Here is a 72,089-nt window from a genome sequence, read left to right as displayed (position 1 = left end):
ATATGTGACATATACATTAACTAAGAACACACCTAAAACATATAAAAGGAGCCAATAAGGAAAGTTGGAAAACAGAACGGAACCAATAGGAAAGGTTTGAAAACAAAGTATCGAGTAACTCGAAGAAGCCTATCCTCTAACTGTGTTTGTTACCCCACCCCACAAGCTAATTCATTAACTGACTTGTAGCTGTCTTGCAGGTGACGAGATACGTTTGTGTGTTTTTGGAGGATAGTTGTGAAACAAGAGAATGCGAGCAGAGGACAGCGAAAGCCAGATGATAAGATAAAATCAGAAGAGAATAGTGTGAACCAAAAGATAGTTGAGACAGGGATTAGGAAAACCAGACAGGGATTAGTGTACTCAAACACCAGCTTTTGTAAACAGAGGCCCAAGGTTATTTTAATACACTATTGCAGGAAAAGTAGAAAAAGACTTTGATCGTCGTGCTGCCTAAGTGAGGTCAACACAAAATGGCGGCGGAGCACAAAATGGTGGGTCGATACGATCACGATCGAAAATCTAAGTTCCTCACATCTAGAGCATATGCACCAGAAATCCATCGCCCCTACAGCTGCATTTTAACATATTGACGCAACCACAGGAAATCCACTTATCTACCTTTGCGGAACATAATTCAGGTGAAACTAATTCCTACCATCGTCTATGGAAGGGATGGCACTCACCTGGACAAAGTCATCATCAGGCTCTTTAAATTGGGCTTCTCCCTGCCAGCATATATGTCTCGCACCCAGCTATGCCTCAAATTCAGCCTTGTCAAACATACAGTTGCAAAGAAGGCACCTTCATTAAACTCGGTTACAAGCTGAAAGAAGCCAGCGCAGCGACACTCTACTCCCTCCTTTATGGTTTAAATCTGTTTATTGATTTTACTCAAACATATAAAACAAAGCCCACAACACTGTAGGCACAATGCCAGTGAGACAACCAGGTTGCCTGTCATATCGTTACTAAGAGCAATAAGCGTGGAGCGGGCCCACAAAATTAAAAAAAAACCTCATAAAAAAAAATAATTAAAAAGACATACAAACGCCCAACAGTACCCCCCTCCCTCCTCCCATTCCCTCATCCATTGTAACTGAAAGAATAAAGATATCATTCAAGGGGTCAATGCTGTCGTTTGCGGCGGTTCTGGGGAGTGGCATCTGGAATCTGTGTGTCTGCTAGGCGCAACAGTCGAAGGTAACGGGGGCAGGTCAACTCACGAAATTCAGACACCAGTAGGGTTAGAAAGGGCCTCCATAGCTCTGGGAATTCGGACCCTCTACCAGCTAAAGTGAGAGTGAGTTTCTCCATGCCTAGCACTAGCCAGAGTCTCTGGAGCCACCCGGAGACCGTTGGGAGCTGAGCAGAACGCCAGTGTATCAGTATGTTTTGTGTCGCTGCGCCTAAGGCAATAGCAATCAACCGGCCCCTCCGAGACTTGAGTGGGTATGTCAGCGAATTGGGCAAGCCCAGGAGAACATAGGCGGGAAATCGCGGGAGCTGCGTCTCCAGGTGGAGGTCTATTTCATCTAAGACTTGGGACCAGTATGGTTGTATGCAAGTACAACTCCAGAGAACATGCTCCAGAGTGCCCACCTCTCCGCACCCCCTCCAACACAACGCACTCCGGCGAGAGTCAAAGCGATGCAAGCGCTCCGGCGTGTAGTACCAATAAGTGGCGATTTTAGTCATGGTCTCTGTAAGGCCCATGTGGTAAGCCGAGTGCCGTGCTCTATGGTAGATGCCTTCCCACTCTTTATGGCTTAGGGATCTGCCTAGATGCCTCTCCCAACGAGCCCTGCCTGCATTGTATGTGTGTACGGTAGTGTCTAAAAGCATTTTGTAGAGATCAGAGATTATTTTCTTATCGGACGTGCGTGTTACCAGCCATTTTTCATAAGGGGTCAGCAGGCGCTGTGCCTGGGGTCTAACCTGCGGATGGAGTGCCCAATGTCTGACTTGCAAATAGGCCAACCACACTGATTCCGGGAGGCCATAGTATTCCTTGAGCTGCGGGAATGTAATGATGCCGTCAAAATCAAAAAGATGACCCAATGACCTTCAGGAGGAGGAACTCCAGGCGCGAAAGGTCAGAGCGTCCGCACCGGGATGAAACTCTGGGTTATCAAATATTGGAGTAAGAGGTGACGGGAAGGAAGTCAATCAGTGGGTAATGTTAGTGCGATCCCAGGATTCCAAAACAGTGCTTGTGATGTAAAGGCATAAAGATTGGGGGGTTTATGCTGTTTACGAAGAAAAGGAATGCCTTGTAGCGGCCTGGCTGCCACCGCTTGGTCCGGAACAACCAGTGCTTCTCCGATTCCAATTGATGCTATTCCACTAAATACCTAAGCTGAGAGGCATTGAAGTATAGCTGAAGGTCAGGGAGCCCTACCCCACCCCTTTCCGGCAGGAGGACTGCTACCACGTGTCGGAATCGGGGTTTGCGGCCGTTCCAGATAAAACGCGCTAGATCCGCCTGAGTCTGTTGGATCCAGCCCGACGGGGGGTGATGGGGGAGAGTCTGGAAGAGGTACAAAATCTGCGGAAGCACTGTTATTTTGGTGGCCACAATCCTACCTAGCCAGGAGATTGTGCAAGTTTTCCATCTATTCAATTCTTTGCGTACGTGGGAGCGAAGGCTGGAATAGTTAATGTCCGCAGTGGCCTGGAGGGTTGGGGCTAGTTGAATACCTAAGTAGGGGATCGAGGTAGATGCCCAGCTCATGGTATGTTCCTCCTGAATATGGGCCAGCGTGGGCGGGGAGAGTGAGATGTTAAGTGCTATGGATTTGTCCAGATTGATTTTAAACCCTGACCCTCGCGCAAAGCCATAGAGCTCGATGAAGAGCGCGCGTAGAGCCGGTATTGGATCGGTTAGGGAGAGCAGAATATCGTCCGCATAAAGACTAGTGGTGTGAATGTCCCCTCCAAATTTAATCCCGGTGATAAGGGGATGTCGGCGGACTCGAAGGGCCAAGGGCTCCATGTAGAGCGCGAATAGGAGGGGTGACAGGGGGCACCCCTGCCTAGTGCCCCTCCCTATCGGGAATTGGGAGGAGGTATAGCCATTAACTCGGACTGTCGCCTTGGGGAAGCGGTAACAATTTAAGATTCTGGTGCGTATACTCCCTCCTTTAAAAATAAATAAATGGAAGGGCCCACTCTCCAGCCAGAGATTATTTCAAAAGCTCCTTGGCATCACTAGGCCTAATAGATCCATGGGAGTCCTTTAGCACCTACCAGCACTCCAAAGCTATTGTCAACAAACGTGATCAAGCCCGCTCGCTGCTTGTAGATAAAGAGTAATTCGCTAAGAGGACGCACGCTTGGCTTACACTAACGTCCTATACTAAATTAACACCTCAGCCATGCCTGGGCATGGCCATTAAAGCACAGCACAAAAATGCCTACATGAAGTATCAAATAGGCTGTGTAATTACATATGTACATCTGCCCCCATGGAAGCGCACAAACATGACAGGGCTGTGCCGGCTTTATGGGATTGCTCCTGAGACACTGATCCACCAGCAATTCAAATGCAAAGTCATCTAGGAAGATCGAAAAAGCACACTACGGTCAGTTTAGAACCAGAGAGGCCTTCACCGTTACAGGCCAGCAATTCTAACTTGTTTTAATCTTATGGATATACAGCTTAGCCTCAGGCTTATGAAACACCTGGTTAGGCTTGACCAGAAAACTTGAATCTAACTGGAAGTCCTGACTAGCGCAGGATGCGGAATCTCAGAGCGAACACCTCATGTCACTGGTATAAGAGCAAACAGCAACAGCCAGGAGTAGCTCAAGGGACTGTAGCAGAGACCCATAGAAAGGACACGTAAGCCTCAAAAGTTCTTAGCACTTTAGTATTTTAATACACCATTTTTTATAACTATTCTCTTTGACATACTTTTTATGTCATTTTTTTTAAATATTAGCACTTAGTGCAAAGGTTTTAATTAGCTGTGCAGTTAATGAAATAAACTGAAACTGTTCTCCTGCATGCATATTTAGGTCTGGTGTTAGCCAAGACCTTTGGATTTTACTGAAATATGTATAATATACTCACATATAGCGATTTGCATACACCTCTCTTTATCCATTGGTCCATTGTTGTGTCAGTCACATTTTGCATCCATCCACTACAGCATTTAGTATGGGCAGTCGCTCAGTCTACCTAAGCCGCTGGTTAACTTCAGTTTGAGTGACTGCATTTTGCTCTCTCAAAAGGAGCACATATTTAGGTCTGGCTTTATCCAAGACCTTTGGATTTTACTGAAATATGTATAATATACTCACATATAGCGATTTTCAGCCACCTCTCTTTATCCATTGGTCCATTGTTGTATCAGTCACATTTTGCATCCATCCACTACAGCATTTAGTATGAGCAGTAGCTCAGTCTGCCTAAGCCGCTGGTTAACTTCACTATGAGTGACTGCATTTTGCCCTCTCAAAAGGAGCACAAACGCACACAAACTTGTTCCCTTCACTGCCAGTGTTTTTGCTTTTACTTTATAATACTTTTGTGTTGCCTTTGTATTTAGAGCCTGATATGATTCCAGGGTGCTTTTGATGTACATTCCATCTTTATCAGATGTCATCTCCTGCCAATGCTGTTGTAAATTTCTTTTGGAGTGTTTTTGCTGCTATTTCTCAGCATATCAAATTGCGTCCATTTGAAACTGTTCTGTATTAAGATATACTCTTTTGTTACTTTTTTCTTTCTCTCCTTTCTTTCTTTCATTCTTTCTCTTTTTTCTTTCTTTTCTTCTTTGTTTTTCTTTCTTTCTTACCTTCTTTTATTTTTGCAATCTTTCATTCATTTTTCTCTCTCATGTCTCTTTCTTTCCCTTTTTTCTTATTTCTTTCTTTCTTTCTTTCCTTCGCTCGTCTCTTCTTTTTTTCTGTTCTTCTCTTTCCCTCTCTTTCTTTCCTTTTCTTCTCTCTTTTTCTTCTGTTTTCCATTCTTATTCCTTCTCTTTCTTTGCTCTATTCTCTCATATTTTCCTTCATTCTTTCTCTCTCTCTCTCTCTCTCTTTCTTTCTTTCTTTCTTTCTTTCTTTTCTTCTTTCTTACTGTCTATCTTTCATTTCTTCTTTTTTCCCTTCATTTTCTTTCATTTTTTCCTTCTCTCCTTCTTTCCTTCTCTCTTACTTTCCTTCACTTTCCTTCATTCATTCCTTCTTTCTTTTCGCTGTAAGATTTTTCCCCAAAATTATGAGAGCAGGAGTAACTGCATAAGTATTGGTAATTCAGCATCAGAGTAAAGCAGAATTACCAAAATTACTCCAATTATTTTGGTGTAATGGAAATTCCTCACAGGCCTAGCTAATTGGCGGTTATGCTCAGCATTCACATCAGCTTGACACCAGTACAGGACTGAAACAGGACATCCAATTCTTAACTTAAGTCAATACATACTGGTCCCTATTCATAATGTTAAATTAAAATATGTAAATCTACTGATGTGTAACTTCTTGTAACTTTCCACTTTTTTGCTTCTTCGCCATGTCTGATTGTAAAGTTACTTACAAACAGGTACCCCATGGTTCACTCAATCAATCAATCAGGGATTTGTGAAGTGCGCTAGTCACCCGTGAAGGTCTCAAGGTGCTGGGAGGAGGGGGGTTATTTTGTGCAGCTCTATCTAATTCAATTAGCCAGATCTTGAGGTTTTTCCTGAATGCTAGCAGAGTGGGGGATTGTCTGATGCTGAGTGGGAGTTCGTTCCAGGTCTTTGCCACAATGTAGGAGTAGGCTCTTCCTCCCGTTCTAGCTCTGCGGATGCGAGGGGTTTTATCCCGGGCAAAATTGGTGGAGCGGAGGTTTTTCTTGGGTGAGTAGAAGGAGACTCTTTCGTTGAGGTGCTGGGGTCTGGTGTTGTGGAGGGATTTGTAGGCATGAGTGAGCAGCTTGAAGGTCACTCTCTTCTCCACAGGGAGACAATGGAGGTCTCGCAGGTGCTGGGTGATGTGGTGTTGTCGTGGGATCCCAAGGATGAGACTGGCAGCAGTGTTCTGGATGGTCTGGAGTTTGCAGAGTAGGGAATTGTTGATTTCGGCGTAGAGGGCGTTTCTGTAGAATATTTCTGCTTGTTATGACTACATGGGTGATGGCCTTTCTGAAGGACTTGCGGAGGATGCAGAGGGTGTTGAAGCATGTGGAGGAGACGGCGTCGATCAGTCGGGTCATGGTGAGGGGGGAGTCGAGCATGATGCCGAGGTTGAGGGCGTGGTCCATGAGTGTGGGGGAGTTGCTGAGGGTGGTGGGCCACCAGGCATTGTCCCATGCAGAGGGGGTAGATCCGAGGATGAGGACTTCTGTCTTCTCTGAGTTGAGCTTCAGGCAGCTGCTGCTCATCCAGATTGCAACATCTTTCATCCCTTCCTGGAAGCTGAATCTGGTGGTGTCGGGTTACTTGGTGAGGAAGAGATTGAGCTGGGTGTAGTTAGCGTAGGATACTATGCAGAGTCCATGATTTCTGACGATGGTGGCGAGGGGGCCATGTAGATGTTGAAGAGCGTGGGGCTGAGTGATGATCCTTGGGGTACTCCGCAGCTGAGCTCTGTGGGTTCAGAGAGGAAGGGCACGAGTCTGATTCTTTGGGTCTGGACAGTGAGGAATGAGCGGATCCAGTCTAGGGCAGTTCCTTGCATACCGGCGCCGTGGAGTCTGGAGGTAGACAGTGTCGAAGGCTGCCAAGAGTTAAGGAGGATGAAGGCCGCTGTGTGGACCTGGCCAAAGAGAGTACGGATATCGTCTGTGGTGGCTAGGAGGGCAATCTCGGTGCTGTGCTTGCTGCAGAATCCGGATTGGGAGGTGTCAAGGATTGAGTTGGCTTCTATTACGTTCGTGAGGTGTATGTTGATGATCTTCTCAGTGACCTTGGCTGCGAAGGGGAGGAGAGAAATGGGTCTGTAGTTTTTGAGGTCCGTCAGGTCTGCCGAAGGCTTCTTGAGGAGGAGCTTGACTTCTGCATGTTTCCAGTCGGTTGGTAATTTGCCAGTTTCGAAGGTGGAGTTGATGATGCATCGTAGTTCGGGTGCTATCATGGCGGAGGCTCTGTGGAAGATGCGCAGTGGGCAGGAGTCTGTGGGGGCTCATGAGTGTATGCTCTGCATGGTTGTGGTGGTGTCTTCTGTAGTAACAGGTGTCCAGGTGGAGATGGTAGGCTGGCTGGTATTGCTGGAGATGGGTGTGGTGTTGGTGGCTTGTTACTGTTCATTGAAGTTGTTGTAGAGGGACTTGATCTTGAGGTGGAAGTAGGAGCCAAGTATGTTGCAGACATCCTGGGAGGGGAGGGCATCTGAGGCTTGTCTGGTGGGTTTGGTGAGTTATTGTATGATGCTAAAGAGTTTTTTCAAGTTGCGGAGGTTGGCGAGGATTCTGTCCTGGATTAAGTTCCTTTTTTTGGATCTGATGCATTGGTGGTATTCGGTAAGGGCAACGTTGTAGCTGGTGCGTGCTTCTGGGGATTTGCTGATTCTCCATACTTTTTCAAGACATCTGCAAGTGCATCTGGATTCTCGGAGGTCGGTGGCGAACCAGGTGGCTTTTGTGGGGCATTGTCTGCCGGACGTCCGGAGGGTGCGAGCTTGTATGCGCAGTTGGTGATCCATCTGTGGAGTTTGTTGGCTGCAGAGTTGGCGTTGGTCATGGCGGGATGGGGACTGTGGTTGAGGGCAGAGTTGAGGTGCTCTTCGGTGACCCTGCTCCACGTCTTGCACTGGGGTGTGATGTAGGTTTGTGTGTGGTGGGTTTTGAGAAGGACAAATGCATGCAGTGGTGGTCGGTCCAGAGGGTTTGCGTTGTGTGGCTGAAGCAAATGTTGTTTCCTCCTGCGAAGATGGGGTTGAGGGTGTGTCCTGCCTTGTGAGTGAGGGTGGGTACGAGCTGCTTCAGTCCAATGTTCGCAAGGTTGTCCAGGAGGGCGGTGGAGTTGGGGTCACTGAGGTTGTTGAGTTGGATATTCGGATCTCTGAGCAGTACGTAGTCCATGGAGGTGATGGTGTGGGGGGCGATGAGTTCTGTGATGGTTGCCGCGAATGTGGTGCACTGTCCGGGTGGTCTGTAGGTGAGGGTGTCTCGTAGGGTCGCTCTTGGGTTGATCTGGATCTGAAAGTGGAGTTGTTCCATGGTGGGCAAGGAGTCGATTGTGCTGGCTGTAGTGAGTCAGAGGGAGCTTTTGTGTACGATGGTGAGTCCACCTCCTGGGTGGTTGAGGCAGTCCTTCCTATGGATCTTGTATCCGTCGGGGATGGCGATTGCGATATCGGGGGTGGAAGTAGTGTTGGTGCAGGGAGAATCCTAGTACGGGATTTAATAGTGTAAAGTTACTATTTGTAACTTTTCACATGTATGTATCACAAAAAAAGATTCCTTTGGACTGTTGTAAGGAATAGGAAAGATATAGGCTGTATATACTCAATTGTATCAAAATCTCACTCATTCATCTTTATATCTTTATATCTTTAATAGGTACCCTATTCCTTTGGCGTAAAGGGGTTCCTCTTATATTCTTTACAAACTTTTCACATGTAAACAGAGGTCTCACCCACTAGGGTTCAGATCTCGAAATGCTAAAGTATAGGGAAATGTGTTAAATAAAAATAAATGTTATCAAATATTATTGTAAAATAAATGAGTAAATGATAAATTTAAAATTCAATAAAATAAAATGTTACAGCACATTAATCTAGATGTGCATTAAATAATCAAATATTTAAAACATATCTATTCAAATTAAAAATAATAGCTCCAAAGAATAAATGAAAAACAATTACATTAACAAAATTAATATATACTAACATTCATTACATTTTATGTATAGGATTATTTTTTAGGACATCTGTTTATTGTTTTATAAAACAGGCAAACGTTACACAACAACAACATAGTAACATATAAAAAGGCAGGAGGTATTACTATAAAATTGAGAAGTATCACAGATTGAATAAGGTAACATAGGTACTCTTGGAGGCTAGAGCAGTCTGTTTGCATCCCAAATATTGATACAAGTGGAGAACCATGGACCTCAAATAGTCTGTTGTTTGTTTACACACCCGCTCCATTTATAAATCTCCTTCTATGCCTTGGCAAAGTAGCCCATTCCTCTAGACCAAACCTTTAAGGGTAGAGACTCCACACTTCTAATTCCAGTGTCCCTTTTGCCACCAGGAATCCGACCCATGCAAAGGATCTCTGCCCTCTAGTGCCCGGCCATCCATCCATAATCCCCAAAAGGACCACCTAGGGATCTATGGTAGTGGGTGCGTGTAGAAGAGTTGCTAAGGTGTTGTGTATCTGTTGCCAATATTCTACAAATTGAATATTCCCAGTTCACATGATGGAAGGTCTCTTTTCAATATACCTAGATATTGGAAGGGACCCTCTGTTATCTAGAACTAGTCTCATAGGGAACATTGCTGTGAAGCACCTCTAAGCTGTACATGTGTGAATTTGTCCCATTTAACCAATACACCTGAGGCATTAATGTATACCCGCAGCATCTGTTTCAGTTGTGGCAAAGAAAGGAGCGGGTGCATGTCGTCAGCATATTGCAACACTCTATCCTTCAGGCCATTTGCCCATAGGAAGCTGAATACTTGCACATCTCTACTAATCCACTCATCCAAGGTCTTAGCTACCAGGTCAAAGAGTAGTGGGGATAGAGGGCATCACTGGCAGGGCTCAGCACTTAATAGAAATTGGGGAGAAAGTATCCCATTAGCTCTAACCTGTGCATTTTGGCTATTGTAAAGGGCTGATCCAAACACCACAAATCTAGGCCAATAATAATCCTTCACATCATCTGTTTCAGTAAGGGTCAGTAAACAGTATTAAAGGCTTTTTCATAACCTATTAGGTGTAGTGTCCCAGACCTTGTAAGTCATCCAGCTTGGCTAGTGTTACTTGGAGTCTTTGTGGACAATGCATTGTATTCCTACCAGACATTAACCCATTTTGCCCTCATGGATCAATGTTACAATAACTTTGGTAAGCCTAGTAGTTAAAACTTCGGCTAAGAGTTTAATCTCTATAGTAAGTAGGCAGACAGGCCTGTAGGAGGTGCTCTTCTCTAGGGTTTTGTTGACTTTATGAGAGGCAAATATGGTTACGAAATAAAGATTCTCGGGCAGGGAGCCTATCATCTGATGTCCTCAAAAAAAGTCAAAAGGTGCGGTGCCAGGAGTAAAGAGAAATTCTTAAAAAAATTAAATGGGGAAGCCATTGGGGCCTGGTGTCTCACCGGTGGGAGGTGGTTATAGGTGCTTTTCTCCTCAATTTTAATGGCATGTCTAGTCGCTTATTATACTCCGCAGAAAAGGATCCTGTGTGATAGGGCAGAGCTGCTCTTGTTGTGCATGTGTGGAGGCTTTCCTTTGTTTGGAATTGCTTTCAATAGTAATCAACAAGGTCATAGTGATTTTCCAAGACCAATGAGCCATCAGCTGTATTTGGATGGAGGGGACAATTCTGACCTCAACTGTTTGAAATTATTTTTAAATACTCATACATTTTAACAAAGGTTTTTAAGTCTATTATCGTTCTAATATTAAACTAACTGCATTAGTACATTTTAAAATGCAATTGTTTTTTAAATTATATAATAGTTTATCATATATATATTTTAAACTTAAACAACATTCATATATTCATTTTAAATGGTGAGATAATTTTATTTATTCAACATTATTCCTATGGGTTTTTTATTTTAAATCCCTATCGCCATTTCTTCTTTGGGAGTGTGTTGCAAAATCAGTGAGTGGCCATGTGTGGTGTTGGAACTACTCCTAGGCTGACCTGGAGTAACTGCAGTGAATCTAGGGTATATGAAGATAAAGCGTGAGAATCCAATGAGACCTTTTTTGGTCCATCGACAATAAGAAAAATTGATAAGAAGTCACGAAAAGAAGTCTGACAACTAAGTAGCACTCAGTTCTTGTGCCCTACAAAGAGATCCAGTGAGTGTATATCACTGAAAGTTATGAGTATCTTTCACTAGGGTCACACAACATCAACAAATCTTGATAAAGGTTATGCTACTGGATGAGGTGCTTGAACCTAAAATGGAATGAAAAATATCAAGATACAAAAATATTCGGTTGTTTAGAATTAGGGTACCACCCCTGAACTGGCAGAAGGGAGAGTAAAAGAAGGGTGTCTGCAACAGGAAGTGGTAGCCCCCCACTCTGAACGGCAGAGGAGGCTGCAGGAACCCACCGTTTCCCCTAAAGTAGCTCCTTCACCTGTCGGTGGAGAGCTCAGGGAGTGGTTTTTGAATCGTGACAGCTGTCAGTAGCCTGTACTGGCTGCTAACCTTCATGGCAGCACAGTTGGCATGGGAGACAGCCCCATAGCAAAATGTACATTAGGCCCTTGACCCTGCTGGTCATGGTGGGATTGCTCAAGTGTTAGTTGACCTATGTGGGTTAGCTAGGTGCTACCCTGGCAAAGATAGAGTTAGAAGAGATGGGCACCTTACTACCCAAAGTAAAAGGGGAGGAAGGTTAAAACACAGCTGTAGTTAAGGTCCAGTTAAATTGGGTACTGTTACTGTTGAGAATGGTCAACATTCCAATGGCAGTGACCCTGACAGAAGGATGTGAGGCAGAGTATGCCCTACAATAGTTCAGCCAGTTTTCTTTACATTCTTCCTCAAAGACAAGCCAGGAAGACTCTCCCAGGGTTGGGCTAAATCTCTTGGGTGTGTTGGCTGGGGGGTTGTGTAAGAAAACAGGGCTTTTTGCTGATGTCCCCCCACTTTTTGCCCGCATTTGGACTACTAGCTACTGGTCTTCGACTCTGACAGTGCACTGAAGCCTGCTAACCAGACCCCAGTGTCTTTGCTCTCTTCCTAAAACTGTTATGTTCAAACTGGTTACCCCAGTAGACAAGGACGTTACCCCCTTATAAGTCCCTAGAATATAGTACCAGTGGAACCCAGGGCATGGGTGCTAAAAGGGTCCCCAGGGCTTTCAGCACTGCTTGTGCTACCCTGAGTGACCCTAGTAAACTATTGACAGCAGTCCTGCCCTTGCAGACTGCTGGAACAGTGTAAACTGCTCCGTATTGACTTTGACCGCACCATGTGTGGCAAATTCAAATTCAAATCCAATCTTTATTCAATCTAATTTAAAAAAGACCATAAAATTACATAAAATATAATACATATCTATGATATATCAGAAGTTTATGCACAGCTTTACATTGAATTTAAAACAATTAAAGTGCAGTTACATTAGTGTACTTTAAGTCACCAGATTTCATCCTATGACCAGGATAAAAAAGATCAAGCGATACGGATTGCAATTAAAATTTAAAGCATCAATACACTCATGTCACAATTGGCCAAGATTAAACGAGAGCAAGGGAGAGAAAAGGAGAACAAAAACCTCAGATAGGGTCCGCCATGTTCTCCCATTAACACAAAAGTAAAAGGGACATCTCAGCCTAACTCCACCTGCCAAAGGAAAGTTCAATGCAAATGGTGACTTTTTAAGCATAAGCACATAAGCATGTAGAGAGAAAATCTCACACAGGAAACGCTCTCCACTCCTGGGAAAAGACAAAATACTGACATCTAATCCAGAAAAGTACCCTTCCATAGTTTTTCTAGCCCGGAAGGCTACTTTCAAAAAGGCGCAAACATGGTAGGAGATTTCGGGTGTACTTAAGAATTGTAAGTGGAGCAGGGCTACTTTACACCGTCAAAATCCTAGCTTACATAATTCAGGCTTCAGAAAGTCCTTGCATGCTAAAATGTGCAAATTGCAAAAAAACCGAAAGTGCTAAAGTGATTGTGCAGATTGATTATCACAGGGGCAGTTAGATTCTGTATTTTCTGAGGAATTTTTAAAAAACAGTGACCAATAAATTGATCGTGCCCTAAAACAGAGGAGAGCAAAAGACACACAATTGATGGACGGAATGCAGAACAAATCAAAACATTCACCCCCAGTCAAGAGATCTGGGCTAAATCCATCATTCTTTCGTTCACCATGCCACCCCAGTTTAGACCTGGCTATATGCAAATCAGTCTTGACCCTGTGCCTCATGGGAACAGTCCAGCCCGAACTGCCAAGCCAGGTCCTCCCTGGACCGGAAACAAGCATCCTAGGACCGGTTTCGGGTTTCACCCCTCTTCAGCCAGAATAGCTTGATTCCAGTAGCACAGTGAGCCCAGGACACATGTCTGAGCATACCTGGCGCACTTAGGGCGAGAAAGCAAAAGACACACAATTGATGGACGGAATGCAGAACAAATCAAAACATTCACCCCCAGTCAAGAGATCTGGGTTAAATCTATCATTTTTTTGCTCAGCATGCCACCCCAGTTTAGACCTGGCTATATGCAAATCAGTCTTGACCCTGTGCCTCATGGTAAAAGTCTCTGTACTGGGGTGAATGTATGACATTGTTCTGCATTCTGTCCATCAACTGTTGTTTTTGCAATTGTCACCCCGAGTGGGACGGGTATGCCCAGATGTGGGTCCCGTGCTCTCCATGCCACTGGAATCAAGCTATCCTGGCTGTAGAGGGGTGAAACCCCGAAACCGGTCCTAGGATGCTTGTTTCCAGTCCAGGGAGGACCTGGCTTGGCAGTTCGGGCTGGACTGTTCCCATGAGGCACAGGGTCAAGATTGATTTGCATATGGCTGGGTTCAAACTGGAATGGCATGGTGAGCAAAAAAATGATGGATTTAGGACCAGATCTCTGTACTGGGGTGAATGTATGACATTGTTCTGCATTCTGTCCATCAACTGTTGTTTTTGCATTTGTCACCCCGAGTGGGACGGGTATGCCCAGACCTGGGTCCCGTGCTCTCCATGCCACTGGAATCAAGCTATCCTGGCTGAAGAGGGGTGAAACCCCGAAACCGGTCCTAGGATGCTTGTTTCCAGTCCAGGGAGGACCTGGCTTGGCAGTTCGGGCTGGACTGTTCCCATGAGGCACAGGGTCAAGACTAATTTGCATATGGCTGGGTTCAAACTGGAATGGCATAGTGAGCAAAAAAATGATGGATTTAGGCCCAGATCTCTGTACTGGGGTGAATGTATGACATTGTTCTGCATTCTGTCCATCAACTGTTGTTTTTGCACTAAAACAGAAGAGAAGTGATTGCTCCCATCTTGTAAGATCTAAAGATAAATACACAGCAGGTTCGCCTATGAGTCGGGATCTGCAGTAATTTGCAACTGAGGGTTTTGCTAACTTGTTTTTCATTCTTGTGTCTGTGCAATACTCCATAAATGATGCTTTCATCTCTGCCAGTTTCATCTCTGCCATCTCTGCCAGTTTTAGGGATAGTGCTAGGCTTGATAAACCAAGTGGGTAGACCAAGGATTCCAAGGGAGTCCCTTATATATGTTAACCATGGAATAAGGTGGGCCTTATCCAGCGCCAAACAGTCAAGTGTAATATCCCTGTATAGCTTTGCCTAGTGTCTCGAGTAAGTCAACCAGGTCATGTGCAGTGACACACTTATGAAGCCCTGCCCCTCTTGCATCCTGGGTAACTATTCGGCCATCGATACGGTTATCTTGGATTCATGAACCCCCACTTAACTTTGCATTGAAATCACCACAGATAAAAAAGTATGATTGCAGGTGACTATTTATGGTCTTAGTATGTATGTCAGATAAAAAAATGAACAAACTGATAAAATGTGTACAAGTAGCATTAGTGAAGTAATTGTTATAACAGTTAATCAAATAAAAAGCTATGTTTGTCTTGGGAACACTAATTATTATTGCTAAAAAGGAAGGTGACCCATAGTTGACCTGTGATACCTCTAATTGGAGGGTTAGACTGACCCAAGTAGCTAGTCCCCACTAAGCCCGACCCCGAGTTGATGGGAAAGAGTGGCGCGATTAACAGGCATAACCCTCGAATTGTAATGTGGCCGTAAGCCAAGTTTCCTATACTTTGACACAAACGCTCGGCATTCGCTATTGTTATTCTTCCTCTTACAGCCTGCTACATTCCAGCTAAGTATAGAAAAAGCTCTATACTGTGTGGCCAGAGTGCGGGAAGTATTTACTGGTGTCTCTGTGGCAGTAAAAAAACTGGGAATTGCTGATGGTTTATTAGCTGGACATGTAGTAAAGGGGACAGCAGAAGTTATATGGGCAGTTTTGCCTGTATGTCAGTCCAAATCAGAAAGCGCATCAAACCTGTTAGATGTAGGTATAGAGCACGGGACACACAATGTGTGCGATGCGGCCCAAGTACTGGCAAAAAAATGATTGGGGGATGTGCTGACTGTGCCAAATGGATTCAAATTAGTTGAACACTGTTTAACAGGCCTACGGTTGATAAAAAACTGTGAGTCCAATACGCCCTATACATTATCAATTTGAAAAATTACATGATTACTGCCTCGCAAAAAGAGGAGGTCTATAAAAATAACCAAGCAGAACCAGGGTAATGGAGCTCCTTGGTAAAATACTTCGCCTAGGGTTAAAAAGCAAATAATGTACCACATTTGGAGTTATAAAATTAATCACAATACAGTCTCCATGAAGCTCTGGGAGGTTTGTCACTATCCATGCACACCTTCTCACATGCAAGATTTCACTTGCATGGAAAAAGGCATGCTTCTGTGGTGAACCAGCCAATCTAGTGTTTTGTTAAAGGTCCTCCTAAGTTTCGCGCTGATCATCTCTTAACATGGATATGTCCAACAAAACTGCCACATACGGGCAGGCAGCTGGAGGGAGAATAATAAGCAGAAGTTTGGCAAGTAGGTGCACTGTTAAAACTTTATCCTTGGCTCCCTCCATGGGACATGGAAATCTGACAGCTGAGGTGGGGGGAGGATCTGCACTTTGCCTAATTGATATATGTTTTTTGCTTAGTTGGCCCGGGGTAATTCCTTCGGGGGTGCGACATGTGCTTTCTTGCTGTGATGGTAAAGATAGAGGTCTTGGGCTTGGTATTAGTAAAGTCTCCGGCTCTTGTGAGGTGTCGGAGAAGGAAGGAGGAAGGCTGACTGTCTGTTTGCGCTCCTTGCCACGTTTAGATTTCTTTGCCGGTCTGTGGTGCACTGCTGTATTACTTAGCACAGTAGCAGGAGTGGTGGTATCTGGAGGGAAATAATCTCACAGTTTACAGACAGAATAGATGGAGAAACAGCACCATTTGAAGGAAGAACAGAGGACATGTCCGGAAGGCAACGGGGGGAACGGCCGGATGGACCCCCACTATCACCACCTGGATTTAAAGAGAGTCTCCTCTCTGTTCGGGCAACTTCATTGATGAAGATGCTGATGGCTCCTTCCAACATCCGGTCTATTGACATGGGTTTTGTTAGAGGAGTTGAGACAGAGCCACTATTTCCCAATGTTGTCCTGCCCATGATCAGTGACAAATTTCTTAAATACTAAATACTAAATCCAGAAGTATTACTAATCACCTGATTCTCCACGGTGGGAGAAGAGCCACAGTTAAAACTAGATGATGGGAGGAAAAATTAGAACGAAAAAGTACCTTTGAATCCTTGTTCAATTTCTGGAGCAGCCGGCTTGATCGCTTGATGGACTAACTTCAGCATCCTGAATACCCAGACTTAAGGTTATAGTTTAATAGTGCCTCCGGGTGCAAAGGAAACGGCAGTCAATGCACTGCTTTTAATATATTTGAGTTACCCCTACGAAAGACCTCCTAAGCCCAGGAGTCAGGGTGCAGTATATTAAAGATGTGGACATTGAAGTACAAGCTTATATGTCTCTATAGTGACCTTTACCACTAAAGTACACTATAAGTGATAGGCGTTCCATAGGATAACATGGGATAGCATCCGGGCAAACTTTGGGTAGCTAGCTCCATTATGGTACCACCTAAATATGTCAAGTTTGTTGTCAACTGATGTGGTTACCTCAGGGACGGACTAGCTGCAGGGACTGTTTTCTACTTGCTCCCACACCCCTAACTTCCCTAAATCTCGGATTCAAGGGACCCTCCTGATATCTGAAACATACTGCATCGAAGAGGACAAAGAAGAGGACAAAGAAGAGACACTTGTTAGCGACAACAAGAGAGGGATACTCCATACCTGTAGCAATGATCTTGGAATGGAACTACATGATCAAGACTCATCCTGGGCTATAGCTTGGTTCCCCCAGACAGCGGGACCCCTAAAAGAGCCTGACGCACCCTCAGACTCCCCTGTACTAGTGGCACTAGTCTCCTGCAAAGTGCAGGTAAAACAATGCTCAGGCTCTGAAGAATCTCTGGCCATCGGGCCCTCTGAGAAATCGTCCAAATCCAGATGTCCTAGTGCATTGTGGGAACTGTAGTTTTGCCTTCTATGAATTCCTATGTGTAACAAACAACAGTGTCTCAAGCAAGGGTATTATTTTAAGTATAATAGGCACAATTAATTTACCATGGAATAAATCAAGAGTGAAGAGAACCAGGGAGACATTTTTTTGCAGAAGATCAATGTATTTCAAATGTTGATCATGTTAGACATATTGAACTTCATATGTACAATCACATGAGGAGGAAGCACTGTGTTACATTAAATGACATGTAACCGAAAATATACTGTGTGCAAGTGCTCGTGAAGTTTTGGTGACGATGCAAGTGACACCTGAGTGGGTATATACAGAGATTGTGGTGGGCGCAATAAAAGGTAAGTAAACATAAAAGTCTTTACACAATTTGAGATACCCAAACAATTAATGCTACATTGATACAGAGAAGTAAGATAGGGTATATAAAGGCACCAGGAGTTCCGCTGTTGAAGTCGACGGCGTTTCTGGCTAGTAGACAAATTAGGCCATCATCAGGACTCGGTTACATAGATTTGATAGCAGTGTCAAGGATCAAATCCGAACTGCATCATAGAGGACACGGAATGTCCAATGCTTGGATGAAAGAACAGAGGGTGGGGAGGGATACCAATCAATTGCAGGATCCCAAAAGCTGTGCAGGTATTCTGATTTATTCATATAACTTGTCTACTGGCAAGAAATGCCGTCGACTTCCACAGCGCAAAAATTGTCTCCTTGGTACTCTTTCCTCTTGATTTATTCCATGGTAAATTAATTGTAACTAGTATACTTGTTCGCCAAATAATATCCTTGCTTGAGACACTGTTGCTTGTTACACATTATTGCCCCAGTCTCCATGAGGGTTAAGGGTTACCTCCTGTAATCCGATTCTGCTTCAATGAATTCCTAGGCAGCTACTGTGTTCCCTGGAACCAATGGACATCAAAGTATCCATCTGCTGTGCTTACTGCTGCTAAGGCTTGATGGTCGCCAGTCTGGCAACCAACCTCTGCACTCGATGCTGCACTTAGAGGGAACTCCATCTGACCTTTGACCGACATCAGTAACCACCCGTTGTTGTATTTTTATATCTTGATCCCTGCAGCACCATGTAAGTGGTAAAAGAAGCAATCCCATGACTCCTGTTCAGCACCAGGGGTAGCCAGGATAACTCTGCACTCTGGCTCTACTAGCCAGGTAAAATTGAATTGACTGTTGTGGCCTGGTCCTGGGACCCGCATCACTTTTACTCTGCAGAAGTACCATACAACTTAACCTGCAAGTGACCAACTGTCACTAGTGGTTTTTCCCATTGACCACAATATTCAAGTTCCACTGTATTATTTTGTATAGATTTTATATTGATTCTAATATCCATAACTCTGGTTATATGTATTTTATTTCATTGGTTTTTGGTGTTTGAATCAAGATAAAAATACAATTTATATTTACAAATTTGTTTTGGATGTCTCTTGAGTTGTGCCAATTACTTATCGAACATTTTGGTACTCTGAAATGCTTAACACAAGTTCCTCTAGTAAAGTCTGACTGCTCTACCTGGACTGAGCTAAGAAATTATTGTGAATCCAAGAACCATCTTTGGGGTTTGTGATAGTATTGCATGGTGAAGTCTAACCAACATCTCCATATAATAGTCCACCTTCCTACAAATATGTTTTGTTTCTGGGAATACATTTGCTAAAATGTGTTAATTTTCATTTTGTTAAGGAAAAATTATTTTAAAAATTGATTTTATATGTTTTTTAAATTGTATGATTGTTAATTTTGGACTATGATTATATTTCTTATTTTATGGTTCACAGTTTAGGAATGCAAGTAAATATTTTTTTTAATATATTAATAGTGTTAGATATTCTTTTATATATTAACATTTATTTATGAATATGTAGTTTTGTAGCTTGGTTAGTGTGCATTCGTATATTTTAGGTTATTTTATAGATCAAAAATAAATTATGTGTGAGTATGGAGTATTGATTGTGCATATAATATTTTTACCACCTACCCCAAATTGGTCTAGATTGGAAAGGGAATAGTAAATGTCACCCCTTTAGTGTCCAAATCCTTTCCTAAATTTATTTATAATGAAGTGTGAATAGTAAATGTCATCCTTTTAGTGTACAACACCTTCCCCAAATTGATTTAAATTGAAATGGGAATAGTAAATGTCACCCTTTTAGTGTCCAACACCTTCCCCAATTGGTTTAGATTGGAGTGCAAACTGTAAATGTCACTCCGATAGAGTCCAACTCCTTCCCTAACATTGGAGTGAGAATTGTAAAGGTTACCTCTTTTTAGTGTCTAACACCTATCCCAAATTGGTATAGGTTGGAGTAGAAATAGTAAATTTAACCTCTTTAGTGTTGCAAAACTTCCTCACATTGGTATAGATTAGAATGAGATAAGTAAATGTAACTGTTTTAGTATTTAACACCTTCCCCCAAATTGGTACATATTGGAGTGGAAATAGTAAATGTCACACCTTTAGTGTCCAACACCTTCCCCAAAATTGGAGTGATAATAGTAAATGTCACCCTTTTAGTGTCTAAAACCTTCCCCAAACTGGCATAGCAGGGCTGGAAAATCCACTCACCCACTTGCATTGTCAAGCAAGATTAAATCAGGACAGACCATTTTTAGGGACTACTCACCATTTGAGCTGAAAATCCACTAACTTCTGTGGATGACAAACTGACTGTTGACCTCTGTCTCTGAAAGTGGAGCAAATGTGACAAGATAACAGATTTAATGGCATCTTATTGCTCACAAAGTGAAAGAGTAATAAAGATGCCTTTAAATCTTATCTTGCCCCCTTTGCTTGGCTTTCAGTGACAGAGGTCAAAAGTCACTTTGTCTTTCTACATTTATTTTTCTGCGACTGAAGTTAGAGGAGTTTGAAAAGTGAACTGTGTTACAATTGAACTGTGCAAAGCATGTGAAATGAAAGGTTGTAAGATGTCAGGCTTTTTTCTAATACAACACTAAAATAGCTAAGTGAACAGTTCAAATAGGTCAAATATATTTCATTAGTTATGAAGACACATTTTTGTAACTCTGCTGTGAAGAAAATATTTGTATAGGTTAAAAACAAATTAGAACACTTTTTTTTAAAAAGACGTTTACTTTGGAGTACGAATAGTAAAGATCACCTTTTTTGTTTCCAACAACTTCCACAATCTGATATAGATTGGAGTGGCAATAGTAAATGCACCCTTTTTAGTGTTCAACACCTTGTCTAAATTGGTTTAGATTGGAATGGGAATAGTAAATGTCACCCCTTTAGTGTCCAAAACCTTTACCAAATGTATTTATATTGGAGTGCAAATAATAAATGCCATCCTTTAATTATCCAACACCTTCCCCAAATTGATTTAAATTGAAATGAGAATAGTAAATGCCACCCTTTTAGTGTCCAACACCTTCCCCAATTGGTTTAAATTGAAGTGCAAATAGTAAATGTCACTCCGATTGTGTCTAACACCATCCCCAACATTGGAGTGAGAATAGTAAATGTCCCCTTGTTTTAGTGTCCAACACCTACCCTAAATCGGTATAGATGGGAGTTGAAATATTAAATGTCATTCCTTTAGAGTCCAACACCTTGCTCACATTGGTATACATTAGAGTGGGAATAGTAAATATAACCATTTTATTATCCAACACCTTCCCCAAATTGGTTTCGATTGGAGTGTGAAAAGTAAATGTCACCCTTTTAGCGTTCAACAGCTTCCCCAGAATGTTTTTAAATGGAATGGGAATAGTAAATGTCACTCTTTTAGTGTCCAAAATCTTTCCCAAATTGGTACAGATTGGAGTGGATATAGTAAATGTCATCCCTTTAGTGTCCAACACCTTCCCCAAAATTGGAGTGATAATAGTAAATGTAACCCTCTTAGTGTCTAAAACCTTCTCCAAATTGGCATGGATTGAGGCATTTGCACAGAATCTGTGTATGAAGTCGAGATGTTCAATCGCATTTTTTGTCGAAAGAAAAATAGGTATTGTCAGGAAAAAAACTAAAAATCAAAACACACGTAACTAGGTGTTTTATAAATTATATGTTGAGTACCCACTCTTAGGGTATGATTGCTTTCCATTCCTTCTCCACAGACAAGTTACTGTTTTTGCACTGTCAACCCATGGCTTGCAGATCTCAGAAGTGAAACAAGTTACAGTGCTGGGGTAAACTGCAGAAAATTGGTAATGGGGAGGGGGCAAAATGAGAAAATGTAGTTTCATGACGGTCTCCCACTATTTAGATCACTTACAAAATATATGCTGTTCTTTATTTATTACCACCTCATATGTGACCCTGAACCTGCTATGCTCCTAGTTGGTTGAAAGAAGCAGCCTTTTGAGATAAAGGAACCCCACGTTCCTCCTAGCAGACAGTGGTTGGGGGTCGATGAATGGCAGCTTAAGAGAAGGCCGGGGGCGGACTCGCAGAGGCGCACTGACCGGCAGCTCTGGCTGTGCTTGGGTGGCATTCCCTCACTGGTCTCGCTCAGTCCAGCCTCGCTCGTGGTTACCATGGTGCTCTGGCCTACCTCTCTCTGCTCCAGTGAGAGCTCTATCCTGGGCACATCCCTCTCCACGCTCGCTGGTAGCATGCATAGTGTTGCAGAGTTGCAGATGATGCTCTCTCCTGTCCTTTTGCTTCGCTTGTTGGTAAAGGCACTGCTCTGTCCGAGTGCTCGAGGGTGGACATGGACAACAGCAACAAAATTGGGGGTGAGTGCCAGTAAACTCCCCCATGTGGCATAGGTGGAGTTTTTGCCGAACTCTGCGCTCCAAGCGGAGCACGGAGTTGCAAAACTCCACATATTCCGCAGAGTTTACCGCACACCCCTAATTTTTATGCACTCCAAAATTCATTGGTGTGTAAGCTTCACGCGAATAAGAGAACTTATTTCACTTAGAGAGATTCAAAGAAATTCAGCATCAGAGAGTGGCTTAATTGCAATAGTACACATGTTGTGCTGATCATCAACCCCTGCAAATCAGCATGCATCTATAGCAGCCTTCGCATCTTGAAAATCAGGATCTGAGAACACAATTGAAACGAAACAGGTTGGAAGTTTCCTCAAGTTGAGCACTTCATCTTCCTTCATGAACAACAGAAATGACAATTTTATTCACGATTGAGAAAGTCTTTCGGAAAACACAAAGGGCCTGATTATGAGTTCCTCGTAATTTTACAAACCATGGGTAAACTCTGGTTTACGCATGGGTCCCAATTTACAAGTGTGAAGGTATTTAACGCATCCAATAATTATCAGATGCATTAAGTAACTTAACCTTCATTAGATTTCGGCAGGTCAAGCCTGACAAAAATTTAACAGGGGAAAACATACAGTATTTACTGTATCATGCAGATTTTTATGTGTTAAACACCAAAATCTGCATGTTATTCCCCATAAACTCATAATAGGTGTTACTTATCACACCAGATATCTAAAGTACCAACTGGTATTGTTGCTCATCAGGGTGATAAATAACACTTAGCTCAGAATCAGAGCCTAAGAGGAAGCCATGAGCTTGAACACCGGAAGAAGAAAATTGAATGGATCTTTATAGTACCCAATGCCAAGCAAGAACTCAATAAATTTGCAGAAACACATTGGTGGCTGTTCTCTTATACAATTATATAATGTGCCAATCTTCAGCAGCCTATAACAGGGCCTTCCATTTTTTATTTGTTACTCTAACAATTCTCTGCTCACCTGTCCTACTCAGCAATTGTTATGCATTTTGTCCATTGATCATTTCATTCCTATTTCAAGAACAAACATAGATGTGTGGCTGTTTTCGGAAAATAAAATTCCATCGCACATGCACATCCAACATGGTGGTTTGTCCTCCCCAACCTAGATCCCAAGTTTGGGGCATTCTTCAAGCATACAAAATGCATATGTATATGCGCCGCAAACTTTACTGCACATACCGACATGCAACAACTCCTAGAATGCTCCAAACATGTACCATATATGTGTAACCCAAGAACTCACGCTAAGCTTGATATAATTCGGATTTTGATTATCCAGTCATCTATAGTGGGAAGCACTGACTTCCTGATTATAAGGATAATGATAATTACTTAGGTTGCTCTGCATATTATTAAAATTCACTTCTACCCTGACATCCTAATAGTGACCGTCTCTACTCTATAGTACAGGTACCTTTTACCTTTATAACAACTGTTTCATGCTACAAATGTTTTTAATTTCCACTAAATGCTTGTCTTAACTGAAGCATGATCCTAGCAGAGCAGGTGGAGTGTCAGGAAGCAGGTCTCCCTTTTACCATATGAGTATGTGTGTGCGTGTAGTTTTATGTATTAATATCTAAGCTAGCCTACACATTAGTGCTTATTTACCGTAATTAGATGTAATCAACACAAAGAGATAATGACCATAACAGTCATTAATATAATCAAATGTTCGAGTATCAGTCGAAAGGGAGACATTTAGCAGAGAAAGAAGTACAATTAATGGTAAAGAGTAAAGTACTGTTCTCGTATTCTTTTATTCATGTTACAATAAACTGTTCGGTTTAGGACACTTCCAATCCTCTCTTTTTCCACCCACCATATGTTTTGCCCCATGCTAGCCGAATTTTAAACCGGGATGGATCATATGCAAGTAGTGCAGAAAGAGTATGATCAGAAACTAAAATTATGCATTTGCACAGGATCTGTGTATAAAGTCGAGATATTCAATCGCATTTTTTAGATGAAAGAAAAATAGGTATTTTTAGAAAAAAACATGTACCCAGGTGTTTTATAAATGATATGTAGAGTACCCATTCCTAGGGAATGATTCGCAAAAGCATTTATAAATGCATGAAGTAGTACTACGGGGCACGTATTACAGATAGGGCACATTTTCCATATTTGCGCCATGTGTAAACATGGAAAGTGCGCTCTATCAGGAACAATGTGCTGCCCTTTGGGCAGCCATGAACTTGCGCTGCCCAAGGGGCAGCGCATTTCAGAGAAAGACGGAGCAGCTGTTTAAAAGCTGCTCTTTGTTTTTCTGTTCAGATGGCAACCCGCCTGCACTTTTAAAAATAGATTAAAGATCCCTTTGCAGGCAAGTGCAGTGAGTGACTGCACCCACCCCCAAGGGGATGTCTGGACCCCCTTTCATTCCTTTCGAGGGCTGCATTTAGAAGGAGCACTGAAAATGTTTCACCTTTTTGTGCTCACTTTCAGTACTCCTTCTGAAGGCAAGTTTACCTCTGCGCCCATGACGGTAATACAGCATGGGTGCAGAGGCGAAGTGATTCAGTCATTGGCATGGGGCATGCAATAGAGGGCACGCCCTCTAATGATAGCGCTGGCACTGTATGTGCGCCAGCGCTATCTGTTTTTCGAAAAGGGGCCGCATAAGCATCTGCGGCCCATTCTGTGATACCAAAGTGCCCCAGGGCCTCACAAAGCGGACACTGGGGTACTTGTGTAATATAGCCCCAGGAGTATTACTTTAGTACTCCTTCAGTGAATCAGCACAAAAAAGTTAAACTTCCTGTTTTTTTTTACTAACGTTTGCTGAATAGTCCTCTTTTATTTCCATTTTAGATATTTTGGGCCGATTCAAAGCGGCATGCAATAGCTTGTAAACGTAATGCTGGAGTACTGCTTCACAACATCAACATACGTTTATGAAGATGCTCCGTCGGGTAGGGTATAAGTCAACATTATAGGCTGATAGTATGCAATTAACCTGCTCCACCGTTAAACTCCTGAACAACGAGTCTAAATAACTTAAACATGCTATAGTTTGCAACTGTTTTCGTGAATCGGTGCAATAGTGCACCCTTATTAACTGACAGAATTGTAAAACTTGGTTTGTTAAACAATTATTTTTTTCACTATTTATAATGCTGTTTCAACACAAGCAAAAATTAGGAAGATGTTCATCATATTTTCAAAGTCGTGTGTGTGAAATAAGAGAGTTGATGTGTCATGGACATTTTGGAAAACTTGTTAACCATTTAACCAGTTCCATCAAGCTGTAAGCTCTGTGCACTAGCTGTGTTCAGATATGCGGGAAAACATCAGGAATCATCATGAACAGGCAGGCACCATCGGGGTCGACACGACATGTTTTTTAAGCATAAGTTCATTTTAAACATTTGCCATGCATCGTCTAATAAACAGCGATCAGTAGAGCTATATCGCTTTCTTCGCCTATTTAATGCAATTCCTTAACAAGCACCGTTAAAACACACCTGCAGCTACGCCGCTCATTAAGCCATTTTGGAGTTAAGGCATCTTTTCGAGGTGCTGGCCTCGTGCGGCCTCTTCAGTTATGGCGTATGCCCTTCTGCACATCGGGAGCGAAGCAATTAATACCAAGTGCGTGGAATTGGTGTCGTTGCAAGGTCCTCACCGTGATTTGTTGAACCAGTCGAATGTCTTTGCAGGAAGCAATTAGCCCTCGTGCACTCCTGGCTCGAGCATCATCTCCATGTTCAAGTGGCCTGATCACTGCGGAAGGTTAATGAGTCTACCAATGGCCTTGCCTGCGCGGCACTCGTCGCCTTGACAATGAGCGTCTCTTTCATTTTCTATCGGCAGGGCAGATGTATACTGACCCTCTTTGAATGATGTTTACTAACGTTGTCGGGGTCAAACACAAGGACGGCCCTTCGTCCCAATGGAAGAGGCAACGTATGCAACAAATTAGACAGCGCATGGTTACGAGAATAAAACACCCTATTTAGCATGACTTAGATAAACATCAATTAACAGAACTGTTTTAGAATGCGCGACTCTGATCTCTCTTACCAGTAGGAGTGGTGTGAGGGGAAGTTCTGTTCACTGAATATCATAGAACACACCACCCCAGGTTCTTGAAGGGCCTTCTTTTTTTCAAGTGTACAGCAATATCTACACATTTGTATATACATGCTCAGTCCCTGTGCATTCAATCATTATATTGCATTAGCCACCCAACACACAAAAAATGAACCTTGAAATGTTCTCTGTTTATCATTTACATCGTGTATAAAGTTTACAACACATAGGTCATAAGTCTTACATCAACTTTTTGTGTTTGTCCTTCGATTATTTAGGTTAATGGATACAGATGGACAGCAAGTGAGGCATTTGAAGTGAATAAAATGTTAACCAATAGGTTCTGAGAATCATTTGAAAGTCCCACCAATGCAATCTAATTGTCAACCGTCCTTCTAATCTCATATACAACAGGAGAGTGTAAAGGTGTCTGTTAATGTTTGCTCTAGCCATCAAGACACTATAAATGCCTATTAGACATTCTAGTGATTTCAGTGGTAGTCTACTTTATGAAAAGAAGAACCTGGTTTCTTCCTTAGTAGAAGACTGCTTATTCATTTATTCCCACTGTCTACCTTGCATTTCAATGTTGAAATTTTTTATTGAATTTTATAAGACAAATACATTAGAGCATATGCAATAGTAAATAAAAGAGAATAATTACATGTTAGAAGGAATCATGGAATAAGAAATTGATAAATAAATACGATATAAATATGCGTTTAAATAGATAAATACAACTTGATGCAACAAAGATATCAAAACCCAGCATAATATATAATAAGAGTGAGCAATAGGGAAAAAAGAGAGAAGAAAAACATAGTAGGATAAAGAGTGCTGGAAATATAAAGAAATAGAACAAAGGAAAAATAATTAAATAAAAGCAGAGGAGTACCACAACGGAGGAAGCAAATGATTGTGAGGGAACAGAGAGAAGAGAAAAAACAAAGGACAGAAAAGTGAAAGTTGATTAGTGTGTTTGAGTAGAAGTGGAGGCCGGAGGGTCAGCAGCATTTGATTTAAGAAATGGAGACCATATTCGAAGAAAGGTGTCATTTTGATCTTGAAGATTATAGATTGTACGTTCATGGGAAGCATTTTGCATCATGGCCACCAACCAATCCTCCTGTGATGGAGGCATAGTTGATTTCCAATGACGCAGTATACATATTTTGGCAGTAGCAATTGAAGTATGAAAAAGACGGAGTTGTGGCTTCGTGAGCTTTGGGGAATGACGTAAGTCATGTAGGAGAATGTTAGTAGATGTAAGTGGCAATTTTAGGGGCATGGTGGATTTCAAGGTAGCACCAATAAAAGTCCAATAGGGTTGAATACTAGGACATTCACAAATGATATGAGTAATATCACAACCTGAATTGAAGCATCTCCAGCAGTTAGAATGCGAGAGAAGACCAGCTTGGTGTAATTTGACAGGAGACCAGTGCCAATCATGCAGAATTTTAAAAAGACAAAATTTAAGCCTTGATTCACGAGCTCCCTTATTTAAACTCTCTAGAATCAAATCCCACTCAGCATCGGAAAAGGAAATGGAGAGACGAGATTGCCATTTACGCTGGAGATCATGTGAAAGAGATTTAGAAAAAAGATGAGATGAAAAAATTTTGTATATACCAGAAGTAACACCCTTAAATTTCCCCCAAATGTGCAAATAGGATAATATGGGGGAATCCTGTAGGAGCCATGGTGATGATCCCATATGGGTCTTTAAACATTGTTGGAGTTGAAGATATTTGGAAGAATGATGAAGGGGAAGATCAAATTCTACCCTGAGTTGAGAGAATGACTTAAAATCCCCATCATGTAGGAGTTGATCCGGATAGAGAATACCTGCAGCTCGCCATTCAGACCAGGATAACATACGGCCATTAATACGGATCCCCGAATTATTCCACAAGGGAGCCTTAGCATGTATTCTGGAGTTTGAGCCTAATAATCTGTGACTTCTCTGCCAGGATTTATGCATGGCGGAGAGTATCGGGTTTTTTGGGTCAGAACGACTAGAGCCAGTACCATACAGAGGAGAAAGGTTTGATTCCGAGGATAGAAGATGTCTTTCTATTTGAACCCATTGTGGTAAATCCTTGATGCCAGGTAAAAAATATGAGATTTGGGAAATATGCAACGCCAGAGAGTAGTGCTCAATAGAAGGAAGACCAATTCCGCCAGATAATTGGTGAGCCTTCAACTTAGTGATAGCAAGTCGCGGTTTCATAGTACCCCAGATGAAAGTTTTAATCTGGGCATCTATTGATCGAAGTAAGGATAGAGGGATCTGCAAAGGAAGCATACCTAGAATGTATATAAATCTCGGAAGGGTAACCATTTTAACCGCCTGAGTTCTGCCCCAAAGAGAAAGGCCCAAAGCCTTCCATTTGTCAAAATCTCGTTGCATTTGGGATATAAGAGGAGATAAATTATCTGCAACCATGTCTTGCAATCCTTTATTAACGAGGACACCCAAGTATTTAAGGCGTGAAGGCTGCCAATGAAAAGGGAATCCAAAAATGGCTGCTTTGGTGGTACCGTTAGAGATGGGCAAAGCTTCACTCTTGTCCCAATTAATCTTATAACCTGAAAAAGAGGAGAAATCATTGATAATGTGAAGAAGAGAAGGAATCGACCGGGGAAGACGAGTAAGTGTGAGTAGTATATCATCAGCATATAAGTATATTTTAGAATGTCCAATTGGAAGAGGGACACCAGAGACCTCATCCGATTGACGAATGGTGGCGGCCAAGGGCTCCATAGCCAGAAGAAACAAAAGAGGGGATAGTGGACATCCTTGACGTGTCCCTCTCTTAATAGTAAAGGTGTCTGATAGAAACCCACCGCAATTTACCTGAGCAGAAGGATGATCATATAATAAGCGTACCTTATCAATAAATTTCTTGCCTAAACCAAATCTATCCATGACCTTGAAGAGATAGTTCCATTCGATGCGGTCGAACGCCTTTTCTGCGTCAAGTGAAAGGGCTAACGCATCATCCTTAAGATGTTGAGCCGACCATAATGCATGGGCCAGAGAACGCAGATGATTCCTAGAGGATCGACCCGGTACAAAGCCTACTTGAGAATGGTGTATCAAGGAAGGCAAGACCTTACGCAAACGCGAAGCAAGGATGCTGGCCAGGATTTTAATATCAGTATTCAATAAAGAGATGGGACGATAGCTACTGCAGAGCTGGGGGTCCTTACCTGGCTTTGGAAGCACAACAATAATAGCCTTGTTAGAAAGAGGTCCTAGTGAAGATGAACTATCCGCCTCCTGGAATGCGGTATGCAGGGTATCAATAATATTGTGACCTGCCCAGCGATAGAACTCAGGGGGAAATCCATCTTCACCAGGGGCCTTGTGATAGGGCAGGGCAGTAATCGCACTAGAGACCTCATCTCTGGTTATTTCACCCTCTAGGATGGCTCTGCCCTCCGCCGAAAGAGAAGGAAGGTGTACTTTTGCAAGAAATGCTGTCATTTTATCCGGGTCCATTCTACTATCGGAGGTGTAAAGAGATTCGTAAAAAGAGGCGAACTCATTAACGATGTCTTGAGGTTTCGTGCACAGGTGACCTTGCGTAGATCTAATGGCCGGAATGGCCATGGACGCCTCCCTCTGACGCAGCTGCGCGGCTAATAACCTTCCCGCCTTTTCCCCTTGCTCGTAATGCCGGCCTTTCATTTTCTGTAAAGCGAATTCTGCTTTGGATGTAAAAAGGCTATTTAAGGCCATTCGAGCTTGCTCTAGTAATTTGCGGTTTTGTAAAGACGGAGATGCGGCGTATAAGCGAGAATAAGTTTGTATATCAGATTCGAGTTCACTTTGTCTCCTTGCATTTTGTTTATTGGCAATTGCTGCATCACGCATTAATTGCCCCCTCAAAGTAGCCTTCGCCGCGGCCCAAAGAGTCCTGCTGGAGGTGACAGACCCCTGGTTAGTAGAAAGATAATTTTGAAGGTGAGATTGCAGTTGGGCCTTACCAGCAGGAGTCCTGTGGCGTTGGATGCTCATACGCCATGGTTTACGCCCAGGCCGAGAGAGACCCAGATCAAGGGAAAGGAGAACCGGAGAGTGATCAGACAAGGCCGCTTCCAGGATGCAGGAGTCTGTAACGAATTGAACTGTATTATGAGAAATAAGGAAATAATCAAGACGAGAAAATGTACCATGGGCCGAAGAAAAGAAAGTATATTCCTTATCCGTTGGATGGCTAAAACGCCAATGGTCAACCAGTCCGATATCTGATATGATGTCCCCCAACAAGGCTCTGTCTGACGCATTGCCCCTATCTAATGGGCCAGTTTTGTCTAGAATGGAATCTTGCGTCACATTCCAGTCTCCGCCAATCAAATATTGTGATGCATTAATTTCAAGCAGCAAACGGGAAAGTTGAAGAAAGAATGTTTTTTTGGTACCCGTAGGGGCATAAACAGACCCTACACAAATGTGAGACTCTCCAATTTTAAGTTTGGCAAATACATAACGGCCATTTACATCTGACCATGTTTTAGAGACAGTGACCGGAGGGATTTGCGAAGGAGGATTGCTACTCCACATTTGCGGAGAGGGCCTGTGTCTGAGGAATCGTCTTGTTGAACACTACTATGGATAACCTTACCCACCCAGTCTCTGCAAAGTTTGTCCGACTCCAGAGCATCCAAATGGGTCTCCTGAAGCAAGGCCACATCTACATGTTTGGTCTGGAGATAGGAGAGTACTTTCTTCCGCTTTATGTAATGGGTGAGGCAATGTACATTCCAGGTGATCGCATTCAGAGAATGTGCCTGTGTCATAGTAGAATAGAGCAAAAATCAGGAGGAAGAAGATAATATAAAGCACAAAACAACGTGATGAACCAAACAAAAGGAAAGGGAGAGAAATAACAAGAGAAAGAGGAAACAGAAAGAATATAAGTGGAAGTAGTACTTCTAATCTAGATGAAATGCATAAAGAAAACAATAAAAAGATAAAGACGAAAGGAGGTAAGATTTAGAAAATAGTACAGTAATAAAGAAATTATGGAATAATAGCGAGTAAAGAACAAGAAACCGTAAGACTGTTACCCGCGGGTCTGGGCGCACTAGAGCGCCGCCGCGGGAAAAGACCCCACAGAAAGAGAGAAGCAATTAAGAAGGCATTAATAATATAGAAGAGAAGCCCAAAAGAGCGATATAAAAAAGAACAGAAGAAGATAGAGAAAGCCAAATAGAGGTTGAGAAGCAACACTACAGAAGAAGAGAGATCCTACAGTAATTAAATGTGAGGTAACCTCAGCGTATAAAACATATCATACACATATATCAAAAATCTATACCAATATGCATACGAGCAAATAAGGTGATACAACTATAATCAAACAATTAGGCGCCAATGCACCCGGGCAACTGCAAAACCAGTTGAGAATATGCAATAAAATTGTAGCATGAAAAGTGAGAAATACAGGGAGAAAAAAGAATAGCATTATAAGGCAGAGATATAGCAGAAGGCAAAGTGAAAAGGAAAAGAGGTAAGATTAGAAGTTAGTGAGAAAAGAGGTGAGAAAGAAAAGGCAATCAGATATTATAACAGCGAAAAATGCCAAAGATATATAATAATGGTTTAACAATATAAACAAGGCCCGCAAGGACCGAAAGTCTACGATAAACTGCCAATAAGTCAAGAAGTGATTTTTCCCACATGAGGAAGTATTATTCAGTCCGCATCCGAGGGGGTTTTAAGAGGAGAGCGGGACTTGTCCCTTTGTAAGTCTTGTGGGAATGTGGCTGCTGAGACCGACTGTATTGCTGACTTCCTATCTTCTTGTGAGCGGTGAAGTCTTTCAAGGTCCCTACCACGAGGCCGAGGACTACTAGGAGGGCGTCTGCTGCGGTCTGGCAATGGAGTAGAAGACTTATAGGGAGAATGGGACTGATCCTGCTGCGAAGATGGAGTGAGAACTTCCATATCTTGAGGTTGAAGACAGTCCAAGAATTGCTGAAGATGCTCTGGATCATGAAAGTCCTTAGAAACTCCATCTTTGGTGATGCGAAAACGTGCTGGTTCAAATAGGCCGTACTTAATGCCTAATTGACGTAATTGAGGTCGCATAGAAAGAAAGGCTTTCCGCCGCTCATTTGTTTCTTTAGAGAAATCAGCTGCCATATGAATCCTATGGCCATCAAAGGAAAAAGAACCTTGTAACCGAGCAGCAGCCAATAATTGTCTTGTTTGATCGTGACGGAGGAAACAGGCAATGATCGGTCGTGGTCGCGCAGCAGGATCATTGCGTGGGGCGCCAAGTCTATGAGCCCTCTGTATCTCCAGAGGTGGAGTGAAAGAAATGCCAGTCAGCTTTGGAAGTATACGACACAAAAATGCACTGGAGTTTTGTCCTTCAATGCGCTCTGGAAAACCAAAAAAACGGATGTTGTCCCTCCTACTACGATCTTCCAAATCAATGAGCTTGCTATGTAAGAATAAAAGGTCTTGTTCTTTGTTTGGAAGGGAATCAAATCGTTTCTCCATTGCCAGAACTCTGGAGTCCAGGGATTCAACCTTCACATGGAAGCTGGAGATTTCTGCTCTAATTGATTTAGTCTCCTCAGCCAAGGACGTGATTGTAAGGTTCATGTCATCTAGTCGGCGACTAACCTCAGTTATTTCATGCAGAATACGCTGCATAGTTGCCGCCGACGCTTGCCCACCATTAGAGGGCGCAGCGTGAAGGGCCGAGGAGGATGCATGGCCTTTCGTTGGCATAGTAGTAGACTGTTTAAGAGCTTCTGCGAAAAGAAGTGGTTTAGGAGTCTTATTTCCTTGCTTGGTAGCAGACATTTGAAGAATAGGCTTGATGGAAACTTTGAAAATACGTGAAGGCGTCTTTCCGTGTGATGAAATACTTATATGTGAGCACAAAAAATATGGCAAAGTGTCGGAATATACAGAGCAGCACAATTAATAACTGTACATATATATGATAGTAGGACACTGGCCCCCCCAAAAGAAGAAACCCATGTCTCATCTTCAAACACTGAAATGCGAAAGCATATTTTCAAAAAGTGGTATCTGTGCAATAACAAGGCATCAATTATCTCTATAGTCAAAAGGGCGCAGAAATATAACAGTAATAGGATGAAAAACAGCGTATGTGCGCTTATGGCGGTGACAGACAAATTTGCGATTATGACGGGACTAATTAATCAATATTCCAGAATGCAGATTAGTCATGGACCATACAGGAACAGAGGGCACAATTCCTGACTGAAAAAGTTGACAAGAGCGCTATGACGACATTATGAGGAGACACAGACTAATGTAGGTCAGTCAGTCTGCTCTTAAAAAAGCCATTTTCATGAAGCACCAGCGTAAACAATAGTCAAAAAGCGCAAAATTGTAGTTGCAGTGAAGATGAGAGGAAACAACTCTCAAAGGAACGAAAGGTTCCGTTTTTTGTAAATTTCAGCTGAGCTTGAGGAACCAGAACTTCCCATTACAAGAGAGCCATTGACCATGTAAAGGATGAAGTGCACAAATCCTGTGCGAAATGCGCGTCAAAGGTGCTACAACAGTAGTATGGAAGAAATTAGCCCTACCAGTAGCTGACGAACAGCGCGGCAAAAATCAAGTTTCCTGTCAGAAATTCCTGAACTCTGAAGGAGGCGTTGCTGCAGGCATATTGAAGGAGGCGCGGCCAGAGTGAAACCAGGCAGGCGCCCGTTGTCAACGTCGGGGGCGCGGCTTCATGAGGAGAGTGAGGCGGCCTGAAGGAACACGTCAGGCAGAGTGCGCCGGACAACATCACCACAGAACATCGTCGAGGCGGTCATCAACAGAGAGCCGTTGTCATGCCTCCGAAACCCGCCCAAAGCCTGCCCCCCATCTTCCGGTTGCAGCAGGGCACGAAGAGGAGATTCGAAAGCCGGTGGAAGGTGAGAATATTTCCTTAAGGGCTCATCCCGCGGCGGAGCTCATCCGTCAGGCGGCCATCTTCCTGCGTGGCCAGACCACGCCCCCCTACCTTGCATTTCAAGTATATTTCACAGGAATGGTGCAAGTACGTTTGGCTATGAAATCAATAGAGTTTGCTCACATTTTGTAAAAGTACATTTTGCATTCCTTTTATTATAATCTTGCACCACCAGATGTGGGAGCCAAACTCTAATAATCTCATGAACCCCAATATTGTATGAACCCCAAATGTTACCGTAGGCAGTTCAGCGCCAAGACCTCTGAGTCAACATCACCACTCCTCCTGCTCCTGACGAGCACCGGTTCGTGCCCCGGTCGCTCCTCTCACGCTACATTTTCACTTTGTATTATATTGTATTTTGTTTTTCTGTATCTTGTAATGTCTTTCTGTATTTTGTTGTGTATTTATTTTTGTGCCCTTTTTCTGTGTTTGCTTGTATTTCACTTCTGGTGACCCCTAGTGTCCTGCCCGGTCTTTCGTCGCCCTGCCCAACCGGCTTGCACCGGTTCTTCTTGCCGCTCTCCTGCCCCTCCCTCCTCCTTGGGACTACTTAATGGAGGCTGCTGCATGACTCCATTGAGTAGCCCAAGACCTCTGTGTCAAGGGGGCCGCTTCTCTGATCCCTGCAGCAAAGAGGCACTGCTGCCGCCTCCCACTCCTGACAAGCACCGGTTCGTGACCAGGTTGCTCTTGATTTAGCGCAAATTTCTCTCTTTCATTTTTAGGGGTGCATCACAATCACGAGTAGTTTACACCTGCATATATTCATTTGTTGTATTAATGTGTGACATTAGAACGTGAACTGTAATAACGTGAATTGTGGTGCGTTAGGGATATTTTCATGTAAGCGTTCAAAGATTGACGTTGAATACACGCGTTTAGCTGAAGACATTAACATGTAGAATTAGTACATGCTGCTGACAATTATTTGCATATTTGACATGCTTATGCAACGTGTTAATTCAGAAGTGCTCAGTCAAAATGTTCATTCATATTTAATTTCGTAAGGCCTGTGTGCTATTATCTTATGTTGGTCAATTTCTGATGGTCTGAAATGCATTTTCCCTGGAAGCTCTTGCATTAGATTTAACAGTTGAATTTCATGTGCAGGTTGGATTTGTTCTTTCTCATGTTTCTGTTGCAGGTGGAAGATTCATCCTTGTTAGTTAGAATAATGCCTTTGTTTTAGGAATTAGGCTTAGGTAGAAGAGGATACATTGAGCGTTGATACTGATAAAGGAGAACTGTTGTACTTTCTCATTGGAGCAAGCCTGGGAATCAAGGTAATCTCGCCAAAATTTATCTCTGCCTAATGGAAAGTTACCTATGAGGAGTTGGCCTGACTGTATGGCGTGATCTCCAAAGCATCCTGGGATACTACCTGTGGTATTGATGTACCGTAACTAGGGAAAGTGTCCGAGGACTTCTGACTTGCCTTGAGAGAGAGAGAATCTTAGAACAAGCTCTGTAGCTTTATGCTACTTGACCCAACTGATGTAAAGGGACTTCTTAGGAAGACTTCACACGCTGACACTTTAACAGATCTTGCCTTGCGAAATGCTATGTTGGGATGTCATGCTAGTGGTAGTGTAGGGACAGATTAATGCGCTATACCCATGAAATTCCAATGAAGAGGAACTCGATGTCTGCCTGATCATATTTTGTATCCTGATTCTCGAACTAATCATCCTGTGCATGTTGCACCGCCTTAACTTCATCTGTAGATTTGGATTTGGATTAGTTCCAATGTATTTCTACACCCTCACCTTGAGGTGCCTGTATGTCCAGTTGTTCTTGGCTTTGTAATAAACTATCTAACCTAATTGGGAGTCTGTGATTCTTAGGAGTTATAGTAAATTGGAACTGAAATGATTGAGATGCTAACAATGTCTCTCCCCTCCGCCCTTTCACTCTGATAAAAAGTACCATCGACCTGAGGTTCCAGAGCAGATCTAGTATGTGGAACTCGGATCCTTCACTCCTTTCACGCTACATTTTCTGTTTCCAATACATTGTATTTTGTTTTACTGCATCTTGTAGTGTATTTCTGTATTTTGTAGTGTAATTCTTGTTGTGCCCTATTTCTGTTTTTACTTGTAATTTACTTCTGGTTACCCCCTAGTGTCCTGCCCAGACTCTCACCGCCCCGTCAACCTGCTTGTACCGGTTCTTTGTGCCGCTCTCCTGCCTCTCCCTCCTCCCCAGGGCTACTTAATGGAGGGGGCTGCGCGCAGCGGGTGTTCTGCTGGTGGGCCTTTGAAAGGCAAGCCCATCTGTGCCTGTACGTGCCTGGACCACACGAGTGCCAGGACCCCAGGTCCCACAGCCCGCCATTGCTACTCCGCCAACGAACTCCGGAACCTCACACCTAAACTACGAGCCAACAACTGCTGTACTGCCTCTCCCCGCTTAACAAAAGAACCCTTCATCTGCCACCAGTGCCGTTTCTCTTGCAATGTCAGAACCAACACAACCTCTAATCAGCCTCCAACAACCCTCCAAATAACTCAGCTCCTCTGCACCTTACTTAACGCCAGGTCCCTCTGCAAGCACTTTATAGAGATCTGGAACACCATAACCACACTCGCTCCCGACGTGATGTTAATCACCAAAACCTGGCTCTCCCCCTCATTCGCACCCGATATTGCAACCCCTATGCCCTCGGATACAAGATGATCCATTGCAATCAGCTACACTGACCCGGCGGAGGCAGCGCATTCATCCACATCGACTGCACAGCCCTGGACGACAACACCACATCAATCATGGAACACCTCAATTTCCATATCAAACCCAGCGCCAAAACTAACATTGGAGGAATTCTCACCTACAGACCACTAGCTCCCCGTGCCAGCTTCTGCAACGCCATCTCGGACTTCATTGCTCCCCTTGCATTTGACTCCAACCATTACATACTCCTGGGAGACCTCAACTTCCACCTAAAAGACCAAGTTGACTCCAACACCACCACACTTCTTAAAAACATGTGCATCATTGGCCTTGCTCAGTTGGTCACCGTACGCATGCACAGCGCAGGACACACCCTGTACCCCATCTTCTCCACCAATGACTGCTCCAAGTTCTTCCACACCACTGAGCTGGCCTGGACAGACCACAGCACAATTCACTTCACCATCTACAGCCCTCCGGAAGCCCTCACAAGATACCCCTCCGTTCCCCATCGCAACTGGGACAAGGTCACAAAAACCTTTTGGACCACCACCCTAAACGAAACCAGACCACCCACAGCGGACTCCCTCAAACTCAACATCCAGAATTTCTCCAACTGGATCACCTCAACTGCCGACACCATTATCCCCCTGAAAAACATCCCCAAGGCAGAACCACTAAGAATGCCAACTGGTTCACTCCCAAACTTCTGTCCCTAAAACGGCACTGCAAGAAACTGGAAAGACTCTTGTGGTGCAACAAGACAACCGCAAACCTCAACTCCTTCAGGACCGCCCTCAACTGCTACCACCAACGACTCAAGGAACCCAAGAAAGAATCCCTCACCTCCCACCTTGAGGTGAGCACCAACCACACCAAGGAGCTCTTCAACATTGTCCAAGAATTTGCCTGTCCCACAACCACTGAGAACACCATCCACCCTGCAACACTCTGGTCGACTTCTATCACTGCAAGAACGCCAACATCTACATCAACTTTGACCCTCAACCTACCAACCTCTCTCACCCCGCACCCCGCCTCCCTCCACCATATCACCGAATGGAAGTAACACTCACCGGAAGACACCATGTCTATCATGAACTCCATCCACTCTGGATCCCCCTCCCACCCCTGCCCTTATCACATCTTCGGCCTAGGAAGTGATGCCATTGAAGCCCCACTCACAGGACTCCTCAACACCTCCATCACAATAGCCACTGTACCCAATGCATGGAAGCATGCCAAGGTCAAACCCCTACTGAAGAAACCCACAGCCAACCCCAATGAACTAAATAATTACAAACCCATCTCGCTCATCCCCTTCCGTGACAAAGTCCTGGAGAAGGCCATCAACCTCAACCTTATCAACTGCCTTTAAGAGAACAACTTGCTCGACTACTCCCAGTTAGGATGACATCAGATGACTCCTCGACCAAGGCGGTTCTGCTGCCCTCATCCATCTCGACCTACTCGCTGCCTTTGACACAGTCTCCTACCACACCCTCATGACCAAACTCCACCACATAGGCATCCAGGGCAAGGTTCCCACCCTTCACCTCTGCACCCAATGATGTCATATGCAGAGTCCCCCAGGGCTCCTCCCTCAGCCCTACCCTCTTCAACACATACAAGACACTTCTGGCCAACATCGCCCGCACCCACAGACTCAACATCGTCTCCTATGCCGACGACACCCAGCTCATCCTATCCTTCTCAGAAGACCCAGATACCGCAAGACTCAACTTCCAAACCACCATGACCAACATCTCCACCTGGATGAAAACCAACTGCTTAAAACTCAACTCAGACAAGACCGAGATCATCATTTTCAGAAACAAGCCCTCCCACCGCACTCGCCTTACCACCCTCCTCATCGGATCACGCATGCAACCTCAGCATCATCCTGGTCACTCAGCTCACCGTGAAACAACAGATCAATGCCATCTCCTCTGCCTGCCTTCACACCCTCCGTATGCTCTGCAATATCTTCCTGTGAACCCCAACGTGACCAGGAAGATGGTTACCAAGCCCTCATCTCCAGCAGACTCAACTACGGCAATGCCCTCTATGCTGGAACCTTCAAACAGCTCCTCAACTGCCTCAAAACCATACAGAACGTGCAGCAAGTCTCATCCATAATCTTTCCAGAAGAGCCAGCACCACCCCTCACCTCAGAGCCCTCCACTGGCTTCCCATGCAGAAGAGATATCACTTCAAGCTCCTCACTCATGCCTACAAAGCCTTCCACAAAACCAGTCCCACCTACATCAACAACTGCCTGACCTTCTAACAACCAACTAGAGAGCTCTGCTCCGCCACCCTCGCCTTAGCCCCCGACACCTGTCACAGCCGATGCGGTGGCCATGCCATCTCCTACCTTTGCCAAGTCCTGGAATGACCTCCCTCACCACCTTCAGACATCCCCCTCTCTGAGGGAGTTCAAGAAGCAGCTGAAGACCTGGCTTTTCCACTGCCACCTCTCTCTGACCGAGGATCGCTCAAACCTCCCAGGGGTGACAAGCCATGCTATATAAGACCCGATGATTGATTGATTGAGCTCTGTGAGTATTCACATTGATCTTTTGGTAAAAGACTACCCTCCCCAGCAATAAAACAAACTTAGCAAAGTAAAATCAGAATTGGAGACTGGGACTGCTCAAGAACTGTGTTCTAGTCAAAATTGAAACTTAAAAGGTTTAACACAGATTTGTTAATAACATTACAGAGAAGAGGCATCATTTGCCATGAAGGCTGTGATACGTCATACAAAGTCATAAATCATAACAAATGGCCTATTACAATCTTGGCAGAATGAGTTCCGCTGACGCTTTTTTTGTGGTCTTCCCACCCGCCGACTTGGTGGTACACCTGTCCTTTTTAGATGTTGGTGATTTCACAAATGAAAGACTGCCACAGTCCAGCCGTCACTGCCAGGATATCTCAACCGCCTTAATGATCAATGGGTGGATAGGCTTAATTGGATGTCAGAGGGAGGACTGCCAGTTTCCCCACTGACCCAATCATGATGTGCCTTCCCGCTGACATGACTGTGGCAGTTACACCTCCACACCTGAGTTGGTGGAATGGAACGGATATAAGGCACAAGCTCAGCTGTACTTACCTTCACAGTTCCTATACTGTCTTGGATCCAATCCTACAAGTCCTGCCACTGCTTGTTGATGACGCAGGAAAAACATAGTCATAGACACAACCAACGGTAAGCACCTCTTTTACCTGTTCCCATTGACTTGTCACTTAACATATGCACAGGACTCATGCTTTTAAAAATGTCATGTACAAGCAACAGCGTATCAAGGTTCATTGCATATATGGGTAATGTTGAAATGTTAGAAATTCAAATGAACACACCAGTAACATCACTCAAATTGTAAATAAGTGTGGTAGAAGCAACCTATCTAAAAATGGACCCCTGCACAAAAAAGGATATCAAAATATATGTCAAAATATCACCCTCCAGGTGTGCATAAAGAATTATCTAACTTGCACACATGAAAAACATATGCAACACACTTCATAGGGATAAGTGCAAATGCTCCAGACAAGATGTAACCATTACCATTTGAAATATTCGTAAAATCAATGTCAGTCCCAAATGTGAATTCCACAACAACTCCATCTATGTAACACTCCCCCTTGCCTAGTGTGAGTCCTGCACTGGATCCAAGTACAATAGATACAAACCTTTTCAAACTGATCAGCAAACAAGGTGAAACAAACACACTTGTAGTAACGCATAAAAATAAAAAATTTCACTTCAATTAGGTGGTGTAAGTAGCCATTACAATGACTGCCCATAAAATCAAATGACCATCACATAGCATATCAACCAGTGTATACACACAGCAAAGTAGACTTCCCAAAAGTTATGAAGCATAACCTGCCATCATGTTAAAAAAAAAAGAAAATCACATCCAACTCTGCAACCTTGCCAGGAATCAAATAATAGCTAAGGAAAAGTAACGCCAGGACTAATTTGGTCAAATCAAAATAAAGTATTTATTGAACAACAAGATAAATGTCTCTAAATAAATTCCAAGCCAATTGACAGTTCTGTAGTCCAAAAAGGAAAGGGCACTGGGCTGTGGCACACAGATTGCCCCCTAATACACTGCCAAGGGGAAATTCCTCAGGAAGGGCTAACCAGTTGGCATGGTAGGCACCTCACAGATCTCACATGGGGGTGTTGGGTTTGGGAGGGTTATCTTTACATTGGAAAGTGGTTGATCTCCGTTTGGACAGGTGGCTTGGAAATTGGAGGAAGGGGTGGTTTTTCGTTTGGGAAGGGGTGCACTGGGAAGTATGAGGGGTGAATGGACTTATTGCAGGGGTGGATTTGGAAGGGGTGGCTTAGGGTGTAGGAGTGGTAGAATGCCATTTGGTAGGGTGGATTTCTGTTTGGAATGAGTGCCTTGAGAAGTATGAGGGGTGGATGGGCTTATTGTAGGGGTGGATTTGGAAGGGGTGGCTTGGGGCGTAGGAGTTGTAGAATGCCATTTGGTAGGATTGATTTGAGGTTTAGGAGGTTTAGGTGGAATCCTCCACGGGGAACTTGGTAGACTGTTTGGGAGGAAGTGGGCTTTGGGAGGTAGAGGGGAAGCTAGTGTGTGATGTGCCTGTGTCTGTTGAAGGGGCAGTTGCCTGTGGGTCGGGTGTATATTTTGCAAGTATGGGTGTTTCTTGGGTCATATGTGTCTGTTGTGTGCTTGATTGAATGTGCCTGTTTTTTTAGGTGTGTGCATCTGTGGATGGGTGTCCTGTAGATTTGCTGGTTGTGGGTGTTGTGGATGTTAATGTAGTGGTAACTGTGGGTGCAGTGGTGTCTGTGGTGTGTTTGGATGTGATGGTGGTGGAGGTGGTAACTGTGGGGATGGTGGTGTCTGTGGTGTGTGGATGTGATGGTGGTGGGGGTGGTAACTGTGGGGGTGGTGGTGTCTGTGGTGTGTGTGGATGTGATGGTGGTAGGGTGGTGACAGTGGGGGTGGGGGGGTATCTGTAGTGTGTATGGATATGATGGTGGTGGCTGTGATAACTGTGGGGGTGGTAGTGTCTGTGTACGGATGTGATGCCGGTGGGGGTGGTAACTGTGAGGGTGGTGGTGTCTCTATGTTTGGATGTATTCAAGTGTTTCTTGTGATCTTTGTGTTTCAGTATGCGTGTGCTTGGGACAGCTTTCGGGAATAGGTAATTGGGATGGGGAATTGACAGGCGTTGGGCCACAAGGTTGGAATGGATGGGAGACTGTGGTGAATGAGGATGCCAGACTCTGAAAAGACCTCTGTAGCCAGACATTCCACTGTGAATACCTTCCAGATAGGCTACCATTTCTTGCATATGACTGCCAGGCTCCTGGCTAGCATTCAGTAGTGCCGTCTGACCCACAGAGATGTGATTGAGGAGGGCAATGGCCTCCTTATTCAGTGCAGCTGGGGGGACATGGGCAGGGGAGAGGTGCCTGGAGCAAAGGAGATGACACCCCTCTTAGGGATGTGTGTGCGGCAATCCGGGTGGGGAGCAACGGGGAGGGTGGAGTTGACACTGGGGGTGGTGGACAAGGATAAAGGTGTTATAGTTCCTGTTGGGTCTGCCATCACTAGAGAGTGTGCACTTTGGGATGCCTCAGAAGAAGTTGATGAACTGGCATCCTCCGTTGCCCACGCCTCACCCTCCAAGTCACTGGGTCCCGCAGTGTCAGTGATCTCAGCACCGGAACCACTGTGTGCAGCTTCATCCCACCAGATGTTGGCCCTTTCTCCTTCACTTGCCCTAGATGATGCTAAAATTACAAATGTACAATAGGGTAAACTAATCTGTGTAAACAGAACTGTTAATGACCTTTGATCAAAATGCATATTCAAAGTTAACAGATTTCATCTGCGTCAAGGCTCTCAACATTTGCTTCACCATTAGCATGAGTACATGCATGTATGTAACATAATGACAAAACATTTTGGTCACAGTTATGTCATTCCCCCTGATAGCTTCTATATAATGTATGATCTTGTCTCAAATCAATCATTATGCATCTCCTGGTACTGTTCCCACCACTTTATCTATGGTCTTGTAGTTTAGAAAAAAGATGTCACCCAAAAGGATATCTATAAAAAATATCTTTGTACAGTGTCTTTACAAGGCCATACATTCTGCATACTGTACATTTCCAAAAAGTATTTTTATGAATAAATGACAGTTCATAAATACTGCACTGTTGTACCAATATTAGAATAAACGGAAATCACCTCACCTGTGTATGTGCATTTCACAATGACAACACTTACCACAAAACACTAAAATATGTCAACTGTCAAAATTGATTAATGAAAGCTGTACAGTAAGTAGTGTCCCAATGTATCACATATCAAATAGACACCAAGGCTGCAGAAAACAGCCAGAAAAAAACATTTTGGGGGTAATGACAAATAACGTCAACAGCATAAGTAAATACATAGGGCCCGATTCACAGAACTAACTTAAGACAAAATCCTAAACTTACTACCATTTTGGTATTCACAGAAGGCAGTTACTCATTTTGGTATTCACAGAAGGCACTTACTCATTTCGGTATTCACAGAAGTTAGGAGTCCTAACTTTAGGACTCCTAAATGCCTTCTGTGAATACCGAAAGTCTTAATATTAGGATTTTTCTCAGTTTAGTAGTAGTATAGTTAGGACTCCTAACTTTAGGACTCCTAAATGCCTTCTGTGAATACCGAAAGTCTTAAAATTAGGATTTTTCTCAATTTAGTAGTCCTAAATCTAAACTTAGGACTACTAAATTGAGAAAAATCCTAATTTTAAGACTTTCGGTATTCACAGAAGGCATTTAGGAGTCCTAAAGTTAGGAGTCCTAACTATACTACTGCTAAACTGAGAAAAATCCTAATTTTAAGACTTTTGGTATTCACAGAAGGCATTTAGGAGTCCTAAAGTTAGGACTCCTAACTTCTGTGAATACCGAAATGAGTAAGTGCCTTCTGTGAATACCAAAATGAGTAAGTGCCTTCTGTGAATACCAAAATGGTAGTAAGTTTAGGATTTTGTCTTAAGTTAGTTCTGTGAATCGGGCCCATAGCCCTCAAACATTCCTCTTGCACTTCAATACTTAGCAAAAAGAATATCACATTTAACTCCTCAAAGCCTATAGTCCGTTGAAGTTTTTAGTGTCTCAGTGAAATTCTTCCATTAAATATGTTCCCTTTCACTGTAGTCCAAAATAATATAGGCCAACACAGTACATTTTTCCCATACAATAATTCCCCTGTAATACGTACTTTAGACACTCACATAAAACTCTGATTAGGCAACATATTATACCTTGATGCATGTCAACAATTGGGTAATGAGTCAAGAACTTGGTCTGATTTCGAGGTTACCTGGTTGAATACACCAACATATATGTCATGGAACTTTGAATCTTGAGAAATCCCTGGAAGTATGCCATTTATCTCCCTCATTGCTTCATCATCTGGACATGACAAAATACATTGAGTAATGAGTATGTGTTTCTCTGTCACCTGTGTGTACACATTCCTCTCTGTGTATTCACAATAACTGTATACCTATCACAATTATTTGTAAACAGACTGGCTTACACACACATATTTGTGAAGGAGTTAGTCATCATGCTAATATGACACTTAAACAGGAATGAAACTGTATTTTTAATGCAAAACACAATTTGGGAACAGTTTAGAATTCAAAATGTAGGCACTAATACTAATGTCACCAGTGATATAGGCTCACATGCTCACACATGTTTGTGTATAATACCAACTTACCAATGTGACGTTTGGTATATCCACTGCATCAGAAGTGCAAAGTATGACATGTCACATTTAATAGAGCTACCATCACATAGTCCACATTACTTAAGGAGCATCACACCTGACACAATAAAGAATAGTGACCTGTTTGGTACAACTGTCCTCCATTACATCAAACTACATGATGTATATGTGGACTTTCCACAGACATGTGTCTGCTCAGGACAGTACATTGGTTGTGGACAGGAATCAGGTGGAATCCTGCTCAAAAGTAAATAGACATAGCACATCATCATACACCTTGTACAAGACTTTCACCTTCAAGAACTCTTCTTGTGCATTGGACATGGGTCCCCCGTAATGTAGATGAGAAAATGGGGTCATTTAACATGTCAAAAGCAGTTTAGAAATGACTCCTTGTTGCTGCTGTTGGGCCCTAAAATGCCCATCAAGTTCTGGATAGGCCACAGCACAAATATAGGCCATTAGGGTACCGCACCCCTCACACATTTGGAGGACTTCTCCAGCTGGACTTCTGTGATCTTCCGGGTCCAGAGTCTTGCTGCAATGGACACTGTGCTACGTGTAGACTTCCAGGGTCCACACATTTCTGGCAATGGCTTCCATATATTCCGCTTCTGTTGGGCGTTGGCCTGTATGAATACAAGAAAGATTAGTAAAATCAATGAGATTGTGACTTTTAGTTTGTTTTTATTTATGTCACTAAATATGTCTACAGCAATCAGTAGCATAACTCAAGAGTTGACATTCAACATGTGTATTTTCACATGCTGACCTATGCCTGTGTACTCATACACACTTTGGTAGTGACTTGTTGACCATCCTCAAACCTAATGTAATGGTCTAAACACAGTGAACAGGGTACACAAATCTCCAGTTGTGAGGTGTTTATCTCTGGTTTTCCTTTTACCATGATGTGAGTTGCCAAATTAACACAAGTTTAACAAATATATGCATGCATTGATGTCTACATACACAGCTAATATGATCTAGGGATTTAAACACACTACACATCTTTATGTTGATGTTCATTAGACACTGTACAGTGCTTACAAATCCCTGACATGAGTGTCCTATGTAAGGACCACAATATGTGACAATTGACACCAATTACTACACTTCACTCTGGAATTTAAAGCCACATTTGAGCTTGTGTAAATGGAAATGAGCCATTTAGACAGATTCACAATTCCATTTCAGACATGTACCTGTTCCTCTGGTGAGCAATAGAACTGGCCATGCAGGGAAATTACCTCAGTTGCATGCAGGTCCAGCTCCTCTGCTGAGAAGGCAGGGACCCTCTCACCTGGCATGGTTGCTCCCAGAGGTGACAAACAGCAACAATAGAGGAGGAGGTCTTGATAGAAGAAGTGTTAGGAAGCAAGTGAGCTATTTTTCCATCCGCCACGTGTCGTGCCTGCTGTGCTCCTGGACTCGGATGCAACAGGGGTGGAGTGCTTCAGTCATAAATGCTGTCCTTCCTAGGCAGGGGACTACTTAGCATTCTAGTATTCGCGTCTGCAATCTCTTGCCATAGGATCACTTACCTTCCTTTTACGGGTCACCTCACGTCATGTCTGATGCCTTCGGCAGTATCGCTGTTTGTCGGCTTTCATTTCGGTCTTCACGGCATTCTCCGATTTCTGCGACTTGCTCCGGCTCTGCTCACAAGGTTTCCTGCAGAAACGGCAAGAAAATACATTTAAAGAATCAAAGTCTCCAAGAGAAATCATGGTAACGTGTCCTGACTTAATGTGATGATTTTTACCATTTGTACTTATCTGATATGCTCCTTCTCCTGCCAAAATCTGCTTTTGTGTCACAGAGGAGATTTTTCTGAAAAACAAATTTCAGTAAGAAATATTAGTTTCTTGTTTCTGCCATTTTACAAAATAAGTACTTGGACAACTATTATGCTCTACACAATTTTCCCATTATTTTTATTTTTTGACCTTTTTCCTTTACTAGAAAAGAGTATACAAGAGGACATAGAGTGTATATATATATTCAATGAAAAAACCAAAGGTTTCACACATGTTATAGTTAGCTGGACATTTCACTCGTAAAAAACCATTGAAATTCCCCCGTTATAGTTAGTTCAGCTAACTATAACTCGCGCGCCCGCAATGCACTACTGATGACGTCACATATTACATCACTCATGACATGGTCACTGACATCACTCATGACATCACTGATGACATCTCAAATGACATCACTGATGACATCACTGATGACATCATCCTTGTGATAGAGTGGCAGACCTCCTCTCCCCCTAATATAACCATTGAAACACACATTCAAAAATAGAAACTAAAATGTTCAAAATAATGAACATATCAATATCAGTTACAACAACCTATTCAGTAATTCTAAGAACCACATACACATACAGTAATTCACCAACAGTCCTCTACAGTCACTCATACATGTACTCACTCATCATATGTACTCATACACCTGTACATCCCGTTACACAATGCCACTCATCCATAGAGTAACTCACACACATAGTCACTCATGCTAATAAAGAATCAATCATCCATTTACTTGCATATACAGTTATACACACACCACCACACTTACTTCTACAGAAACTTACATATACTTACTCTTTTAAACAATCACTTATAGAAACACATACTTATTCATACAGGAACTCTTCCAATCTCTCACTCTCACATATACTCACTTATATACACCAATAGTCATATATACTAGTTTAAAACATATGTAGTTACTCATAAAGACACTATTGAGACAGTCATTCACTCACTAACACACCCATGCACACACTCATCCACCCATACAGTCCTGCACACATGCTGTATTCAACACATACAAACAGTGAGTCACTCATTCATGCACCTATGCACTAAGTAATACCCCCCACCGAACCATACAGAAACTCAGACACTCATAGTGATAAAAAACCAACTAATAACCTATATAGACACTCATGTAGCTACTCACCAACCCATGCAGCCACTTATACACAAAGTAAGAAACTGATACAGATATTTAAATATTTAAAGATTACTCAGTAAGCCATGTATTCACTATGATACACTTAAACAGTCAGTTACACACAAAAAATTCCAAAAAAAAGTATCCATTTAGACACTTATATACCCATTTATTCTTCCTTTGACCTTGAGATATACATAAATATAAAAAATATATAATTTTCATAAAAACACACAATCACTGGATGATGTCATCAGTGATGTCATCAGTGATGTCATTTGAGATGTCATCAGTGATGTCATGAGTGATGTCAGTGACCATGTCATGAGTGATGTAATATGTGACGTCATCAGTAGTGCATTGTGGGCGCGCGAGTTATAGTTAGCTGAACTAACTATAACGGGGGAATTTCAATGGTTTTTTACGAGTGAAATGTCCAGCTAACTATAACATGTGTGAAACCTTTGGTTTTTTCATTGAATTTCTAAGGTTTTTTAAATGCTAATTCCTAACTATAACGTGTGTGAAACCCATGGTTTTTTCAGTGAATTTCAAAGGTTTTTTAAATGCTAATTTCTAACTATGCCTACAGAGATAGGACATGTGAAGAAAGAAGAAAAAATGCACAGAAAGAAACAAAAGAAGTGCAGAAAGAAGCAACAGAAGTCCTCAAATACGAAGATAAGTGCAGGAAGAAGGATAACGTGCAGAAAGAACAAAAAGAAGAGCAGAAAGAAGCCTTGTTGCAAAATCATCCTGTACCCTCAACTTTTTCAGACGGATACTGGTGGTAACTGAGTCTGACTAACCAGTCCTAGAGCCAGTGCTATGTTAAAAGACACTTAGAATACAGTGAAAACACCTACATAAACTAGGGAACATTATGCGTTGGGGTCCCCCTGTGATTAGCATGACCTCCTCTGTAAGCCCCTAGTGTATAATAGGGCATGGGGATTAAATCTACCTCTTAAAACAGGCCACAGGGCGTTTTTGCACACATTAACTCAGGCCCCGTCCCCTCCCTTCACCACTGTGTAAACACGCCCTGTGTCCATTTTTAGTTGGGAGATTAAGTTCATTTGAATCCTGAGGGTCCCTAGGGTCCAACTAGCCCACTAGGTACCTCCAGTAAGTGCCACAGAGCTGCGTTGCAGAGAGGTGTAAAAAGTGGCACGGCCTGGACCACCTCTCTGAAATGCAGCTCAGTGGCGCTTACTGGAAGCACTTGGTGGGCTAGTTAGCCCCCAGGGGCCCTCAGTATTGAAGGGAAATTATATCCCCAATTTAAAACATGCCATAGTGCGTGTTTGCACACGTCACCTCAGGCCCCGTCCCCTCCCTTCACCACTGTGTAAACGCGCCCTGTGGCTGTTTTAAGTTGAGAGTCCCCCTGAATCCTAAGGGTCCCTAGGGTCAAACTAGACCACTAGGTACCTCCAGTAAGCGCCACAGAGCTGCGTTGCAGAGAGGTGTAAAAAGGGGCTTGGCCTCAGAACACCTGGCTGCAGCGCAGCTCCCTGGCGCATACTGGAGATGCCTGTTGGGGGCGCGTTTGCAGAGTGCTGCACGGAGGGGGCATGGCCTCCGGCACGATGCCAGTCTTTTATTTATTTTAGTTTTTTAAGAAGGGGGGCTGTTTGGTTCCCCTTCTTATTCTAATTTATTGGCCCTGATGACCCCATCCCCCAGGGCCAGTCTCCTAATTATATTTTTTTGACCCCAATCCCCAGGGCCGGCCACTGTTTTTTATTATTTTTTAAAAATATATATTTATAGACACACCTAGGACATGCTGGACAAACCGTACGTACCTATCACCATGATGATTTGCGTGATATTCATTAAAAGGCGACTATGCATGCAATGAATCCACGTGGAATGGATTTACACCACTAGTGAAGCTCTGACATGTCTAATGCCCTACCGTGCCTAATCCTGGTAGACACCCGTGTCGTTTATTTATACAAACATGGGTAGCTATTGACGGGCACATTTAATACACATGCACACCAAGCCATTCAAAGGGGATTCGACAAAAATTCGACCAAAACTATGCAAGAAACCCCCCTCACGGTTAATAAAACACACATCCACTGCCGGATGTGTAATACTTTTTATTTTACTCTCTGGAAAGGGGACGAACATCACTTGAGAGTCACAGCGTGCTCCTGACAGAGCCCAATGCTGTGTTACACCCACCATTGCCTGCCGAGTGCCACACACCTCTGTGTTGTATTCCACTAGCTAGTGCATATGCTATGACACTCTCTAGCCCATGAGCACTGTAACACCACCCCGTGAATATGTCATGCCACACTTGTCTTCGCACGGGTTATATTGCCCCATCTAACGTGCCTTTCTCGATGCCTATGTTATAACGCACAGTGCTATGCCATACATATTACAATCTGGGATCCATATATTTGTCACAGTGCATATGCAACGTTACACTCCCCAGCACATATTTTATATTACAACTTTAGAGACTAGTTAGGTTACACAACACTGCCCTGTGCATATTACACTCCAAGGCGCATATCGCATAGCACGCGCTAGTGCCTGTGCTATCTCGCGCTCTCCAATGAATCTGTCATTGCGCACAATGTATTGCAAATTATATTTCACGCCCGGTTCATCTTATATCACACTTTTTGGTGCATAGTTTATACCATACACTATATCTAGTTTTCATTTTCAATCGTGCTCTCAGGACTATGTTCTATATAACACTGTGTTCACCTACCCTTTTCACGGGCATTACATTTTGCGATAGGGGGTGGAGGGTCAGGGGGTGTTTCTGCCAAGTGAGCCCGGAGTCACAGTCACAAACGTCCTCTTCTTCCTGAATAAAAGTGAGATTATGCTGCATACTTGTTCATATTTTAAGTAGTTCGCACAGACACAATGTTTTAAAAACAATAAAGTTCCTAATACCCGCCTTCTCTGAACAGTTAGCTTGCTGCCCCATCCCCTTCCTCCCTATCCTCTGTTGTGTGAATCCATGGACTAGCCTCCTCCCTCCTGCCATGCATGGTCTGATGTGCTGCCACTGCCCTCAATTTAGTATGATGTACCAGTCCAGTCCTCCTGCCCTCCATTGCCCAATTCTATGCCCCATCATTGACCTCCTGCTTAAACTCTGTGCTTAGCTTGCTGCCCCTATTCTCCTTCCCCCTGCCCTCCGATGTCTTTGTGCATGCCCCTGCTCCATCCTTTTTGCCCACCATGTCCCATGGACCTGCCACTCCTATCTACTCTGAGTGTTCTGTTGAGCTGCCACTCCCCTCCCACCTGCCTAGCATTGTCAGATGACTGTAACCTGTCCCTGCCACCTCCACCCTGCCTGTCCACATGCCATGCCCCTATCCTCTTCCTCCTGTCCTACATGGTCCATTGTACTGCCACACCCTTCTGCCCTCCCTGGTCTGTTGTGCTGCAACTGCTCCTCCTGCCTGCCCCGTGTGGTCTGTTGTGAGGTCCCTTCCCCTGAACTTTCTTGTCTGTGCACAGGTCCTGACCCTCCCTTCTATCCTCCATTGTCCTTTGTGCATGCCCCTCCACCCTCCTTCTTGCCCATCATAGCCATTGTGCTGCCACTAACCCTCCCACTTGCCATGCATGGTCTTCCGTGCTGCCATGGCCCCTCCCACCTTCCCTGTGTGGTCAGTTAGCTGCCCCTGACCCCCTCCCACCTTCCCTCCATGGTCTGTGTGTATGCCATCACAGTCTCACTGTTGCTCTTCATGGTGTGTCTTGCTTCTAGTGCCCATCCTGCCTGACCTCCATGGCTATCTTGCTGCTCCTGCCCTGCCCCCTTGCCCCCAGCCCTACTCCCTCCCTCCTGGCTTGTCTGTTCCATTGTAATGCCCCTGATCCGTCCCTCCTGCCCTTTATGGTCTGTTATGCTGCAGCTTTCTCTCCTGTCTGTCCATTATGGTCAGCTAGCTACCATTGCCTCTTGCCCCTCTGTTCTCTGTTGTCCATGTGCATGGTCCTGTCCCCTCCCTCTTGCTTTCTATGGATTGTTGTGCTGCACTCCCGTCCTGCATGCCCTGTGTGGTGTATTGTGCTGCTGCAAACCCTGATGCCTGCCCTGCAGGGTCAGTTTGGTGCACCTCTCCATGTCCCTCCTGTCCTCTGTTATCCAAGTCCATGTCCCTATCCCATTTCCTTCCATGATCCAATGTACCATACTTGCGAACATTTTGAACTTGGTAAGAGGGAGATTTTGAAAACAAACTGGGGTATTGATTTTCCCCTTTGAGTTACATTGAAAAAGAGGATATTGTAGACAGGAGACAGATCAAATAAAGCCCATTTGAGCTTAAAAACATTGGACGTTTCCTGGCTGAATCGGGTCTGTTGGCATGTATGGTTGTACTACCATTGCCTCTTCCTTCTGCCCACAATGGTCTATTACATTGCCACAGCCTTGAAGGAGGGTAGATTTTGTATCACAGGGGGCCCCTGGCCCGTTCTGTCCACACCTGAAGTATGAGACCCTTGTCCTTGCCCTGCCAGCTGCATTTGTAGGCCGTATTAAATTGACCAGCGGGTCCTGTATTGCTATATAATTATCCTGAGACATCCTTACCACTCAGCCAGCATAAAACCCCTGTGTAGGCCCTTCTGTTCAATATGTAGGCCTCTTTGTTAAATTGACCATAGCTCTGCAATTTTAGTGTATAGCAGTCTGAAGGCAGGTCTGCGAGGCCTTCTGATCCAAACTAGTAGCCCCCACCCTACCCGAGTGCTCCGTGCTCGGTATCAAAGTTCAACATCCCCCTGAAGCTGTCGACATACAGTAGGCTGCATCCTGGACTGGTACTTGCTTCCTGGGCAGGTTTCCCGCTTTTAAGGAAGTGGCAACCGCAGAGCGTCAAGTTAGGAGAACTGAGGAGATTTTATACATGAATATATTGAATTCCCGTACAATACCCATTATTTTCTGCTTGCTCTATGGAACTTACGATAAGCGATTGGCCTGAGAGACTGACCTTTTCACCCAGTCCATTGTCAGCATTAAGTGGGTAAATGACGAAATGTCTGGTAAAATCTGCAGTCGAAGCTTTTGGGTAGCATACGTAGGTAGATGTAGCGTGCAAAGGAGCCCACAAAATGATATAAAAAGGGAGCACCCACAGATATCGACGGACTACCTCGCCGTCTGTATGTAGGTTAACAGGCAGTGCAGGTTTTCCCCAAGAGCTGGGAGCTCTTGTCTTCCTTTGCTTAAAATGTCTTGCTCTGCTTTGCTTGAAGTATCTTATTCTATTTTACCTATATGAAATGTCATGTTATGTTTAACCATTGTTCTCTTTACTTTTGCATTTAAAAGATTTTGTATTGTAATTGCAGGAATGCTTGCTCTAAGAGTAAACGTGAGTGTTCCTAGGTAACATTTTCCTTGGTGTAACTTGTTTCTCATGATGCATTTATAGATGTGTTTTCTCTCTCTCTCTGTCAGTACATTAATTGAGATACAGAGAATATTATGACAGCTGTATGATTATCTGGATTCTGTTTTTTGTACTTTATGTCTCTATTCTGCGGTTTCTTTGAAGTTGCATCTTCTCATTAAACTGCCATTGTATTCTGCCTCCAATTCCATGTCTCATATGTCTGTTTTCTTCATTTTTGGAGCAAGCGTTCCTAGGCACCCCGGCTCAAATTAAGGTGCCCCTTTTGTCCCTGACTCACTCTCCTGCTTAGTTCTGTGGTGGCTCCCGGGGATCTGGGGACCGCCCCTAGCTTCCTTGACCCGTAATAGATCTTCCCTCCAACAGCCTCTCTTGCAAGTCCTGTATTGTTGGTTTGTTGCCCCTGCCCCCCTTTCCACTGCCCTCCATAGTCTGTTGTAGTTCCACGGCCCTTCCTGCCTGCTCAGTGTGGTTAAATTGTTGCCTTTGCACCCTCCTACCTGCCTTCAATTTTCAGAGTCCGTGCCCCTGGCCTCTGCCTCTCAACAGTATCCTAATGAACAACTAGATTGCTAACATTCTATATTTATTACAAAAGTGTGGAACGCCTGACATCATCTTGATGTAATCAAAACTGTAATACCTAGAGCATTTCCTTTAGAAATTACATATATGAGAGGGTCTTATTGGCATCAAAATTATGGTTAGTGCTCTAAAAGACTAAAATAAGGACATATTTTCTGAGTTTTCAAATAGCGACAAAGCACTTTTAAATTATTTGTTATCTTTATGTTTTTTATCCAGTTGACCACTTGATTAAATGTTGCACTTAGGGGAGAGGATGTGGTGTTACTTCCAGAACTGCAGACTTTGCAACTGGGGAACCAGGTTGAAGTTTCTGCTTCAGCTCGACCTTCTGTGATTCTGGTCAAATCACTTAGTCTCCCCATGTCTACAACCAAAATGAATTTGTTCTTGTGTGATGTAACCAATGCTCATGTAAAGCACTCCAATACCTGACAAGTCTGCACTATATAACACTGCAAAAACACAAAATAATAAGTGTTTTGCACACTTCTGTCATTGGGCTATATTTGGGCTACATCTGGTTGATTTTGGGCTACATTTGGGCTCTTTTGTCTCCGGTGGCCATCTTGGGAGATTTATTTGTTATGAAGTTTCCTAATTTCCTCATGTACTGCAGTCTCCTCAGTAGGAAATGCTTTCAGTTTTTTACTTTGATTCCATCATGAAGGTATTCAGATATGTCACACATTTGCCATAAATTCTGAATGTTAGCACTCTAGTTGCTCATTAGATCACTGTAGTAAAACTACCCACCATGGAAGTCTGCTCCTGGTATTAAAAGTGCATGTTTCAGTCTGCATGTCAGAATTTTTTAATGAAATAGAAGAGGATTTGAGAAGTCACTCAAAATGTGCCCTGATTTTCTTTCTTCAGTATTAATCATAATTTCTATGGCAAAATGAACCTCCTCATTGTGTTCCTTTGTGTTCCTTTTTAAATTAAATGTTTTAAGTGTTACCAGTTTATTCCAATCAAGATGGCTTCAGGTGTGCCATACTTTTGTCATAATGAAGACAGTAAGCGCTCTAGTTGTTTTTAAGAACATTCTGGGACATTCTGTCATTGGGCTATACTTGGGCTACATCTGGGTGATATTTGGGCTACATTTGGGCTCTTTTGTCTCTGGTGGCCATCTTGGGAGACTTATTTGTTATGAAGTTTCCTAATTTCCTCATTTACTGCAGTCTCCTCAGTAGGAAATACTTTCAGTTTTTTACTTTGATTCCATCAAGAAGGCATTCAGATGTGTCACACATTTGCCATAAATTCAGAATCTTTTTGCTCATTAGATCACTGTAGTAAAGCTACTGCTCACCAGGGAAAACTGCTGCTGGTATTGAAAGTGCATGTTTCAGTCTGCATGTCAGAATTTTTTAATGAAATAGAAGAGGATTTGAGAAGTCACTCAAAATGTGCCCTAATTTTTCTTTCTGCAGCACTAATCATACTTTTTATGGAAAAATGAACCCCCTCATTTTGTTCCTTTTTAAATTAAATGTTTTAAGAGTTACCACTTTAATCCAAGCAAGATGGCTTCAGGTGTGCCATACGTTTATCATAAGTAGGACTGTTAGCGCTCTAGTAGTTCTTTGGAACACTCTGGGAAGCTGCAGTAGAACACAAAGGAATCAACTGACAGTCTCTGCCCTTGTTGGATGTACATGTTTTACTGAGAATATCAGACTTCATTCTCACATGACTGAGAAAGATAATGTGAATTTACAAAAAATAAGCTCTCAGTTTAGCCTATAGATCACCTTCCAAACCTCTGTGGTAAAAGCATGAGAAAATATTTTTCTCTCAATCATGATATCCCAGCAGAAGGCTTTTTCACATGGTGAAATCACCTTAGAACATACCACAATTCATAAAATGAGTATGGTACCATCAACAAATGATTTATAATGTAACTAAAGTCTTAAAACCTTCTATTGACTGCAATGCTTTTTAATGAGGTGCTATCATGTATATTTGCCCCAAGATGGCTGCCAACACTTCTTGGATGAAGTGCTGACAGCCAATCAGATCTCAGGATGAGATGTGTGGTTAGGCTCCGCCCACATATATATATGCTTTTAAATGCTATTTACTCAGGAAATACTGAACAGATTTACACCAGACCTGCAAAAGGCACTTCCTTGACCTTATGGCTACCTCTCTGCCAAATTTCTAGTAATTCTGTTCAGCCGTTCGGGCTGTAGCTCGTTCTAAAGGTCCTATGGAAAAATGCATGGGAAAAACGCGTTTTGGGACCCCCCTTTTATCTCAGCCCCCGCTTGACGAATCCCCCCGAGACTTTCAGGGTAGGAGCGGAGCATAGCGCCCCGCCTATTTTGAGAAATTCGCGAGGATTCATCGACCGGCGCCAAAGTTATTCAAAATAGAATGTTGCGGATTTCCTATGGAAAAGGGGTCCTAACTATAACTACCTACTGGCGACCGCCAGTAGGTAATATATATATGTGTGTGTGTGTGGCGGAACACAGCAGTCAGTGAAGCGGGCATTTTGGGCCCAAAAGTCCACATTTCGCTGTCTGGACAAAACTAGTGGCACCCTTCTCTACCCACCTGGTAAAGTGAGCCAAATCACCGTGGCCTGCTGCATGCTCCACAACAACACCCTGCGACAGAACATCCCTTACATTGCAGAGGATGGAGACCATGAACATCCACCAGGTGAAAATCCTGATATATCAAATGAAGATGATAGTAATGAAGAGGAAGGAGTTGACGTACGTGGATATGTCATTGACAACTTCTTCCCATGAATGTAAGTCTATCTTTAAATGTTATGTCTTCACTGTTTCAACAACTATTGATGTGCTGATGGGAGAAGTATGTGGTGTTACTTTTTGGAGAAGGTCAGGTTAAGGGAAAAAGAGGCCACAGGTGTTTGTTGATCAAAGTGTGGACACATTGACTACTGTGTTCAGTTACATTGTTTTCCACTGATTGTTTTGTGAAACTGTGTCCTCCACAAGTTGCCTTTGTACTGTGCCCATCACGTTCTATGTGATGGGTAATGTATGTTTTTTTAAATCATTTAAAAAAAATCTTTTTTCAGGTTCCTTGACCATGTCAACTTAATTTGAACATTTCAGAGTTGTGACATTTAGAAGTAAATGGTGCTGCTTCTAAGTACTAAGGAAACCTGTGTTGATCATAGGAAAGTCAGACACAGACTTCAGATGTACAAATTTTGTACCAAGGCAATTTGCACTGTGATTGAGAGGAAGTTTTGAAAATTACACTCTCTGTGGTGTATTGGCACAAAAGTTATATGTCTGCCTTCATCTGCCCAAAACACATGTGGTGGTGGAGCCAATTTATGACAATCTACCTTCACATTGCTAAAATCCTCATTGTGTGTAAAGTGTATGTAGGTGTTGATGTGTCACATCCTTGTGAGACATACTTCTTGTTCCTCTTCACTGAAATGTGGTTGTGACATTCCACCAGATACTGGAAAAGTGGTTTGGAATGATCCTGTGTCTGCAAAATGTAGCGCTGCCATTGTTTTGTCTCTTGGTGTTTTTCAGGTGGGAGTCCCTATTTGAGCCAGAAGATCTGACTACATCTGATGACATTAATCAATGATAATTTGCCTATGCTATCATTTTGTTTTGAACATATCCCTTTTTTCCACGTTGTGGTAAATATTCTTTTTACCTTGACTGAATTTCATACGGAATCTAAAATAAAGTAAAATAGCTCAGAATAACAAGAGGCAGAATCCGTGGTATAAGAGATTTTCTGAATGGGCTTTATTCCAAAATGGCCGACTCGAGTGGCGGCCTTCAGGTTCCGTCACCACGAGGGTTCAGGAAGTGAAGTACAATACTTTATTGACAAGAAGTAACTTTTATAGGTCATACATTACAATGAAACGAATGCAAAAGGCGTAACAATTGATAAGAGGAATGACATAGTGGTACGTAATCGAAACTAGGCGTAATAAGGAGCAGAAAGAAACATGATTGGCTCTGATTATCATGCATAGGTGGATCTATAAGATAATACTTAACATAGATGCGCGCGCAGCAGCATGACGTGTGATTGACGTGCAACTAGGGGGTGAAGGGGACTTGACATTTAGCTCTACATGTGGAGACGAGAAGTCTGGGGGGTCAAGTCAACCTAATCCCAAATCATATCTAACATCCTATGTTTAGAGAACTATGTTATCCACAAGAAAAGACTCTCGGACAGAATCTATTCTATACTGACTGTGTGTGCGTGTACAAGCGTCTAAGTGTCTATATGAGATGCGAGGGGCAGAAAACTTTCCATGGCAACAGGGCTATGAATTACTTGCAGGAGGACGGAAAGGCCGAGTCCTTTGCTTGTGAGCTAAAGGAAATGTTTACCTAAATCACTAGACAGGAATGCATCGGCTGAAGAGCAAAGTAGATAATTCGAAGGTGAAATACAGCTTCTTGGCAGGCAGGCAAAACTGGCCGAGGCAGGCACCGTTAGCTGCACAGGGAGTAGGACAAAGTTCATGGATACAGATGCGAGCTCAAGCTGAAGCTGTCAGAGACAGAGAGCAGGGAAGGCTTTGAGGACAGAATCGGGCCTACTTGCCTGAACTGTAAAAATGGAGTAACTTAGCCATATAAAGTCGGTGGCCTTTCATACTTAGGAATCGAATATCCAGCCCATTGATGGCGGATCTGACAGAGAACATGTTGACGGTGGACGCACATATGTTTGCGTTTTGGAAACTGGAACTGGAGGGAACATACATGTACTTGTGACATGCACATAGAACCGTTGGGGTCCAAGATAGGGGACATAACGAATCAGGAAAATCCACATTTCCACATTCCCTCCTTGTCCCCTACTTGCCCTTCAAGAGATATCAATCTTCATCATTCCATCGATTTGCTCATGGAGCATCATTTCTTCTTCCTTCTTCTTCCGGCATTCTGAACGAGAACTTTGATATGGAATGCATGATGTGGCACACAGACCACAAATCGCTGGTCCACATTGCAGGCATAAACAACAACTGAAGAGCATAAGAAGGCCAATACCTAGGAACGATAGAACTCTCCATCCCCAGGCTGATATTACACTCCAAAACCACCCGGACCACGTCCAAGTGCCTGGATTCTCGTGTATCTGGCTCACAATCTTATGAAGGCGCGTTATAGCTTTATATACAGATGGCGAATTTTCTGGTATGAATATGCAGCAGCTGGATCCGATGACCCTGCAAGCTCCGCCCCTATCGGCCAGGATGACGTCAAGGACAAGACGATTCTGGAGAACAACAATCCTCATCACTGATTGTTCCTCTGTCAGATTGCCTAGGGCGGCTATAGTCTCGTTTACTACAGCTTCAAGAGTCTTGGTTAGTCTGCGTATCAGCTTACTATTTGATATTGTACCTATATAGGGAAAGATGCCTTTATTGAAATCTACATACTTGTCCCATGCCGTCTCAGTATAATCGACAACTGGGAGATCTCTTCGCTCTCTATTGTGTACTAAATGAACATTCCGATAATAATCAGGTGGAGCTAGGAAAACAGGTGGCAGAAGGAATGCTATGTAACAGGTACCATCCCAATCTAGAGGCAGACGCATATATGCCGTCTGACCACATATAAAGTAAGAATGGCGAGAAGCTCTAAATGAAGATTTACCTTGATCACTATATTCTACTGTAGTAACGCATTGGCTATGGCCCATATGTATGGAACCAACTTTTCTTACACATAATTCACCCTTAACTGGAAATACTGACATAGTGGGCAGAATTAGTTCAACTTCGGATTTGACATTCAGAATCATAAGATTAGGTGTAAAATTACCTAATTTATACACTTCATTTTCTAGATCAGTTCCTGTTCTACTGGGGTGACCCTCCTTATTAGGATGACAGACTTTGAATAAAACTAGATTCAGATTTCCCCATATCCAATGTTGTTGATAAACTGCTGTGTCTGGGTCTATGGAATTTAGTAAACTAAACCATGCTCCACAGGAGCCATTGTGTGTGAACGGATGTGGAAAGAAAGGCAGAACTCCTTTGTTATTCTGATAGGGAGGGAGTCGGCCACACACCCAACAATTGGTGGCATTACTAGTCTGATGGGAATGATGTAACATACTAATGAAGGTGTTATTGCGCAGCGCAAGTCTATAAGATAATTCATGTGGCGGTAGGTCACTAAAAGAATGTTCAGCAGCAACATTATAAACATGTCTAGAAATAGGATGATATATGTGCAAAATCACACTCGTAATAATTATTAAAACACTCAATAAAAACAAAATTAATAATGTCCTCATACAGTAGCTACGCAGTGATTTACAATACGCCTGTCGTTTCAACATTTCTCGGGTATTTTCTCTACTCAGGTCCAAGGGATACATGTCGGAGACAATTCAACCGCTTCACCTTGGAGAGGACTTAAACAATCAAATTGCTCGACTGTTTGGGCCTAAGCTTTAATTTATAGCACTGAGAGTCATTCTGTTCAACAAAAGGAAGTTTTGAATCAGTCTGTGAGGGAGTGCAGGGCACAATGTCTATATCCGAGGATAGTCCATGAAATTTCTTAATGTGGCTGGAATGTATCCAGCCCTTGCGGCCCTCAACTTTCACGGCTGTTCTTGTGGTCAGCAGGACTAGCTTCGGTGCTTTCCACCTGGGCTCCAACTGGGTCTTCCGATCAAAATTTCTTACAAACACCAGATCCCCCGGAGCAACGTCATGGGGTTTCACCTCAGTGTTGTCAGGAAAAGCTGCAGCTACCTGTGAACGACAAGATTGTAGTGCAGACATCAAGGAAGCCAAGTAATCTGTCAGCATATTACAATTAACATCAGTTATTTTACGTGGTATAGGCGTCCCCCACATATTTGGTGGCCTTCCGAAGATCACCTCATACGGGGATAGCCCTGTTCGAGAGTGTGCTACCATTCTTATGTAAAATAGTGCAACTGGTAATGCTACTATCCAGTCAACACCTTTCTCCTTACATATTTTAGACAATCTGATTTTCAAAATTTGATTATGTCGTTCCACGAGACCTGCTGCCTCGGGGTGTCGGACACAGTGGAATTTCCACTGATATCCCAACAAAAGTGAGACATGTTTCATTAATTCGGATGAGAAAGGCTGGCCGTTATCTGAATATACAACACGTGGTAAACCGTACCGCGGGAAGAATTCTCGAACTAACTGTTTGGCAGTAGTCGGGGCCGTGTAATCTGATACTGGGTACGCCTCAGTCCATCGGGAGAGAGCGCAGACAACTACCAGAACATATTTGAATCCTCGACATCGTTCCATCTGGATATAATCCATTTGGAGCACTTCAAAAGGATGATCAGGAGTCTGGAATCCACCCTGTTCTACGGGAACACTTTTTCCTGGGTTGAACTGACAACATATCATACAGGTACGGACTTTTTGTTTAGCTGCTGCTCGTAAATGTTTGTTGAACCAAATGTGTTGAATGCTATCTAGCATAGCTTTCTCTCCTAAATGCGCTGGGCTGTGAATTGTAGCTATAATGGCTTGGACCATAGAGTCAGGAAGAAACCATACAGATTTCTCCTTCGTCATCCATCCCTGATCTGTCTGGATCCCTCCTAGTTCAGTCCATTTCTTTAATTCTTCTGCAGTAGCATGTGTCTGTATGTCAATTACGTCAAGTGCGGGATCCTTAATTGTCATACACTGTGTTGGTGTCTGAACTATTGGCTTTGTCATGTCTAATGTGCGATTCTGAGCAGTCTGTTTAGCTGTTCTGTCAGCTAAATCATTGCCTTGAGAAATGATATCAGTAACCTTCGTGTGTGCTTTACATTTCATAATCGATATGGCAGTTGGTAGATGTATTGCGTCTAACAAGGCATGAATGAGGGTTCCGTGCTGAATGTGGGCACCATGGGAGGTTAAATAACCTCTCTCTCGCCACAGCACGCCGAAGTCGTGTACAACTCCGAATGCATAACGTGAGTCAGTGTATACATTAACTTTCTTATTTGTGGCTTGAATACAGGCTTGTGTTAGAGCAATAAGTTCTGCTGCTTGGGCTGACAAAGTATCTATACAATTTGTCTCAATAACTTCAGTGTCTGTTGTGACTGCATACGCGGCCACTAAGTCTCCTGTACTTGCTCTCATGCACGATCCATCTACATACAACGTCAGGTCTGGATCTAACAATGGAACGTCTGTCAAGTCTTGTCTAGGTTTCGTCTTTATTTCAATAATTTCAACACAATCATGAGCTAGTGGGTCTGTTCCAATTACAGGTAATAGTGTAGCAGGATTCAATGTATTACACCGTCGGATCTCTATGTGTGGCTGAAACAATGTCAGTTCATAACCGGTAAGTCTTGCTATGGTCAAGTGTTGTGTTTGTGTTCGGTTCACAAGAACTTCTACTGCATGTGGTACTTGTACTGTCAATGGATGTCCTAACACTATGGCATCGCTTTGTCTGATTGCTAAAGCTGTTGCTGCCACTGATTTCAGGCACGCGGGCAAAGCCTGAGCTACGGGATCTAATGTACTGGAAAAATAAGCACATGGCTTGCGTGATCCTGCTTGATCCTGAGTGAGTACTGACAAAGCAGTACCTTCGCGTTCTGTAACAAAGAGTGTAAAATGTTTGCTATAACATGGTGTTGCTAAAACAGGTGCTTGGCATAAAGCTTCCTTTAGGCTTTCAAAAGCTTGTGTATGTTCCTGAGTCCAAGGGAGAACAGTCGATGTGGCTGCCTCCTGTGTGGTTAACTGAATGAGTGGTTTTGCTAGAAATGCGTACTGAGGGATCCACTGCCTACAATATGAAGTGAGGCCTATGAAAGCCCGCACCTCCTTTTGTGTCTGGGGTATTGACATGTTAGCAATTAACTGGATGCGATCTGGTGTAAGCTGCCTTCCCTCCTTGGACAGCGAGTGACCAAGATAAATAACTCGCTGGACACAGAATTGCAGCTTAGAAGGAGACACCTTGTGCCCCTTGTCGGCTAGAAAATGTAAAACTGTTAGAGAAGCCTTTTCACATTCAGGTTCGCTTCTCGCGGTGATCAGCAGATCATCGACATATTGAAGCAGTGCAGTGTTGACTGGCATGTGGATACTGTCAAGTTCTCGTTTCAGTGCTTGGCTGTAGATGCTGGGGCTTTCTGTGAATCCTTGGGGAGCGCGTGAGAATTTAAAGCTGCGCCCATTTAAACTGAATCCGAACAAATATTGGCTTTCCGGATCTATTGGGACGCTAAAAAAGGCATTCTTGAGATCAATTACAGTAAAGAATGTTGCTTCGGAATCAATTGCTGTCAATAATGATGATATATCGGGGACCACAGGAAATTGTGGCACAATGCACTTGTTTAGTTCACGCAAATCAATAACCAATCGGTATACTGGCGGAGCAGTAGGGTCAGTTCGTTTAAGAATCGGAATTATCGGCGAATTACATACATTGGAGTCTGTTTCTACAACTACTCCTTGGGCAATTAACTCATCAATGATTTTCAGCAAAGCCACTACAGCATCTTGCGGTAACTTGTATTGTCGCAATCGTGGTAATACCACTCCTGCCTTGAGTGTAACTCGGTATGGTGTAATGTTCATGCAACCAACATCAGTAGGGCCTTGTGCCCATAGATGTGCTGGTAAAGTCTGTAGTCGGGGATCCATGTCTCTAGACACATAGTGACCTTTAAAATCACGTAAAAACAACCTTATTCCTCCCGGAGAACAACATATTATGGCTCCTAGGGCTTTCAGAGTTTTAATTCCTAACAGATTTTCTGGGCATGATTTAGTAAGCAATAAATCTGTAGTTCGTGTCAAAGGTCCTATCGTAAGTGGAAGAGGCTGTGATACTTCATTAACAATAGGTTTTCCTGAAAAACCAAGGGAAACATTTTGAGAGCCTGAGAGGGGTGCCCCTGGAACTTCACTACGTTTTATAGTTGTTCGACTTGCCCCTGTATCGAGTAAGAATTTTCTATCTTGACCTAATAATTCACTATGTACATAAGGTCCTTCTTGATCTACAGGAATCTCGATAAGCGGTAAGTCAACTTCCCTCTCTAGGCTGGTTCATGCGTAACGCTGATACTCAGGATATTCATACTGTGCAGTCTGATACATTTGTCGTGTTGTGGTTTGTGTGGCAGTAACAGGCAACGGTGGTGCAGCTGGCACAAACTGTATTGGCTGTTGTGCGGCTGGCATGGCCTGGGAATGCGGCATAGTTCCTTGTTCATTCTGATCTTGTCTGAGTGGCCGTGATCTTTCTTGTGTTTTACCTGTGGCGATATTATGTTTTAAAACTGGACAATCGTGTACGTAATGACCTGGCTTTTTGCAATAATTGCATGTCCCTTTTACCGGTCCTGCTGAATCGGAATGTGTCATACCCTTTTTATGTCCTTCAGCCGGTACTGTCTGAGACACTAGCATTTTCATTTTTGTATCTTTCATACGTCTTTGTTCGTGTTCTTGTTCATCTCTAATTCTATTGTGATGATACTGTAACATTTGTAGCATTTGTGACGGAGTGTTACTTTGCCAGGTACTCTCCAATTTCAATATTCTATTCTTTACTGGAGGTAAAGCATTTTCTACTAATTTTGTCACAAATAAATGTGGATACGACTCACTACTTGTTTTTATACCACTATTTATTCCAAAACATTTTTCAAATCGGGCATAATAGTCACTTGTGTCTTCATCATGCTTTTGTTTACAGGCCGTGATTGCACCCCAATCTTCCTTTTTCGTAGTTAATAAACGTGGCAGTACTTGTACTAGTAAACCTGGTAATGCTTTGACTTTATCCCCGAGCCCTGAACCTGCAGCTCGGGCCTTTTCTTCCGTCTCTAATGCTGTCCAATCTATCTTTTGGTCTCCCACTTCCCACTCTTTTTCTTTCAGTTTTTCATAAATGCCAGCAGGTAAGAGCACCTTTAATATCGTCATAATATCAGGATAGGTATACTCTCCCATCAGCAACATGTCCTTAATTTCTCGATGGAAACCCGCTGGGTCTTTGTCATGACTTGGTACTACTTTCTTCATTTCTAACAATTCAATTTTTGATATGGGTGTGTATACAAATACACGGTGAAACTCATTGTTTTCGCCTTTTATTGGGTGCACTTCTCGTAAGGGATTTTGTCTATCCATATAATACGGCGTTCTTTCTCTGCGGGGCAGCGAGAAAGAATCCGGACTTACAAAAAGGACATACTGTTTACGTGACACTAATATTTCTTTAATTAACTTGTTACTAGAACCTTTCCATCTGTTCGTGAGTAGTTCCGTTAATATATCAGGTAAAGGACCAGGGTCAGCATGTTGGCTCTTATATAGTATAAGGAGTTGCTGAATCATATAGATTCCAGCTAAACGTTGTTCATCTGCACTAAGGTTAAAAAACGTGTGTGCTACGGTCTTATCACCGTATTTTCCAGGACTGTCAATCCAGTGAACGGCTGATCTGGCCAATTCTTGCTCATCCATGGAATCGAGGAGGTGGTAACCCCTTCGTTCTCGTAGTAGTTTATCTGCGGCTTGGAACAAATGTTCAGGAGACTTTAAATTTATTACAGGCGTCGGATACGTTCTGCTATTATTTGGACATTCTGAGTGTATGGGATCAGAAAAGCATCTAGTATTATCACAGGATCTTCCTCTGCCTACGTATGCTATGGTTTCTGACTGTCTTGTGGAATTCCCTGATTCGGATACTTCATCTTGCTCGAACTCGTCTGTTTCCAATCTTTCTTCGTGAATACGTTCTATTTCTCTACGGATTTTTCGGCACATGGCTATTATACAATTTTTCTTATCGTGTCTCCCTTCTGATATATTCTGGCTCCATCTTGTAAGAATAAGCATTGTATTCGGGTCTACCCCCGGACGGTCTTGATTTCTGATCACACAGTTTATGAGGAAACGTAACAGTTCCCCCTGTATCTCTACTTTCTGGAATTCCATAGCTCTGTTAATACATTCTGGGTCTCGCCCTGTTTGGACAAAATGATATATGTTATCTAGATGCGTAGTCATTCCTGGTAACCTCGCTAAATACTCTGCGGCTCGTCTGATACGTAATGATGCCAGGACCATTTTGTCCTCTTTACCGACCACCGGGTCATATCTACAATCTATAAGGAGTTCCTTAAGCGTACGTTCACTTACGAATTTGGGTGTACGTGAATGCGCTGATTCTTGAAAAACAAGTTTATTTATTCTAGGTGGCGTAAAAGTATTGCTTGCACCTCCCGTGGCCCCTTCAGGGGCGTCGGGTGTGAATGGATTCGTCGAACGTGACACAGCAACTATAGGTGTCGATACCACTGTAGAATCGATTGCGGGGACAGATGCGGAAACAGATGTGCTTGCCGGAGCTCGTGTCGGGACTTGCTGTTGCACGGGGACAGATACCTGATCCTGACGTTGAACCCCTCCGCCAGACGGTCTATGTGGTGTGGGGTTAGCATACTCGGGAGCTGCGTCATCTAGATATGAGGAAAGAAAAACATCTTCTGCGGTTCTGGGATGCCCTTTTGGATGTACCTTAATTGGAAATAATGGGGGTGGCAAGTCTTTTGGCATCTCTGGAACAGCCTTAGGTAGTCCTTCGGCTAGGAGAGGATACATACCACTCATAAGAGCGTTTCTTTGTCTATCTACTTGTTCTGATTTCACTCGGATACCTTCCTCAATTAATATATTTTCTTGAACTTCCTTTGAACTCTCTTTACTCCTCTCTTCTTGTCTACGTGCTTTTTCTGTACGTCTATGAGATTCTTTACGCCATAACTCAACAGCGTCTTTCTGTGACTGTCTGACTTTTCTTTTCCATAACTCTTCCTCCACTTTCATGATGCACTCTGCATCCCAGGTTCCCGCTGCGGGCCACCTTTGACTTTCCGGCAATCCCTTGGTATAATCTACCCATAGATCAAGAAACAATATGGCATCTAAGCCATGCTTGTGATACATAAAATGCCCTGGAGTGTCCCTAGGAGGAATAGGAACTGCTTCTTCAAGCACCCCTTTTCTAGTAGTAATCTGTCTTAACTTCGAAAAGAGCGGCATATTGACAACTGATCTGATACTTAATCTTGAACACACTTAATACAAAAAAAAGCACAACAATGAACAATCATTCATACCACAATATGTAGGACATTTTTAACACATTAAACATTAAACATTAAACATTTTAACCCTTAAAAATGACCAACAATGATGACAGTCTGCATAACTAATCACCAAGCAGAATTCTTGACAATAACTAGATACTTCGGAATACTTGATATACTGCTAAACAGTACATATACACTGCTAAACAGTGCAGACCGGATTTGTGTACCCAAATCCGTCTTGACCGGCACAACCTATGTGCGCGTCAACACGCCTCCCCGGCGATGGTACTCACCGGGTAGCTCCTTGAAACGGAAGGCCTCAGAGAATGGACGGGACTCGATGACTGCGGATAGCGGACCCTCTGGACATCGGGATTTCGAAAACCTGGTGGGCCTCTGTATACCTCGGATCTTGCTCTCTCAGCTAGGCTCTGGTCGGGATACTTCGCACTTCTCACCGCCTCGTCTGGGTTGATCGCAGCCTCAGTCGCCCCGCTTGACCGGAGGGAGCTTACAGGAAATCCTGCTGGTACGCGTTTATGGTCCGTCCAGCTGTGGCAGGAGACCGGGCCTGCAACGCACCGCCGGCGCGTGAGATGAGAAAGTGTCCCTGTTCGGGCGCCATTATGTGGTAAATATTCTTTTTACCTTGACTGAATTTCATACGGAATCTAAAATAAAGTAAAATAGCTCAGAATAACAAGAGGCAGAATCCGTGGTATAAGAGATTTTCTGAATGGGCTTTATTCCAAAATGGCCGACTCGAGTGGCGGCCTTCAGGTTCCGTCACCACGAGGGTTCAGGAAGTGAAGTACAATACTTTATTGACAAGAAGTAACTTTTATAGGTCATACATTACAATGAAACGAATGCAAAAGGCGTAACAATTGATAAGAGGAATGACATAGTGGTACGTAATCGAAACTAGGCGTAATAAGGAGCAGAAAGAAACATGATTGGCTCTGATTATCATGCATAGGTGGATCTATAAGATAATACTTAACATAGATGCGCGCGCAGCAGCATGACGTGTGATTGACGTGCAACTAGGGGGTGAAGGGGACTTGACATTTAGCTCTACATGTGGAGACGAGAAGTCTGGGGGGTCAAGTCAACCTAATCCCAAATCATATCTAACATCCTATGTTTAGAGAACTATGTTATCCACAAGAAAAGACTCTCGGACAGAATCTATTCTATACTGACTGTGTGTGCGTGTACAAGCGTCTAAGTGTCTATATGAGATGCGAGGGGCAGAAAACTTTCCATGGCAACAGGGCTATGAATTACTTGCAGGAGGACGGAAAGGCCGAGTCCTTTGCTTGTGAGCTAAAGGAAATGTTTACCTAAATCACTAGACAGGAATGCATCGGCTGAAGAGCAAAGTAGATAATTCGAAGGTGAAATACAGCTTCTTGGCAGGCAGGCAAAACTGGCCGAGGCAGGCACCGTTAGCTGCACAGGGAGTAGGACAAAGTTCATGGATACAGATGCGAGCTCAAGCTGAAGCTGTCAGAGACAGAGAGCAGGGAAGGCTTTGAGGACAGAATCGGGCCTACTTGCCTGAACTGTAAAAATGGAGTAACTTAGCCATATAAAGTCGGTGGCCTTTCATACTTAGGAATCGAATATCCAGCCCATTGATGGCGGATCTGACAGAGAACATGTTGACGGTGGACGCACATATGTTTGCGTTTTGGAAACTGGAACTGGAGGGAACATACATGTACTTGTGACATGCACATAGAACCGTTGGGGTCCAAGATAGGGGACATAACGAATCAGGAAAATCCACATTTCCACAACGTTGTCAAGGTCTTGCACTGGAAATGTGCCAAGTACCACTGAGTATAAGTGCAATGTAGGTATTGTAATGTTAGTGCAAATGTTGACAGAGAAGTATTATTCAAATGGAATTAACATAGGTTCAGTTCAGTTCATAATCTTTATTTCGATCATATAGATCATAAACGACATTCACAATATTACATCAAACGAAGAACTGTTTTGTTCTAAATAAGACGTCCATTGTGACCTCGGCACTTGTCAATATACAAATATACATAAAAAGGAATCAATTGCAAGATCGTAAAAAGTTTAAAAGCTGTTAATAAAACAGGAACCCATAAAACCATTATATACTTTATCCTCACTTGTTTCTATAAAAAAATGTGGGTGTCTCTATTTTGTATAAAGTATCATGAAAATAAAAAAAAGTAGTACTTGGGCCAATAGGACCGGGGGAAGGGTACATAGATGAATCTATGTGACCGTAACTATCAAATACATATATTCCTATTCAGGACTAAGTGACTATAGTTAGCCATTGCTACAGCTATCCTATTCGTAAATTGGGCCGGGCAATAATCCTACTTTAGCCAGTTGGTACCTGTGGCCTATCAGAGCAGCGCCAACTTCATGTTACTGTAGGCTACTAGTTTGGGTAACCACCATCATCTTTAACATTTTTTCACAAATTGACTACGTCCAACTTAGGAATTTGGCCATAAATATCACACACAACTCATTAGTGTTGGACTTCAGTATTCTTAAAGCTGTGACGTTGGGCCTTGTGCCCAGATTATTATATAAGGGTTTAAGCCATTTATCTTGAAGGGCCTTATAATCAGGACATGCAAAAAAGATGTGTGGGACTGTCTCATCCTGTTCTACACAAAGATGGCATCTGCTGTCTTTGGTATTGTGCCGTTTGTGAGTAAAAGATTTAACAGGGAGCATGCCAACTGGAATTAGAAGAATAGTCTCATATCTCTAGGCTTGGGTATGGAATCCCAGTAGTGTTTGTACATGGTACTGGGCTTGAACCCTATGAAGATGCCAGACAATGTAGTGCTCTCGATGGTACGTGTACTATTTGTGATGACCAAGGACCAATTTCTCTTTTAGAAGGGAACCAATGGCCTGCTGGGTTTTCCTATAAATGGTTCTAGCCCATATTAACCAGTGAGCTCTTCACCTTTCGTAGCCAGGTTATCTTGCAGGAGGTGCCAGCTTCTCTAACATCCTTTAGTGCTGTGGCGTAATGTGATAGATCAGGAGTGGACCATAATCTGCACCAAAATGCTATTGGGCGAAACCTTGCTATCTCATCCAAGCGATTGCATCCTAGATCATGATATAAGGGTTTTAGCTGGGTGTTTTACGGAAGCCCGATGAGGCCTCGCACAAATTTGTTCTGGGCTAGGACTAACGGTGTCAGGTTGTCGAAGCCCCATAGTTCTGTGTCATAAAGTTTTGAGGTCGTAACTTTGATATTATAGAGCTTCAACACTGGGCCTATGGGCTTTGTTTGTGAGGTGATCCCTAGGTAATTAAAAATATCTGTCTGTTCGAGATATTCCTTGTTTAAGTGTACCCTACCCTTTATTGCTCTGTGTTTGTGAAGGACCATACATTTTGTTTTGTTTGCATTTATCACAAGGCCACGGTCCTTGCATAAATCTTCAAAGCGCGGTAGCGCTCTCTGCAACCCACTCTGGGTTTTCGAGATGACAAGTATGTCATCCGCAAACATAAGTATCGGTACTTTGATACCTGCGAGTGAGGGAGCATCTGTCGGGTAGGAGGAAAAATAGTTGACAACCCCATTTAAAAATAATAAAAATAGTATAATACACCCTTGGCGGACCCCTTTAGATACGGGGAACCAATCTGTGTTGTTACCCTGTGCGCCACAGCGCACTTGGGCATAGTAATCCTGGTGTAGACTCACAACAATGGATAGTAGGTCAAGGGGCATCCCTAGGTCTTTTAGAACCACACACAGTTTGTTCAGAGGAACCATGTCAAAAGTGGACTTAAGGTCCATGAAGGCGGCATAGATGGTACTTCCTGCTATCATTACAACCCACCAATAGATTGAAATAAAGCCGAAAACCTGGTCGATAGTGCTCACATGGGCACGAAATCTTGCCTGAAGCGGAGTTAATATGTTGTTATCTGCAATCCGTCCTGTATTCTACTCAGCACTAGTCTTGCCTTTATCTTTTGGATTGAGTCTATAAGGCTAATTGGCCTATTTTTGTTGGGGCTGGATCGATCGCCTTTTTTGTAGATGGGTAGGATTTCTGCTCCCCACCAAGATTCGGGTATTGAAGCTCCACCAGCTATTCCATTTGCTAGCAGCTGTATGTACCTTTGCCAGATGTCGATGTCATACAGGAATAGGTCTGCCGGTATACTATCAGGACCCGGGGTTCTTCCTCCAGGAACTGCTCCCAGTGCTGGTGCAACCTCCCCAATGTCAAAAAACAAGGGCGTGTTATGTTGAGGGACTTAAAACAGTTTGTCAGTTCCCCCCTCTTCTTCTGCAGCGAATTGTGCCTCAAACTGTGTGACCCACAGATCTGGTGCTACATGATTTTGTGTTATTGGCACCTGCCCTCCACTTCCCCATTTAACCAATTGGCAGAACTTTTGTGAGTTTTTATCTGTGCTGGCCTGATAGAGATCGTGCATTATTTGTGCATCCCAGTCTTTTTTTGGCTATAAGCTGTGTGGCTCTGCAGCTCATCCGTGTTTGTTTGATTTTACCCAAATCTTTTGATTCAAATGCCGTGGCCAAAGACTTGTAAGCTTCTCTACATGCCTTGTGGTACCAATTGGCATGCTTTATTATTGCCTTGCTAGGATGTCAATAGGGCTTTAGAAAATAAGTCTTTATTTTGCCAAATAAATCTTCGTGGTCTCAATTTTTATTCTCATTTAGTTTTTCCTGTGTAGTGGCAGATTGTAGCTCTGCTAAGGTGCGAGTAACATCTGCCCTAAATAATACAAGCAATTGTTCATTTTCCACGATTATGTTCAATTTGACCCACCTCATATCATTACAAATCTGGACGTTTGCTGTTGTGCACTGTGTTACCTGTGGCAGAGCCATTGCAAAGCCTGGGGCTATCATCTTTAACATAAGGGGGTTATGGTCACTTTCTACTCTCTCGTACCTCCATATCAATGAGAAACGGCCACTGTTCCAGATTGATAAAGATGTAATCAATGCAACTCTTTCTCTGAGCATTACAGAATGTGTGGGAGCATGATCTATCTGAGGGGGTTCTCCCATTGACTGCCCTGGTGCCCCTGTCCATGCACAATGCTTTAAGTTGTAATGCTGCCGCCGTCCATCTCTTGATCGGGGGCAGCACTAGAGAGAGGATGTTCCATTGTGCATCTTTTTCTTCGCTAAGATTACTGTCATCTTGGTTGCCTGCTATTACAAAATTACATGATCCACTTCTAATATCCAGAAGGTCATCTAAGAGAGAGAGACTGTGTTAGACTGTCTACCACCTGTAATACCTCTTGCATACACATTAAGTACAATTACTTGTGTGTGAGAGCTCGATCGTAGACAGATGGCCATTATATCAGAACTATCAATGTGGACCTCCACAATCCTATAGCAAAGAC

Source organism: Triturus cristatus, chromosome 3_1, assembly GCF_964204655.1.
Source record: "Triturus cristatus chromosome 3_1, aTriCri1.1, whole genome shotgun sequence".
NCBI lineage: Eukaryota > Metazoa > Chordata > Amphibia > Caudata > Salamandridae > Triturus > Triturus cristatus.
This window is presented reverse-complemented; position numbering follows the sequence as displayed.